The sequence below is a fragment of the Haplochromis burtoni genome, unplaced genomic scaffold, assembly GCF_018398535.1.
Source record: "Haplochromis burtoni strain Fernald_Lab_line unplaced genomic scaffold, NCSU_Asbu1 Contig_89, whole genome shotgun sequence".
Lineage (NCBI taxonomy): Eukaryota > Metazoa > Chordata > Actinopteri > Cichliformes > Cichlidae > Haplochromis > Haplochromis burtoni.
Genome location: NW_024582450.1, coordinates 1,281,256 through 1,353,344, shown reverse-complemented (window position 1 = coordinate 1,353,344; position 72,089 = coordinate 1,281,256). Strand labels below are relative to the sequence as shown.

Genomic DNA, 72,089 nt, shown 5'->3' with positions numbered 1-72,089 from the left:
GTTTGTTAATATGTGAGTGAGTGTGTGATGAGGATAAAAATACCCCTCCATTTAGAGGCTCAGACACCTTGAGCTGTGGCACTCAGAACAGCCATTAGGCATGTTGCAAGTATGAGGAGAAGGTCGCAGTTTATCATTCCTGCCACCCTACCTCTCCAACACAGACACTCTCTTGGTATTTCCTCCGTCTCTTCCTCCACCTTCAGCATCGGTTCCGCCGGCTGGCTGAGAGTCCTTGAGTTGCTATCAGCAGAGGTGAGGGGAGAGCAGGAAGGTTTGGTGAAGACCATTTGGTGCAGATGTGAGAGTGGAACCTTTAAATTTGAATCCAGTTGCATCAGTATGCTGTGGTTGTATACTTGTGTTTAGCTTCTACAACCATGAATGCTCACAATCCCTTTTGCTGTATTCCCAGTGTGGACAAAAAAAGTACTAAAAATCTTACATTCATCCAGTTACGCTGGATGTTTATGTGTGGTGTTTTGCGATGTGATGTGCAGTTACATACATTTTAGTTCACATTTATGGCAATACACAAATATGTGTCTGTGAGGACAGAGGGACAACTGTTATGACAGGAAGTAATAAGGTAACCCGAGGTGGATTTTATCTCTGCCTTCCCTAAATGCCCGCCTTCTTACTTCGTTTTATGTGGTATTAAACAAGTCATTTTTAAAGACTGGAGGAAACTGTCCATTCATGTTCTAGATTAGATTAATGTTATAATGATTAATGCTTATATACAGATTTTATACAACGATAATTTTTGACTTTGTGTTTAACAAAAGTTGATGTTGCAATGTAAGTCAAAACTCATTAGACCAGGAAACATTTTCTTGTATTGTCCAATTTTGTTGGGCAAATTGAGCCTCAGTTTCCTGTTCTTACTCGGCAGGAGTGTTACCCAATATGGCCTTCTGCTTCTGTAGCACGTCTGTGTTCTGGAGATGCTCTTTTGCATACCTTGGTTGTGACGACTGGCCATTTGAGCTTCTTGTTGCTCTTCTATATCAGCTCAATGCAGCCTGGCTATTGTCTTTTGAGTTGCTGCAATGTGATTGGCTGATTAAATATTTGCATGAACAAGTGTACCTAACAAAGTGACTAATGCCTGTATAGAAGTCATATTTACTACCTCAGTTAAGATAGTTCAGTTGCTATATGTCCATGTTGTGTACTATACTCTATGTACAAGTTATGAACTTATCAAAAACATGCCTCAGATCGCACATAATACAATTTTTCCTCTAAAATTTAGATGACAGTTTAACACACGTAAATACTAAAATATGTCACAGCCCATTTAATGTGATATAAAATCTGCCATTGTTAGCTCGATACCTGTTGACATCATTCATGCTGACAATATATTCTACTTCTGATGGATACATATTTTTTGGTGGACCCTCCCTTTCCATGTGTGGTGAAGATGGCAGCTGCTGACTGTGAAAAGTTTACAGTGTTTCATACTGAAGTGTTTGACTGTTTTGTGTATACAGTACCTTCTGGGTACACTTCATAAAGCTGTAGCCTACCTGAAAAATATTCACTCTTATTCTCTCAAAACAGCAAATGGATAAGTATGGCAGTAGATGATTTAAGACACAGCCATTTAAATCGCTTGCATCAATTTGATTGTTGTTAGGCCTCAGAGAAACATAACATTTTCTCGATCTACTAGCCAGCTGCATACACTGGAGTGCTCAGTGGTTCCTATCTAGACCTATCACTAACAGGATGCCAATGGAATGCTTTTGTCGTAGTCTGTGCATTACTGTGTGTGGGAGGTCATATTAGTGACCTCCACTCGTTGCCTTCCGTTTTCACTCAGTCTGTTACATTTGTGCATTTCAGCACAAGACCACCTTACTTTGTCTGTCAGTACCTCCACCTCCTGATGGGATGCTTAACGTGTTTACTCGAAAGGATGGAGCTGGAGGTCTGGTCAAGGCTACAGAGGTAGGACACCGGGGGTGGGATATCTTATCATGGCCATCAGAAATACCTTGTCGGCAGCCATTCATTGGGGTTGGGGAAAATAAACCAAACTGCCCCAGATAACCGTAGACCACGGGGGTCCCCTCTCCCCTTTCCCCACCCGTCTATCACTCTTGCTCCCCGTCTCTCTCGCTTTCTTTCTGTGGCTGGTTTTATTGGAGAGGAAACAGAAAACAGAAAGCCTCAGTGTGGGAAGCCACTTGTTATCTGAGAGTCTTGGGAATCGAGGCCTCGGCAGAGGCTTCACTCAGCGCACTAATGAAAGCAGGACAATTTGGCCGCTTTCGTTCCCAACATAGTTAGACCCCCATCCTCATTTGAGTGCAGGTACTCCTGCTTCTATTTGCCTCCCATCCGCAGTGTTGCTTTTTCCTGTTGATCTGCTCCACATCTTCTATTCTGGTTCCCTCTCCTTCTCCTCTCCTTTTGGGGCACAGTGACCTGGTAATCCCACAAATTGGGCAAATGTTTGGAAATGCTTAACAGTTGCCGTATTGCAACAGTTGAGCATTTCCTATAAAACAGTAACTTGTGAATGTAATGAAAAGCAACATGGACATTTAACAATTTAATAATTTCATTATTTCTGCATGTGAATATTTTACTCAGCATCAGCTCGTCTGGCAACGAGCTTTATGGTATCATGGAAAACTGAGAACATTTTGTGTAATTGCTATTGGCTATTTCAGAATATGTCCTGTATGTATTGCACACAGCCTGTTTGTTAGGTCGGGCTCTGTAGAAAGCAGGATAGACGGGCTTTTGAAAGTCACACATGGCCCCTTGAACCATGGAAAATCCTCTCTATTCAACAGTTCATTAAGGCTAGAAGATTTAAGTTTCCACAACTAAACAATGCAGCAGAGAGCCTCTAAGTTCACCTTTGTTTGCCACATAGCTGAGGTTTACCATCCCCAGGTGAGCAGCTGAGAGCTCCTCTCTGTTCTGATTCCCTCCATGCTGTGGCTTTCCCAGTGGAGCCAGGGCAGGGAGGCAGCAAGACCATGTGAATACCGTATAGTAAGGTAAGACTTGGCCGCCGGGCATCCGGGGAGAGGGCTCAGCTCCCTTTGTGGTGGATCCCTGACAGGTTAGGGCGATGCACAGGCCAACCCCTCCCATCCACTTTCACCTGTGATATTGTCCCAGGTGGAGGGGTTGGAGAGGAGGCACTGAGATGTGCCCATAGGGCACAGCTCCTGTGAAGCTCGATATCCCAATGGACTTTGTCGACCTCCAGAGAGAGGTTAAATGAAGCCATGGCTGTCTGATGGACAAAGGCCGCAGGTCAGTACCCAGTCCTTTGATCCATTCCTGCCCTCTTCAGACCGCATAGCCAGACCTTTTTATTTCACCTTGCTTTTCTATCCCTAGGGCTAGTCCCCTTCTTTCCTCTCAATCTGCCCCTAACAATGGAGTCACTTACAAAGCCCTGTGCGTTGTATGGTCTGCCAGTCACCAGAGGGGAGAGGTTTCAAAGGGAAGGTAGTGGGGCTCAGTGTCTCCCAGGTCCCCAGTGACGAGATAGAAACTGATTCATTCAGTCTCCTGTATTGGGCCACAACCCCACAGCTGCATCCAGCACTTTAGAGGCCTCATCCAACAAAGACTCAGTGAGGGAAGTTCATTTATGGGGTTGAACAGTTGAAAAGAGAAGCAGGGAAATTTGTTGACACATGCTTGACTGCAGCTCAGCTTCTCGCTGTGAGACGAGTTGTAATTTTTTAAAAACTTTTAAAAAACTTTGTACAATAATGACAAGCAGACCTAGGACAAAAGTATTTAGAGGGTCGTAATGCTGAGAGCTCAATGCCAAAAGCAGCTCACTGAAATATGACTTTCATTTTTTCTCATTTCTCTCTAATGGTCAAAATGGGAGAAGAAAGGATTTATCTTGGAGCAGCAGCATCAGCAGATGTAAAAAGACACACTGGATCTAACAGCGTATTTCGGCAGCCAAAACCCGCAGGTGTAGACCCGCTCAGAGACCACTGTGGTATAAAAGTTCAGTCGTCCTCTCCTACCTGTCCCAGTGCGCCTATAACACCTTGACGTGTCAGGACGTCACTGCCTCATCAGAATGAATCTCCTGTGTTTTGAATAAATAAAAGTGATTTATGTGTGATTTCGCAAAAACCCTGAAACAAATTTGCTCAATGAGCGGCTTCAATTTTAACTAATGTGTTTCGTAAAAAGATACACACTTAGCTCAAGGACGACGAAAGAATAGAAGGTGACAGGTGCAACCAACAAACTAGATTTTCACTTGAAGGAATGTATGATCTTAATTTTTGCTTATGAGGATAGGTAGCAGTTTATTAATGTTCTTGTTATTGTTTGTGTCCTTGATAAGAATGTTTGGGCTATTTCAGCATCTCCCATAGGAGCAATAGAAGTGTGTGTTTGTGTGTGGCAGGGGCCCTGAGTGAGGGCCACAGGGGTAGGAATGTAAAGACTGCACTGGGGGCCTCTGTGGTGCTAATGGATTAACAGGCCGGCTTGGCATGCTAATGGAGATTGTCTGTGATGTAATGAGCTTCTAATTAGGTCACCTCTGAGTTTGACCCCCTTGTAATGAGGGGGGTGGGGGGTGGGGGGGGGGGCAAAGGGAGAGGAGGGGCCGGGGCTGGTGATAGCACCCTGACCTGCAGGTGTGAACCGGCCCGAGCTGTAAACAGGGTTGGACATTCCTGGCATTCTCAGCTCAGCATCCCCTCCCCAAACTCCCCTCCTCCTGCCTGCCAATAACCCTTCTCCAGCGCTATGGGTGGATACACACACAGAGAAACAATTGGAGCCACATTTCATGCTCCAAGGTGCTTCCCATTTTGGTTGAAAGAAAAAAAAAGTTCTCCTAGGTCCAGCTATTATTCGATTGTCAGACACTGCTTTTCTTTATGATATTCCTGTCACATTGGGGTTCCGCAGCATTACGCTGAAACCTGGATTCATATGCTAAAGAGATCTGGAGGAGGGGAACTATCTAATTAAATGTGTAAGAGTTTAATCACCCTGTGTTATTTTGGCAGCTCATTCCCACCTGGCAGGTCTCTGCTTGCAGGACAATCATTAATCCTTAACTCCTCTCAGGCTCTTCTTCAGCCTGTCTCACTTGCTTTCACTTTCTTTTTCTCTGCTTTGGCACAAAGTGGCGCACTGATACCATCCCTAATCCATTCTCTCACAGAACAAAACACCTCGTTATTTTGTGGGGAAGAGAATAACACCCACCGTGCCACCAAGAAAGTGAGGAGGCAGAGACCTATCCATCTGCGCTCATTACAAGTGTTCTGTGAAAGGATTCCAGGACTACTGCCAGCAGTTTTATTGCACCATTTATAGGCATTACATTATTATAAGTATTGCTTGATTAGTCTGACAGGGATTTTACAATGTGGTATCAACAATAGTGCTGGATTAAGTTTAAAAGAGGACAACTTTGTTCGTTTTTCTCGCTTTCTTCGCTTATTAAACAAATTAAAGCTATTCTTAAAACATCTCGCTAAATAGCATTTTGTTCTCATAAAGATTACAGCTGTACGTGCTTTGTAATTGCCTGCGTTTAAGCATCTAAGTACTTGTGCGTGCTTACAACAGGTGTGTACGCATGCCCACGCACATGGGGTAACTTGATGGGACATGGTATCAATATGTAGCTTTTATTGTTCTTGGGGGGGACAGATAGAATCAATGTGGGTTATCAAGTCATGGAGGGCGGTGACCAGGATGCATGGAGCTTAGGGGGGAGTGGTATGATGAATGACCTACAGGAGCTTATCGCTGTGTTTGTACTGTTGAACTTATCAGATGTTGAGAACCAATCCAGTCGCTTGGTTGAGATTCTTTTTTTTTCTTTGTGTCTCTGTGGGAAAAAAATGTAAATTGTTGTGTAGAGTTTTCCAAGAATGATTAATTAAAAGTAATGTCTGATGGCTTCCAGCGAATTTTGATGATTGAACCTGTGAAGATTATGTGTTGGAGAACTTAACAGAGCAATTAGTGGTTTTGATTTGTCATCAAGAACAGTTTGTCACCCACATAACAAGTTTTTACGGTCTATTGTGTTATAAGCCATTAAATAACAACTAGTGCTGTGGCCATGTTCATCCTTTTTTAAATATGGCATATACAGCAGTTCTGTTAAAGTTATGCTATTCTGTCATTCGGATCATGTTCGTTCTATCTAGTTACACGTTGCTCTCTCACAGGCTCCGAGAGACAGTGCTGAAAATGCATCATAGAGGAATGTTTTATTATTTTCTTTACAAGACACAGTTGATCAGACATGAGATACAGCTATGTGTAATCCTGCAGGTGCCTATCTGCTACTCTGACTAAATCCAGTTTTGACTTATGCAGCATTAAAAGTGATACAGAAATGTTAAGTCCAACCTAGTTAGATCGCTATCGCAACTTATCCAGAACGGGTGCTCATTCAAGCATATAATGCACATGCTCAGGGCATTTCTGAGAGAGGTTAGGCTCACACACTTTGATGAGAACCTCTAAAGGGAACGAATTGGGTAAGGGTGTCTTACTGAACATAACAAAAAACAGCCTACCTCCATTCTGAGGTAACGATCCTAACTGAGATAGACAAAGATTACAGGAAAACTAACCTTTGCTGTGTCTGATTTTCACTCATGTTTGTGATTTCTTCGACGAGACCTCCGAGGGCAGGGAGGTGCGGAGACGGGAACCTCAAAGTAGTATGTGGACACTCTATCAGTCCCTCATTCCCTCTATTCTTTTAGAGACCTAGACTCATTAAGCCATCTATAAATGGTCTAGTCTTAATGAGGAGGCTTTTATAGGCCTCTCTCTCTGGGCCTCGAGGGGATAATCAGACTGCAGTGGTAGTAGGAAGTCGTCTGTCTCGATAGTCTGCCCCTTTCTCAGTGGTGGTCTGGCCAGGTCTAGCCTCAATCCAGAGCGGAGTCACAGCACTTATCAACTGTACTCCCCATTTCTTTCTCTCACTTCGTTTTCCTCCACCTCTGCATCTACTCATATCACAGCAGAAAGAAAGTCAGCTGGTGCACAGCGTTCAGGCCACTTGGAGTTCTTTTAATTGCCTCCTTCCTCCCCCTCCTTCCTCACTGGTGGCGGCAATTTTATGAGCCCCAGGGCCCCGGACCCACCGGCTGCTGCTCACCCTTTCAAGGGTCTTCCTTCTCCCCCAAGGCATGTCTCCTAAAGCATGTCTTCATTTTCAAACAATAGATAGCTATGAATGAACAATTCCACTGTCATTCTAAATATGACAATAGTCTGAATTCGATATACATCAAGCAAACAGCATATTCCATTTGGATGTTTGATTTATCTTTTTTTTTTCATTCTGTTTTTAGAACTTTTAGGAGGTTTTTTGGATGTATTTAGCACATTTTGGATATGCGTCTCAAATGGGGGTTTTACCACAGCTTTTAGCTCATGGATTCTTGTTTACAGTCAGCTCTGAGCATACACAAAACCAACACTTTCCAAAGCTGTGGTAGAGATGCATGCCGACAAGAATAACCCACATTTCAGATTAAAAGGAGAGTGATCTATTTTTAAACATCATGAAAGACCTGGATAGCAACAGGTTTTGGATACATGCAAATATTGCAACACTGTCCTTTTCAAGAAGGCAGTTGAAGACATAAAAGAGGGCAGGCTGTGTTCGCACAGTCAGACAAATCCTTCAGTGGCGGAATGTGGGAAAAGTATCATTTTTTGACATAAAATCCAAAATAGCACAAGAGTCTCCATTCACTCTACTTTTTAGTATTTTGATGTGATAAGCAAAACATCAGGACCTCATTTCCTATTAAAGAAAGCCAAGAATGCACATTAACCTGAGCGTGCACTGTTAAACAGGAGTATTGGTGGTATATTTGTTTTCAGTACTCTGTATAAAGCACAGTAGTTGCAGTTGTGTCTTCTGAAATAAAGACAAAATAAGATTTGAATAATTTGAGTAGTTATACAGATGGTGGCATCCCTTTTCCTCTGAGCTGATATTTGGAGCTCTTACAGATCAGAGACCTAACAGTAAACAAATCGTAAGCTTGAAACCTCAGTTTCTTTTGCAGTGGATACTCGTATTACAGCAGGCCTCTCCTTTTCTTCTTCTTTTAACATAAAGAGATAATCAAGATTCATTTTATGTGTAACTTTGGGTGATTAAAAGTAAGTTTGTCAATGTCAACTCAGGCAGTGCTTGAACAAGAGTGAAAGCCTATCCTTGAGCAGATGTTTACCACTAAGGTCAAAGAGCATGCCGTGTTTACATCAGCAGGTTTAGGATGGACATGTTTAGAATTGGAAATGCTGCTGTAGGCAACGACTTTAATCAGATTACTTTATTCCTTTCCTGATCCCCTCTCTTTCAATCTGCTATTCCTTTTAAGAACTTTCTTTTTGTCTTACAAGATTCAAAACAACTGCTGCTTAGCATCATGAGTATGTCACTTCCTGCCTTAGGGTGAGTGTGGCCTCTCCACTTCCTCCCTTATTCATTCCAGAGGTGGGCTATGAAATGCTGCTCCATTTGAGCGAGCAGTGAGCCTTGGGGCTCTTTAAAAGGCATGCAGTTTGTGATTTGGAATAAGATATGTAAATCTGGAATGGTCTTTTAGTATGTTTCTGAGAGGAAAGTTACTCAGCAGCTGCTTTTTGTAACTGTGTCTAAAGTCATGCCTTTTAATTCTTGGCAAGAGATACAAAGAGGGGCTGAGAGGAGAGAAGGGAGAGGCATGGCTTATGGGAAATGGAATGATAGCTCAGACCAAAACAAATTGTTTCTGGTTTCACTTGGGCCCGACCCTATTATCAGGCTGTGTCAGATCAGACAACTGTTGAAGCAGAGACAGTCCAGATGGAACAGTGAGAAAAGAAAGACCATTTCAAAATAGTTTGCACTTGTGTAAATGCGTTTTCAAAATTCAAATGATGAAATGTATAATGCGTGTTTGTGTGTGTCTGTGCGCGTGTATGTGTGTGTATTGCGGAAGCCCGGCAGGCTGAAGGTCAGGTCTAAGGCCGAACTTTCTGCGAGGGATGGGGGTTGGGGTTGGGTGGCCATTACCTCTGAGCTGCGGACATGAGGGAAAAGTGAAATACGCTCCCAGATCCTAATGATGTTTTCCTTTGGAGTAAAACATCTAAACATGTCCATTGCTCAGTAATGTGACCTGATGTGGGGTCACGGTTTGGTCACTGCAGGAAAGGGTTTGCATTTCACTTAAACAAGCTTGAAACAACACATTTTTCTTGGGGAAACATAAAGAAAAATAAAAGGTAAGGAAGCATCTTCAGCATGTAGACGTCCTGTTAAATCATTTGAAGCAAAGCCATAAAGCTATCAGAAAAGAAATAAAACAACGGATCAGTGCATGTGTCCAAGTTCTGCGTCCGACACTCAGTTCCAGCGTGTCTGCATGTCTGGTGCAGATGAAACAACTTGCTGTGATTACTGGGATGGGTGGGGCATGCAAGTAATAAGTCATGTCAGATACCAGCCAATGACGATAATTTATTGCATTTTCATTGGGGTGTGTATGTGAGTGTTGGGGGTTTTTTTTGTTTGTTTTTTTGGGAGGGGGGTGGGGGTGGGGGGGTTCTTTCTAAAAAACCCTGTGGTTTTAACAAGTGATAGTCAAGCAAGAGAAGGAACCACTTGAGAATTTTTCCCATCTTACTCTGTTTCCCCTGTCCAGGTTTACTCCTGTAATTGCATCATCACACCATGTCTCCTCTTCCTTCTTCTTGGTTCTCTAGTGACACCTCTGCCTGACTAACATGGCGTTATTATGGCTACTGAGCAGAGCATTTGGGTGAGGCCCACTCTTTGTTGTTGACAGGATAGCAGTGATTAACGTGCCTTCTCCTGACCCCAGCTGCAGCCTAGTCCCTCAGCCCTCCCTCCCTGGTCCCTGCTGCTCCCGATGCCTCAACCTGCAGCCCTAGAGACAGCCCTTTCTCAGCCTCCGCAACATGTGTTTGTGTGCACATGTGTGCTGCTTTGTCTGTTTGGGAGGCAGTAATGATGTGTGAGAACGGTGGGGGTTTGTTTAGGCTGCTTAATTATCAGGTAATCGCTTCCTATAACTTTATAGTGTTTCCACTGCTTTATAGAGAATAGCTTCTTTTTTTCTTACATATGGAATTTGCCTAAATGCTGTGATGTCACCCTTCCCCCCACCCCTCCCACCCCCATCCAACCTGGCCCGAGGGCATCGCAGACAAGGAAAATTAGAGGGGAACTTTCACATAAAAGACCAAGGCTTGGCCGGTTTAGAAGAGAGTCAGGTGATGTAAAGGAAAACAGGCATTCACAGGCTGGGTTCATTTTTTTGCTGCTCAGTTGTGACAAATTCATTTTTAATTATAGAAAAAAAAAAGCATCCTGGAAGTCATTAGATTTTTTCCAGCCAGGCACTATAATCAATTGCTCTTCAGCATGGACTGTTGGAATGGTAGTTGACCACAAAGCCTGCTAGTTAGTTAACCGCATTAAAGTCGCACTGTTGAGAGATGCTGGATTAAAGAACAGGGCTAAGGGGAACTCTCCATACTGCCCCTGAAACCACCCACTGTTTCATGTGTGGTTCAACTGCATGAGGGTGGAGATGTGCATGCAAGGTGTGTGTGTTTGTGTGTGTGTGTGCGCGCGCCTGTGTGTTTTTCAGCGCTCATATCGACGCAGACGTGTCCTAACATTCAAAGCCGGTGTGTGCACATGAGCGCAAAACACTGCCACTGCCCCAAACCCGCCACAACAGGCTGAGCGCTGACTTGCTTTTCCATCAGCCGCTCTTCCCTCACTGTTTGCACAAACACAACCCGAGCTTTATATTCCAGCAGAAAACAAATATTAAGTGCATGGCTTTCTGCATTACCTCTGCTACTGTGTATCTGCCTGGCTCTTGCTTGCTTCTGTTCCTTCACGTCCCAGATATAATTATAGCTGTCCGAGGGATGATTATATGTTTACTCTGGAAGCTGGCCGACTGCCTGTCCCCAGTCCCTGAGGAGCTGCCTCTCAAAGGGGTTCCTCTTGAAAAGCACCACAGAAGTGGCTTCAGCGCCGGTCGAATACGTAATGCAGAAGATCGAAAGACTCCAGAAAGACAAGAAGCTACAGCGAGAAAGAGAGAGAGAGTGGCGGTGCCTTTGTGTTAAAATATCTATTTAAACAGGCATATTCAGTACCCTAGCTCCTCTGCCTTTTCTCTTGAGAGGGCTGGTTAGCAGTGTCTGGCCAGCAAGCAGCAGACAAATGGTTGAAGGGAGGTTTTAAGAGGCACCAAATGAATGCCTTTAGAAGGTAACAATGCATTTATATTTATACAGACATCAATCCGTCTAACGTGGCTTCTGCTGGAAGATACATGTTATTGTTAGGATGAGGCTATGAGAGACAACAATGAGCTAAGGCTCTAACAATACCTTTCATTCCTCATTTGCCCAAATACACTCTGTTATCTTGTTTAACATGCAGTTACTTTTTGTAGGCAAAAAGAAGCCACAAGCACAAACTATTGGAGCCTTACATGTCACTTATTTTGGATAACCTAGAATTAACAGAATTCATGCCGATAATTTATATGGATTAAATCATAGCTTTAAGATCCACATCTAAACCCTCTGTGCAGCTTTTTGGTGTTTGCATGGCCAAATTAAGTGTTTGTAATGACTTGAGGCAGAATTTTCAGACCCCACATTCATGTTGCTTAGCAATAGCTATTAATCTCTCCATGGCTGCTATGCATAAGGGTCCCTTTAGGCCAGGCAAAGGTCATCATTCCACACCTAATTAACACTCCTCACACAGCATATGCAGGCACAGAGACTCACAGCTCATTTGCACTATAGTGATTTTCTTTAAATGCAATCATACAGCAGCATGTTTGAGGGTCTACTAGAACCCAGCTCTGCAGAAAAGCTGGACTAAAATGCACACTTATCTCATTCTTTGACTTGTTTATAGTTTGGCATTTCTGAAGGCAGGCATAGCTGACCTGTAGCTGTTAGTTGACTGGTAATCCTTGGGAATTTGCTACAGTTAATCATTTCAGCTCTTATACATGCTCAGAACTGTGGGTCCATCTGATAGGAATGAGAACAAAAGTTACACACAAAGAAGCAAAAGCAGGAAATTAAGTGTCTGCTATCAAATAATTTCCAACAGTGTATAAACAAATGAATAGTTTGTTACTGGGCACCGGGAGGACGGAAGGACAAGCCAGTGGCTGACTTTGCAACATTATTTTTATTGAGCTGTGATCCACAACATTGTGTTTGCCTGAGGGGTCTACAGAGTACATGTTGGCCCCAGTAAGGTTAAAAGTTGGATGTGCACAGCTTGTATATTTGTGGATATTTGGTTCTAAACTGCTTTTGGTTTCCAGTTACCTAATTTCCTGAATAAGAACAAATAAATAAATACACACTTACATAAAGAGACTTTAGACGGTTAAGTATACTCTGGTTTTATGGCCATAATTTTCCTTCCCCTTCCATCTTTTTAAGTAGACTATCATCAATGAGTAGGCAAGAACTCACACAAGTCTACACAGAGATACTACTTTTAGCTGCAGACATGCTGAAGCCCACGCATCCAGGCTCGCCTTCAGTGCTGTCCTTGTAATGGCCGGTATCAGCGCTCCCTGAGCTCAAGAAGGACGATAAAAGCCAGAGTAGCTGCGTTTTATCGGTTCTGCTGAAAGTCAGCTATTGACACTATGCACTTTAAAGGAAGTATCACTCAGTAGGAAGACCCATCAATCCTCTCATCTCCTCAGTGACACGTCCCCTTTCTGGGCATAGATCAGAATTAACTTAGCATGTTTCCATGATCATGTAGATGATTTATAAATTTATTGGTTATAAAGTCTTGTCTGACACCTCATCTAATTTACATTTTTTGCAGAATGAAGTACAGAATGAAGATAAGTAGACTCCTGTAGACTAGCTCAGGAGTCTACTTGGGATCACTTGGATCTTTGCAATACCCAAACATGAAAATTCTTAGTTTTCAGACTCTTTGTTCTTAACTTACTTGTGAGGTTTCAGTCATCGACCCTGAAATTTACCTGTAAAATTTCTTCATGCTAAATATACACTAAGTGTATATTTTTTGACTGGTTAGGGAAGATTCCTGGCATTAGCTAGTTGAAATTCATCAGAAAGATTCACATAATAGCATGTGAATCTATGCAAATGTCTCCTTGCATTTGCTTTGGATGCTAGCAGGTGCTAGCATGGTTTTCTGTAGTTTGCATAGAACAAGCTAACCTGTCTGCAAACCCTTGAAAGCTGCTCACCAAACAGTAGCGAGACTATGTGCGATGCAAACTGGACATCGAGCCCATTCGCTTCAAAGTAATAGTTGCACCTTTTGAAGTGTGTTAGTTGCAGCGGTAAGGCTCCAGTCACTTTGCCCTTTTTTTCAGCTTGCACTGCATTTTTTTCTAATTGTCACTATAGTCCGGAAGGTAATGGACGAGTCTTTGCAGACAAGTTGGTGTTTTCCATGCAAACTGCGAATAGCTGTGACGAACTGGTAGTGACCAAAGAAATTACAAGAATTGTTGCTGCAGACTGAGGCTTTACTGAGAAAATACTTTTTTTTAAAAAATTTTTTACATTCTATCAGTAATCAGTGTGATCACAAACTTTGTTTTACAGCCCACCTGAATCTCTGAGTGTGTCCTTTTTGATGATGATGTGTTCTCAAATATCTTCAGTCCATTTAATGTTACGGTGATCAACATGAAAAATGAGACCCAAACTGTAGTAAATTACCATAAACTTTTTTTTTAAGCAAATATCAGACAATTGAATTCCTGGCTGACATGAAACTGTGTCAAATCAAAAAGACCAGCCATATCTATGGTGTCCACACTGATTCGCTTGTAGCCTACAGTGACTCAGTACTTCTCTTTTTGGCTCTTTATCCTTCCAAACTTGCTGTTTTGTGTTTGCATTGTCGTGAATTTAATTCTTTTGCACTCATTCACTTCACCAGTGGCAACCTCAACAAAAAAAGTCAATCACGGGCAGAGTCTATTTTTACTGACGGACAATAGGAACAAAACCGAAGTCGGTGGGTTTGCCCACTATAATTTGATTGCTGACAAGTGAGGGGAAAAAGGTCTGTCAGCCTAGTGACGATATCTAACAAAGGGCAATCTCATTATAAACGTTGTAGCACTCAATTGCTGGACGATGGAGCGCTGTACAATGGAACAGCAGGCAGTGCTGGGCATAGTAAGGACCCTCCCTGTGGCTATTTCAGTAATAACGGCCTAAGTGCCAACAGCAGGTGTCTTCCATTCAAGGCTGGGCAGGTTAATAAAGTTTCCCCCTGAAAGTCAATAAACAAGAGCTTGTTCACACACTGGCTAATTGTACTCATTCTTGTCCTTCCTCTCTCACTCTCTCGCTCTCTCTCTCTCTTTGCCATGGTCCCTTTCCAAATTTCCAGCGTGTGCTAAGAGGACACACAAGAAAAAAGTGAAGGACGTGATATAAAACTGGATCTTTGAGCTTTTATCCCAGATGTAGGAAAACCCCATTTAGAATTATACACCTGTGATATAATTTCCTTAACACGTTTCACTTGATTTGCTTAGTAATGATATTATCATTTATTTTTATATGCATAATAGCAGTCTTTAAGAAGCACAAGTCCCAGACTATTAGAGGTTAAACACCACAGTACTGACTGCAGCTTTTGTGCTGCTCTTTTACTGTAAGTTTCAGCGTCACTTTTGCATCATCATCTTTATCGTCGTCATAAGGTTTTCAAATGGGGCTAAAAGTGTTGGAGGTTGTACGTGTGAATTAGAACGAACAAGGCAGACAGTGATGACCTACGGTGTGGTCACAGTTCCTGGCTTTGGTTTTAGTCAATATTCTAGTGTTCCCAGAAAGGAAGCAGCTGTCTGATGCCATTCACAGCAACAAGTCATTTTAGTTGCAAGTTGTGGGTAGCCATGTAATACATTTGGGTCACATCATACACCTGCTATGTTTCTTTTTGGGAATTGTTTTAGCTGCTTAATCTGACTTAGGTCAAGATGTAGTCGTGTGAAAAACTAAGCATACCAAAGTATTTTAGCCCTTTAAAGCCTGAACCATGAAATAATTACCAAAAAAATCATTTAAAAAAAATGGAGTATATGTTGAACCTTCTGATGAAATAAAAAAGATTTATTTTTGGAATTTAATGCTTACACGTGTATTGCTGAATTAATTTTGTTTTTTGAGGGGAGGGAACATCACACTGATGATGTGGAAGTCTTAAAAACCCACAAAAACTCAAGTATCAAATATGATACACTTGGCTTTACAAGGCCAGAGTCAAATGTGAGCCATCTGTCTAACAGCTAAAACTTGGCTGAAACAGGACAATGCTGAGCGAAGCAGGAACTCTATAACAGAATGACTGAAAAAGAAAAGAATCAAGGTGTTCAAATGGCCCATTCCAGGACTGTAGACGATTCCAGCTGTCATAGGGTGAAAGGTAGGGTACACAATGGACAGGGGACCAGTCTGTCACGTGGCTAGTACAGGAAGACAGACACTCACATTCAATTGATTTGCTTGGTAATATAATTATTTATTGGTATAATAGCAGTCTTTAAGAATCATTCAATTTAGAATCACCAGTTAACCTAACTCCCTTAACAGCATGTTCTTGGATGGGTGGAGGAGGCCAGAGTGTTCAGAGATCCCATGCACACATGAAGAGAACAAACTCCACATGGAAAGGTCCAGCCAGATCGCATATTTGAACCCAGGAGGCAAAAACACTGTGCAGTGGTGGTGACAGTTGTTAAAAATGCAGATATATGTAGGAAAACTTAACATGGATACATTTCTCCCTTCACTAGCAACGGATGTTGGCATGGGACTTACACTTTGAGATGTGGAATCGCCCAACGTGGACGTAATACCTCGGGGTCTTGAGCTGTTTTCTCCTGTGTAAATGACGAAGAATTTCAAACTATGGTTTGGGAAGAGACACAATACATCTTGTGTCAGCTTAGTCCCTTTTTCTGCTCACTGCCCTTCCTCTGTGTGGACGGCTTCCATGTACATGTTTATACCATTTTTTCCCCCTGCATCACTTTAACTAACTCAAGTCTCGGAGGCTTGTGTTCCCTGTTTAATGGGATCCAAGTAAACAACTCCTCATGTTAAAGTTAGAAAAAAAATGCAAACGGTACAGCCCACAAAGTCAGTGGAAATGCTTTTCCTGAGAAAAAGAAAGAGAAGAATAGAAGAAAAAAAAAATCCTACACCACAGCCATGCAGTAAATTGGTTCAGTGCAGTGAACCTGCGTTCTCTGTTTGGGCAGGCAATAAGCAAAATGAGGGAACATGAAATGATATCTCAGCACATTTATCTCGATAAGAGCAGAGGATGTTGAGGCGTAATAGGAACAACATGGCTGGTAATGAGAGGAACAGGACACGATGGAGGAGTAGACATGGATTACCAGCATTCCTCTTGATGGGGTTTTATGGAGGAAAAAACAGAATAGAGTTCCTTCGTTTATTTGATTTTAGGGCCTGTGGTTGGGAAGGAAAAAAAAAAAACACTAGATAAATGCACGTTTCATCAGGGCTAAATATTTCCACCCTGTAAAAAAAATGCCGGAAAGCAAACACAAGCCAGATTGTGGACTAGTGGTAGGACGATTGTGGGTATTTGTTTACATGTCTCTCAGTGTGCATGTGTGTCTGCCTGTGTGTGTGCATGCATAAATACCAAGTCTAACCACCCTAAATTGGCATAGCAGGTGCTTCTGAAACAATTGTAACCTAATGTTACTGTTTACCAAAGCCACTTCCCCTGCCTTTACTCTGAAGTGTTGGGCAAATAAAAGAGAAGAGGGACGAAGGCCAAAAGTGAAGAGCTGCAGCGGATTGTTTGAGTCCGAATTGAACACATTCATCGCTGACAGGTTTGCTAAAAGGCTTCCATCAAAGTGAAGGATTTCTTCATAATCTTCTCTGTCTCTTCGCATGCCAAAAAATCCAGTGCTCCCACTGCTCCTTTACTTTTTTGTCTATTGACTGCAGATCCTCAGACTAATCTCAGCCCTTCAGTGTTTCCTATGTCCAAATCTTTTTTTGTCTTTCCACTGTTGGCATCATCTTTGCATCACATATGTTTTGGAAAAGAAAATATATGAGTGTGAGGTCAGACAGACACAATGATGCAGTTCAGTGGTGCAGCGGTGTGTTCACAGTTCCTGGTGTTAGGTTTACTCAGTCTCCTGTTGTATCCACAAAGCAAGCAGCTCCCTCACATTTCTGGAATGGCTCACATTTCTTCTCTCCCCCTCTGTCATCTTTTTCATTATTGCCGATCTCCAAAATAGAGCCAAGATGTTTTGGAAATCCCCCCCCCCCTCTCCCTCCTTCTTTCCTTTCTCCCTTCTGACTTGTCCTTTCACCGTTGTGTCACTGTCGGAAACTGAGGTGAGATCAAGAGAAAGCAAATCCACCAAGCTGCGGTGAAGGATACTCCCTTCTTGGTCATCTGGACTCCATTTTGTTTCCTTTAGATGTTATCCTCCTGTCATGCTGCTTTGCAATCAAACAATAAAGTGACAAGATTAAGGGAGAGGAACCCTGTTATGTGAGTGGATTAAACAGCTTAAAATAAACAGGGGTTGTAAGATCAGAAGTGCTCATTTTCTCAACACTAAAACGAAGCGCCAAATCTTTATTTCATAAACAAGATTAAATGCCACTTCATGTCATCACTGAAACATGTTTTCTTTTTTCCCATGCTCCTTGTCAGCACTGCTGGTACACAAGAAACAGACACATAAGATTTTATCCTAAAATGCTGCTCGTTTAAGAAGAGATGCAGTTGTTAATTGAGACGTAAAAGCTAATGATACCAACAGTAATGTGGTTAGAGTGCAGGGATCCATCGCCGTACTGTTTACATCTGCTAAGTTTTAATATCAGTGTTAAACAACAACAACAAAAAGCACAACTCTAGCACAGCTCATTACCATTTTATCAAACAGCCCAAGGTGCGATAAGGCACATACGAATTTAAAATTCAAGCACCGTGCCTAATTCTCATTTATCTCTAAAAACAATTAAAGCCTACTTGGCATAAACTATGATCCATCATCTGCCACAGTTGTTAGTTCTTTCTCAACTGGAGGAATGTATGAGCTGCAGCAGAGGCTGATTAGCTGTAATCTCACCTCCAGATTTATTTTCTCAGAGCATAATGCAAGGTGATGCAAAGTAACTCAATCCTTTAGCACACATATGTATCATCACAGAGACACTTAAATCACTGCCATAATGGCTGCCATGTTTTCCCAGTTCACCGGCTTCATCCCTCTCTTTCTCTCCCTCCTGTCTATCGGCCCCCCTCGCGGTGTGTCTCTCAGTTTTTGTTTTTTTCTTGATTTCCTCCAGTCTGCCCCATGGAGACCGAGCCAGAGCACCTGCAAGTGCTCACTTTGAAAGATGTTGCAGGCTCAAGAATGTGCGCAGTAAACACATGAGAGCTGTATTTATAATAAATCAGCTTTATGGCCCTCTGATGGAGGTGATATCAGTGAAATTTATGCTGAGAGACCTCGCCGTCCTTAGCGAAACAGCTGCGAGATAGCACTACACCCCCACAACCACCACCCACCTACACCACCACCTTCACCCCCATCACCACCACCGCCCCGCCCCACCCCAGCAGCTCGCCTGGTCTGACTGGGTTTAGAGAGCCCAACACAGTCCTCTCTATGTGGTGGGGCCTGTGGTCTCTGGAACGGTAAAGTCCAGACTGAAATAGAGTGTGGGCAGGGTGGCGGTAGTGGGTAGCTATGTGTGTGCTTGTGAGTGTGTCTCTGTGGTTGTGTGTGTGCAGTTATATGTGTATTTAATGTAGGCAGGGTTGCATAAATAGCATGAGCCTAGTTGAAGAGGCCGGAAGAGTGTCAGAGAGTTTTAAGGTGGATCATCTCTTAGCGATTCCAGACCTGTGTTATCACAAACACCAGTGTTTTTGAAATTCACCCAAAACCTGACATCCCTGACAGTCCTATAAATCATAGTCCTGCAAATACATTAAAGGTGCAATGTGTAGAATACATTATTTCAAGAAGAGATTGCTATTGTTTTGTAATAGAACTCTTTAGTTCTATTTTTGTCTCACATGGGCACCAGTTCAACAGCATGTTCATGCTCACAGGCTTCCAGACTACTCTTGATGCTGGTAGCTAGAGAGAAGCCATTCCTGTCACGGTCCCTCAGTCCTCCTGACCTTTATTTTCTCTCTGTGTCTCGCTCTCCTCTCTCTGTGCTTGTGTGTCTGTATCTGGATTCATGGGCAGGACTCATCGCAGGTTCCCGCCTCTGGCTGAACACACCTGCAATAATCAATCACCTGTTGCCGATGATCTTGTCGGCAGGTACTACTTAACGGGGCGGTTGAGGTTCATTCTTTGTTGGAGCATTGAACTGTGCTGTTAGTAAAACCTCAGCTCTTTAGTCTAGTGTGGTTTCCCTGCCTTTTCCCCCTTGTGACTAATCTCATTGTTCTTTCCTTCGTCTACAGACCTTCCCTGGATTTCGCCCTGGAGTGCTTGGAGAAACTGCCTGAGCTGAGTGAGGAGAGTTTGGATTGTTTAGGTGTCCCTTTCCCTGGTTCCCTGGATCCCCTGCTTCCTGAATCACAACCTGTATATATCTCCCTGGTTTTTCATTGTAAATAAATGCTCTAAACTTGACCTCTCTGAGTCCTGCCATTGAGTCCTCTGTCTTCTTGATAATTGAAAGAGGTCTGATGAAGGATAAGTGAACTAATTGGACCTTTACCAAAATCTAACCCTAGCTGATCAGTATTAACTTCACATCACGAATAATAGATATATTTACCATTTCATTTGTTGCCTGTCCATTAGCATATTTGAATACTGAGTGTTTTTTAACACATGCACTGTGGCCATGGGTTTTTGGGGTACGTGTGTGAGCAACCATTAACCTTAGTCTTCAAAATGCCTGCTCCCTAGAACATTTTCCAGAATTCATGTATGGAACCAGCTACTGATGCATAAAAGAAAAAAATGTAACAACTGGGTGCGTGCCTGTGTGCTGGTAAGCATGCTAACCTCAGTTAGAGCTGCACAATCAATATCTGGCACAGTATCTTGAACCAACTTGTCACTTGGAACAGATCATTAATCTGCTGTTTGGAAATATTTTGGAATTAGCAAAAGGGAAAGTTAACCAAGACTTATTTAGCTGCCTGAAAACGCTGCAGGCTGCAGTATAATAATGTATTAAAGCCAATCAATACAGCACAACTGGTCCATAAAAGCGAACCTGTATAAAAACTTTGATAGTGTCAGTACATGTACTATATGCAAAATGCTACATAGGAAACAGAGGGATCTCACAGCTGTCAAGTAATTTACTAAGTACTTAAAGTTATTTTAAAAAAATTGTATTTATATTTCTTTTCTAACAGATCCAATGATTTTAGATGCTTAAGGTGGACCAGTTTTATTTTATTGCAAAGATTTGTACATTAGCACAAATGCAACACAATATGGATGCAATGTTGTGTTTATGTGAAGGTAAAGTAAAAACTTTTTTCTTAACTTTTGTCACCAAAATCAATGAATATTCATTACAATAGTTGTGATCACAATACACGCCAAATTAATCGTTATAATCCTTTTGGCCACAACCATGTAGCCCTAAACTCAGCAGCAATACAATACATATATGTCAGTAAGATAAAGTCTCAGCTGTTGCTTATTCATGCGCTGTTAAGAAAAGTATGTATTGCACCTTTAAAGCTCGTAGTTAAATATGGGTTAGAAGTGTTGAGGAAAAGTGAGCCTCAAACATTCCATATTGCTCTCCATGCATTATCACAAGTGCAGAGGCACAAACACATGCACACGGTCACAGTGCTACTCCATTCATCATCCAGCCTTCTCTAACTAGCCCAGATGGTTCCTGTCTCTACTAGCCAGTGGACACAAAACACATTTAAAAGCAGTGATGTCACATCCATGCTTGCATTGTGTGGTTTTACCTTACAGAACCCATTCTCATCATTCCATGATGAAAGGTGACCACCCGCCATTATTTGGTTTTCAACAGATGCAGGCAATAATAAGATCTGCCGAGGCTCCAATGGTTAAAGTTTTCTTAAAGCCTCTAAAACGTTGTGGAGTCCCACATAATCAAGCCCCAAAAATACACCACATAAACAGTGAATTTCTGTGTTTTTTTCCCCCTCTGATGTCATCTCCTGCTCTTCTTGCCAAGGAGGGTGCAGCAGCTTCTGTAAATGTTTGTTGTTCTTTTGTCAACAACCCCTCTTGAGAACCTTGTATTCAAATATGTTTGCTAATTTGGTATCGTGCCGAAGTGACACGAAGGTGGATCAACTAAATTTAAGCATGAGTCAGCCAAGTGTATGTACTACTGATTACACAATGGAAGGAGATTAAATCTTTACTGGAAAAAATGACAATTTTGTTCTTCTCTGCCATCCTTTAGCAACCCCGCTGAAGTGTCTTTGAGCCTGCGGGGGCAAAAAATTAAAAGAAAACATCTGATATTCTAAACACAGTCCTGGATCTTCTTTGTTGCAGCTTTCGTTTTGCGATGCACCAAATGCTTTCAGATTGCAAAAGTTCTGAACTGTAGGCAGGGCAGTTCAGCAACCAGACTTCTACTATGAAGCTATGCTGTTGTAATGCATGCAATGCGCGGTGCTGAAATATGAAATGCATTCCCTGAAAATGATGCCCTCTGGATGGGAGTATTTGATGCTCTAGAATCTGAGTATATCTTTAAGCACTGATCGTGCATTTCCACATGTGCAAGCTTCCAATTTCATAGGTGCTAATGCACCATCATACCATCAGAGATGCAGGCTTTTGAACTAAGTGCTGATAACAAGCCAGATAGTCCCTCCATCTATAAGATGTGGTGGGGGCATGTTATCCAATGTTATCCAATGTAATGGGACCACTTTGCTTTGTGGATAAATATGTTTCTGGATCACGTTTAGGTCTTGTTTCTTGGCAGATTGAACCATGTTTACAGACAATTTCTGAAAGTGTTCCTCAGCCCGTGCAGTGATTTCCATGACAGAATCAGGACTGTTTTTAATGCAGTGCCACCTGAGGGGGCCCAAAGATCGTGAGCATCCAATATTGATTTTTGGCTTCGTCCCTGATGTCTGATCTTTATGATGTTATGTACTGTAGATGATGAGATATTCAAAGTCTTTGTTGCGGAACTTTATTCTACATTGTTCCCAACTTTTTTTAGACATATTCCTGCCATCAGATTCAAAATGAAAAATTTCTCCAATACATTTTTTATATGTTTTCTGTGTTCTATTGTGAATAAAATATGTTTTTGCAATTTGCAGATCATTTCATTTTTATTTAAATTTCACACAGTGTGGCAGCTTGATTTGGAATTGGGGTTGTGCTAAATTTTTGACTAAAGGAAAAATGACAAAGACACATAATCCAGCAGTCTTTTTGTACCAGAGAGAAGTACGAAGTGTGATTGGACAATTAAAATAAATCATACCTTATTTCACTAGCTGGGCCCACGTCCTCATTTTAGGTTTGACAGCATTTTAGTAGGTAAAGGTGAATGATTGGACATGAACTGAGCTGCGGTTTGAGGAAGAATTAAATTTCCTCTTATGGGTCATCACCTTCAGTGCACCACTTCCGCCACTTATTCTGTTTTTAGTTTTTAGCTTTATTGAAGTTAAATTCAGATTACCTGAAATTGTGTGTCTACAACTCCTTCCCTTTTAAGTTGAATTTCATTTAGGTAAGAGGATGAGGTACTGGTGTGGACAAAAAAAAAGAAAAAAGAAAAGAAAATCCTGCATTTTCAGCATAGTGTAAGTGTGCATGTTGATGAGATGATGAAACGCATAACATTTCTGCTTATTTTCTGCTGCAGTCATTACAGAAGCAGTTTGTGTTGATAGCCCTGCAGCAGAAGATGGTTCTTAGCACACAATCCCCCCACCCCATGGTATGATCCAGGTTCCTGGAGAGGAAACTGGAGGAGTAAGGCAACAAATTTGGCAGCAAACCCCAAACCAACCACTGGCATGTTTAGGTAGCTGCCATGGTAACCAGTGTTATCCCACAATAGATTTTTTTTTTTTGCACCTACAGCTCCAGAAGAGTAAAAGCAGCTTGGTTTAAAAGGTGTCGGTTGCACAACAATGAGGAAGGGAGGGAGGAAGTTTCACTTGCATTCACTGTTTTTCAGATTTGTAGTTGTGTTCTGGTTAAGATCAAATTTTGGAGAAGATGTTTATACATATCTTTTTTAGATCCTGCTCCCGGATATCCACACACACATAAATAAACAAAACATTTCAAATGAGCCCTCATGTACAATTAAAGTGAGCCAAACCACTAAAGACAACAACACATGGAATAACACGGACACATGTATCATTACTCTGGCTAATATCACTAAAACTGTGGTATTTTTATTTAACTTTTTTCCAGCAAGCTTTTATTTTGTGGCTTGGACGTGAGCACATTTGGCCTTTTGTTAAAGGAATACGATGTTTGCATGCGTCAATACAGAAGTGACATATTTGTGTTTCCTGGATGATAAAGGGTTATTGATGTGCGCACAAACACACAATCTTTATAAGTTAGATTTTCCAAGAAAAGGGACTTTGCAGAAGTTTTTTTTTCTTTGAGATCCTGGAAAAGAACATCCGATTCACAAATCGACGTTATTCCTTATAAAAGTAAGGCTTTCATTTAAAAGAATTACACCCTAGGGAAGCTAGTTTCTTACACATAAAAAAAGCTCACCACATACATACTACTTACCGTTCTGTACTAATAGAGGAAAACAGGAAACGTTATAGAACCATTATAGAAAAAAAATGAACGCCCGTCTCACTGATGTCAGTGAAAGTTTTAGAAACTTTTGATCTTCATTTAAATTCCTTGTCAAAGGATTTGTTTAAAATTACCATTTGGAGAGGAATCGTTTATTTGAAGAATTTCACTCAGGATTCAGAGTGAATCATGGCACAGAAACAGCACTGGTGTAGGTTACTAAGGTCCCAACCCTAGGCCTGGTTCTTCCTGTTAATAGGGAGTTTTTCCTTCCCACTATTGCCAAGTGCTTCCTCGTTGGGGGTCATCTCAGTGTTGGGGGTTATTGTAGTCTTTATCTTACAATATAGAGTATTGAGGTGACTGTTGTTGTGATTTGGTGCTACATGAATACAACTGAATTGAATTAATACAAATTCCATTAACTTGGAAAATCTTGGAGAACATTTTCTTTAACTCACAAAGCTCCCAGTTTGGGATTGAGAGACAGACACTGATCCTAATTTTAAGATTAAACTTTCATTTTAATGAAACTTATGTTTACAGCTGGATCCGGTGGTCTAAATGTGGGGATTCTTGCACTAATATTGTAGGCTCTTTACCTTACATTATATAACAACTGTACCTGGTATAATATGAAGATAACTGGATTGAGTTGAGGTGAGAGGATGGACCATCTCTGCCTAAGTCGCTGTATTTTTGAGATCATCAGCGGCAGCCCTAATGCAGATGGAGTACACAAAAACGTACTACTACTCTTAATGCTCCTGACTCATTTTAGAATCACCGACCCATTGTTTATTTATTTATTTATTTTACTGTCCACGGAAAATTTGTGTCATGTCAACCAGCCCCAGTGGTTAAGCACAGAGAGGAGAAAAATGTGGCTTCAGTTAACTGGATCCATTAAGATGTCTCCGAAACTCCAGCGAATAAATCTGCCCGCTTTGTCCTCCTCTCTTTAGCTTTATTTTTGTTTCAGTTATGTTTGTTTGCAGAGATTGGAGCATCTCTTTACTACACAACCAAACTCCCTCTCATGTTCCATCGCGCTTGCGTTACAGGCTCCTCAGAAGCTTGCTTTCACCCTAAAGCTTGATTTGACATGAAAACAAGTAATATGACTAAGCACGTATTTAAGAGCTTCCCAGCACTCAACAACTCAGCTTACATCCGGCCTCATAAATTTCTGACTCGCGCTACACAAAAGGATGCTAGAAGTGCAAACCGTAAATTTAAATCAGGAAATTCAAACATCACCTTATGCTTAATTCCCAGCTGGGATTCAGTTCATCATCATCACAGATGTGGCATTCCTATTCTGTAGGCTTGATGCTTTTTTTTTTTTAGTACTAAATGAAATGCTAATTCGGTATCATGAGCATGGGTGCAGTTATTTTCCTGTGAGTGAATCGTCCTGTTGCCATAAATAGTCAGTAGCACAACTAATTTGTGTCTGAAAATAGCTCCCCTGCAGATTTACTATTTACTCATGATTGGGTAATGTTTGCTAAAACATACAGTGTTATTTGCTTTTTAAATTTGTAGTCTGCATTTAAAGATTGAATCTTTACAGTAGAAAAATGTGCTGGGAGTGAGCGCAACAGCAGGCTAAGAAAGTGGAATGAGCCCTGCCACAGGATCATGTGTCTTTGCATTCATACTGTGCAGTATGCTATGTTAGCCAGTCTGTGTGAGTGTATGTGGGGCAAACTGTATCCCACCCCTGAACTTCAGCTCTCAAATCAAGGCCCTGAAAGTAAACACTGCACTGCCAGGGGATCTTGTTTATCAAATCTGCAATTGCACTCATAGAGCAAAATGACCTACAATTACAGGCCCAGCTAGAAATTAAGTTTTCAGTCAGCCATCCAGAAAAAGATCATAGGATATCCTACAAAAGAGAATTCTTCAGTAGTCCTCCCCTTCTCCTTGTACCTTTTTTCCTAAAATTCCATATCCTATGACTGCTTAAATAACTTGCTTTTTATGTTTCTGTGTATTTGCAAAAAGGGTTTATATAGCTTCACTTCACACTGACATGATGTTTGAGAATGTTTATGTCACTTTATGGTGATATTTGTAGAATTTCCTCCCAAAGCAACCACAACAGGCTGATGCTTCCAAGCATCAGAGCTTTGTTGCCACTGGCTTCGCCAAGATATTCCGACCGCTCCTAAAACGTCAGCAATTCCAGCAAAAGCAATTACATGCTGCTGCCCCCAAAGTAAAGTTGAAAGGTTCTCTCTTTAAAGTGTGTAAAAATCCCTTTTGGTTTAGAAATATGGTGCTGGGTGGAACCTGGAGGCTACTCTGCTCTAACACAAGCGTGTGGCACGAGCATGCAACATACTGGTTCTCACAGAGAGATCATAAATGGAGCAGATCCCAAAACCTGGGTTACAGCATTCCTGGATCTCTAAGCAGTGCGGTGACCTAATCGCCTCACCACCTACTTCCAAATCCCAAGCAGCAAGCCAGACACCCCTGAGAGTAACATCTGACTGCACCATGAAATATTACGTCAGGAGTGAGTCATTGGAGACTGAGCCTCACTCAGCCTTATAAACTCACAAACACAGGGGCTTTGCTCAGACTAGATTAAACTGGTGAATATACTGTATCACTGAAAGGAAATGTATCATTTCTAGCTTCCACACTTTTCAGATAAGGTCCAAAATAAGCGTTGTAACCATCCAGTGTCACGTTACATGAGTGAATAAGTCGATCGCAAATACATTTCTTTGACATGCTGCACTATGATTCAACATCCAGCTTTTGTGCACTGTTGACATTGCAAACAAATTCACTTTGACAAATATCCAAGTTTGATAAACAGATCGGTCTCTCCTAATAAATCAATTGATGGTGCTTTTATTAGTGTTTTGACATATCAGTCAAGCACATAATCAGTCAGTGAGCTGACTACCCAACATCTGCAGATTACTTGGAAAGTAAAGCCGTGGCTAGCAACCAGTAGTCCACTAAACACTTTGACCTGCGAAACATATAATCAGGAACTATTTTTTTGGAACAAGATACTAAAATACACAGATAAAAATCATGTAAACAGACGAAATATTACAAAAGAATTTCTTAACTGATGGCATGAACAGGCCTGTAGGGCAAACCGAAAAGAAGCTTTAAATATTTTGTCCACATTTAGAAGAAAAATGTTGTGAGTCCAATAGTCTGTTAATATTAACATGGATCAGAAATGATTATTTGCTAAACTAAGAACATTAATCACAGCTTAATATTTGGCAAAAATGCCCCAAACTGTTAAGATTTAGATTTCTTCACAGACAAAGAGGTGAATACTGATCTCTAGTAAGAACAAAAGTTGACATTTAGTCTCTTTTTTAACCAAAACAAACCAGAAACAGTTCAGGAAATGACTTGGACAGTGTGTTTATTTGCCCAGAGTAAGCTGTAATAATGAGTAAGTCTAGCTATTTAACTTACAGCAACAGCCTACATTAGTAGAAGGTCTTTACCCTAGTATTAAGAAACATACAATGCTGTGCAAAATTCATAAACCACTCCTCATTTATTTACACTCTGGATCAAAGGAGCCAGACTTTTACTTACTTACTTACTTACTTACTTACTTAAAAGTATTTTTAAAGTGGTCTTGAGCAATAGTTTCTTTTCTTCCCTCTCCCTTTTTTTTTGTTTTTGGTATGTCACTTAAAATTGAGCTATGAATCATCTAAACATTAAAAAGGCACCTAACTCAAGGGATAAACCAGTGTTGTGTCTACACATAACAGACGATTAGCAAACAACCAATTTATTCTGTATTTTTAGGCACTTTTTCATGAGCAGCCTGTTGCAGAAACACATCTTATCATACGAGCTTCATTTATAAAGCTCTTTAAGATAATAAAAAAAGTGCTGTGCACAAGAATGAATAAATAAATACACTGAAAAGTAAAAACAACACCAATAAAAACAATGCGTCTTCCTGAGTTGAAGACTAAAGAGTACAAATGTGTTTGAAGATGAGCTGTACTAAGTCCAACATAATGTGTGTTGCAGTAATATAGCTAAGACCTAATAAAGGCATATATTACTTTCTGAAAATGCTGCCTAGAATTAAATGAAAGAAGCTAGACTTATTCATGCAGTATTTAAGAGAGAGAAACATCCCTCTGCTTTAATGACACATTGATCTGATTGTCATCAGCATAGCAGTGAAAGGTGATTCTATGCTTTCTAAGAATGGATACAAGTAGAAGTAGATAAAGTACAAAAAGCAGTGGCCCTTAAATTGAGCCCTGTGGAACCCCGTGTAGCAGGGGAGTGGAGGAGGAATCAGAGCCAGCAAGGCTGACAGAAATCCTTCCAAAGCACACCCACGGATACTCTCAAGATGCTGTAAATGAAATACCAGGTCCATGTATCACAGTTAGATCAAGCAGAAGAAAAATCACGTAGTCACCAGAATCAGATACCAGGAAAATATCATTAAAGACCTGTAACAGTGTAACTTTGTGCTAGGAAGGATTTCAAACCTCAGGAGATCATGCTTTTCCAAAAAAACAAAAGTCTTCAACTGAGTATAAACTATATTTCCCAAAACTTTTGAAAGAGAATGCAGCTTAGAGATAGGGCATTTGTTCAATTTCTTCAACTGAATCTTTTTTAGGTAGCACAGTTTGACAGGCTCAAAATAGTATTTTAGCACCACCAAGGTAATTCCCAAAGAGTTATTTGCAAAAAAAATTTAAAAAAGGGTGTGCGTCCCAAAAAATTTGAGGAAACTGGACAAGTGGAGGACAACAGAAAAAGCGTGGGGCCTAAAAACTATCTACAGCAGATGAAAAGCATCTGAAAATCATGTACTTGTGAAATAGATACCCAGCAAAGATTTGGCACAGGACCTGCGAGATGCATCTGGCCCTTTAGTTGATCCATCTACTGTTTGAAAAAGCCTCATATAAAATTGTCTCAGTGCCTGTCAAGAAGTTATCCTTAAGAAGACAAGACAAAGACAAACAGACAGGAAAAGCTGGGGTGTGAGAAATTACACAAATCAGTAGTACCAGTTCTCATGGAGAGATGAATCCAAATGTGTAATTTAGGTTCAAATAATCAAAATCAAATCAAATCACTTTTATTGTCACATTACATCATCACAACGTTGTCAATCATCAATAAGTGAGTGTCTACAGCCATCTGTAAAACACGGTGAAGGCTCTGTTATGGTTCAGGGCTTCATTTCAGCCAGTGGTGTTGGAGATCTTATCAAGACTGATGGAATTATGAACGCAGAAAATTATGGCCAGATTTTGATCCACCGTGCAAAATCATCTGAAAGGCTTCTTTTTTCAGCATGACAGTGATCTGAAATACAAGTGATCTCTTTTACAAGTGATCTCTTTTACAAGTGATCTCTTTTACTGCCAATGCAGTAAAAGCATAGCTCGGTGGAAAAACACACAACAAAACACTATCGGTCATGGATTGCCCTTTCCAGAGCTCGGACCTCAAAATTATTAAAACAATGTGAGACCATCTTGACAGAGAATGGAAGAAAAGGCAACAAATAAAGGGAAGCTTTGACATGTCTCAGCCTGATGAGTAAAAGTGGCCACACCAATTGTTAGAAATAATTACAAGCGTGTTATGTTTACACATGTTTCAATAAATTTCTATCAACCATTTGCCTATTAAAAGATAAAGAAATGACTGTAACTTAAGACTTTTGCACAGTACTGTATCATTCGTAGATTATAAATAATTAAATGAGGTGGTGGGATTGATGTCTGAGGGTCTCTCCTACCACTGTGATCTTCACTATTTCACAACTATAGTAAACCCTCAATAGTAGTATTTGACATCTATGATGAAAAATAGAACCCAGATTCACGATAATATCGGTGAATGCAGCATTGATTACCTTTAATTTTATATTTCTTTCATTTTTTCCTTCTTTCATTTCAACACTATCATGTCTTCTTCGCCCACACAGGGATGTTAGCATATCCCAACTGCTTGGAATTCCTTCCCTCCATCTTGAGAGCACACACTGCATTTTAAAACTTGTCAGATCCTTTTAAGTTTTATTTGAAAGTATGTAATTACATTCTTAAAAGGACAACAGGTCGCCGGAGTGATTTACGCACTACATTAAATGTCAAGTTTCGAAAAGATACTGTTAACACTCGTGTGTTTTTGGAGCGAAAAGATAACAAAGTGGAAACATTTTAAATTAGAGCAGAAGCTTTGTACTTTGTACTTCACTTCTGGTAAGTTTTGAATTTTGTGTTGGTTCATTTGGGGGAGCTGCGGCTCTTCTGTGGCCCATTTATGATTTATGAGGTTAGGCTCTTTGTCACTGATAGAATTAAAGAGTAGATAGGCAGTCTGATTTGTGTCTCATTTTGATGCAGCTTTCTGCTTTCAGCCGGGGTCACTGAAGGTGGTACGTAACTTTCTGAAAAATGGATTAGTAAAGTTTTGGAAAGATCTGCCTTTCTTTTTATTATGGCTTGAGAAAGTAAAATATGGCAGCAGTTTTCTTGCTGAATGGCAACTTTGTACGGTGACCTCATAACTTGATTTGGAGAATATTACACACTCGTTCTTATCCAAAAAGAATCCTAGATATTCAGTTTTGAAACACTGGTCACAGGATCTCTCAGGGCAGTGTATCAGCCTTCTGCATCCATGTTATTTAATTATGTTCTATTCCTGGTTGATTTCCATCTATTCAAGCCTAATCTATTTTTCTCTCAAGCTCCAGAACATGACACTTGTGAAGTTCTCACCACTGGAGAATTTATTCTGCTACCTCTTTGCTTGGCCTCTTAGGGGCTGCGGTGTGGCCAAAGTCAATTCCCCCTCTCAGATTAAAGGAGTATCTTCAAGTGCCAATCCAAATGGTGATAAAAAAAGCTTTTTAATCCATTGAGAAAGTTTCCCAGCGTTACCCCCCAGAGTCCCGGCATCAGGCGTTGCTGCACTCAGGCTGTGTCTGGACAGTGTTGAAGCCCAAGTGTATCTTCCTGCACCCTGACAGAGAGAGGGAAAGGCTCAAAAAGCCCCCCTCTGCAGCTCACTTGACCAGGTCTCTTTGATAACATCTGGCAGGGGCAGGATTGCACCAGTGACAGCATGAGATGGACAGACATTAAAGTCCTCTCACTCACAGCTCCACATCATTTGACACACAGAGCCTCAATCTCATATGCCCGAGTGTCACTGATGATCTCTCTTTGTTACGGGTCTGATGATATTTTCCAGCAAGAGTGCCAATAAGAGGTGACTTGGCATGGCTTATTTTTATTGTGAACTCAAAAGGTCACTGATACTGTCTTTGCTAAAGTTTTTGTGTGTTTCTTTGTCTACAGAAGAACAAAACCCCAAGTGGGTCGGCAACTTTTTGCTTAAACATTCTTTGTAAAAGGGGAGTTGTAGGGTTTATTTAAGCATGACATCTGTTGAACGGGGTGGGCTGGAAAAGACGCTGGGCCACCTTTGTTCTCGTGAAAGAGACTGGAAGCAGTTTGGTGGGGGAAAGAAGAGTTTCAACACAGTTATCCCAGAGAGGCTCAGATCAGTTCAACATCCATCCTTCTCCATTTTCTTTTTGTTTACTTCTAGGTTCATGAGTTTACATGCCAATTCCATTACAGGGATTAAAATAGTTTGTCCAATCTATCCTCAGACTTTGCTTCCCTTGTCTGTCTCCCTCCCTGAACCCCCCACACCACTTACAGACTTTTAGGTCTCAAGGCTGGGTTAGGGGATTACAGGACAAGCAACCCTCAGCCCGAGAACCCAAAGAAGCACGAGGCAGCTGTGCTGAAGAATGTTCCAGTGAGGAATCCAAGCATTAGCAGTGAAAGCTGAGGTTTGATCAATGGCTGTGGCGCGTGTCTGCACTAGTGAGCACTTTGCAGAGCCTCTGAGGTAGAAAAAAAGAGAAAATTAAGGTGTGTTATGACATCAGGCTGGAGGTCTAGGTGCTCGGGTCACCTTTGAGCCGCTGCTGATTAAGGGCTGGTGTTCACAGGTGAGCAGCTCCGAGCAGGATTTAGTGACACAGGTAGGTGAAATCACTCCACTCTCCCAGCTTACGTTAAAACAGCAAAGCTGCTGACCTTTCCCCACAAATAGCTGCAGGCAAATGTCAGAAGATAAGTGAGCTCTTTGACCTGCTCAGTTTAGTCAAAGAAAAGAAAAACAGGGTGAACTTTCCATGCAACTTCTACCTTCCTCAATAGATGTTCGCGCTACCAGAATGCTGATGTTTTTACATGCCTGAATTTGACATTTCGGGACTTTTTTGTCATCTATAGAAAACTTTGGACTCAGAGGTGCAAGCAGTGGGAAAGCTCCTCACTGACTACCTGTGGTTCTAAGCCGCCCGCATTTGATAATCTCCTTCGTATCTGAGGAGCTCAAAGAGGCTAAACCCAGTCAACAGCTTGGAATGGGCATCCACCACATTACTTGCACTCAAGACAGTTTTGAAAGTTAACCTTTCAGTCCACTTTAGGGTGACTTGTGGTGTATTTTGGATTTTAAAAAATCCCAACTTTAATGTAAAAGGATCACAACGAATATAGTAGAATATTTTTTAAAGTGTGAATATATGTGTGTTCATACCCATACGATGAATATGAGTAAAAAATATTCTACATAGTAGTAATAATAATAATAATAATAATAAAGATCTTAGAGCTTTACTGAGACAACTGTTTTTTAATCATCTAAAAAAAATGAAATCCACTCTCATGCAGGCAAATAACATACTTTACATCTATCATATCTGACAGGTGACGTGTGCTTGAACTGTTTAACTTTTCTTTTTTCACTGGTACAGGATGGATTGAGTTTTATCTTATCTGTCCAAAATAAATTGCGCCATAATTCAGGTTTTGTTTTTATTTTTTTCCGCTTGTTTGTGTTCACTTCACTAGTTTGAAGCTTATCTTCAGTTTAAAACTTGCAATACAAAGTCATGCTGGTGTAATCTTGTTTTGATGGATGAGACAACCACAGGTTACGTACATCACCCTGATGCAGCCTTATACGTCTTTGTATCTTTGTGACCTCACAGAAACATCCTGTCCATTGTTAATTCACCTAAAAACACCGAGAGGATTATTATGTTGGAATTTCCACTGTCGAAACTGTCGAGAAGGAAACAGACTCTTTTTGTTGGTTTGTCTTTTTTTTTTTTTTTTTTTTTGCTTTAATTAATCATAAAACCTAAAGTCAAATAGAACTGAATCTCTGAATGGCAATCAACATAATGAAGAGGGCTTAAGGACTTGAGAGGAACCAGTTTAATAGCAAAAACATCTCTAAAAGGGCAATCTGTAAGATTATTCGTTTAAAAACTAATAAAAAAAAGTAAAGAATTTAAAGCTATTAACAATATGGAAAAGATGTTTGTGTTGCATTACAGACATTGTATCAGCACGGACTCATATCATTCCACAATGCAACTTTTAACTCAAGATGTGATATAATGTACCATCCAGTATTTACTTAGTCTATCGTGAGAGAGGGAATTATTAGTGTGTATTATTCTGACATGCTGTCAATCTTAATGTAAGACAGGAAGTGAATCAGAAAACTGGATTAATGTGAAAGCCATCTAGTCTGTTTTAGCCTAGCACCACTTACTACCACTTACAAGCTTGCTCACGTAATTCTGATTTCTACGCTGTGGTAGTACTTGTTGATAGAAGACTGGATGCTCTCCATGCACCTTAGAAATCAAAGAAATCGAAAATAAGGAGGCAGAATAGCACTCCTAAATATCCAGAGTGACGGCCGTGGATTTTTTTGTAAAACAATACAACAACCCCTTCCTAATTCTACCATGCACAACTTTACAAAGCAGTTTTACAGTCTAAAACTCATCCTGCACCAATGTGTGATACACAGTACATCACATGCAATTTTAACAATACTGCAACTCAGTGGGGAACCACAACCAAATGAATGCAGGTGAATCTTTTTTTTGTTTAACAACAGGAAGTTTTAAGTTACATTATACAAAGAATAATACAGTAACTGTAGTACTGTAGTAAAACTGAAACTGCACGACCTATCTGACACTCATCTATGCATTCTAACTCTTGCCAACCCTACAAACCTGTAATATTAAATATAGACTCTTGGGCACTGGTGTGATTCAAGCTGTTAAATCTTCAGTTAAAAGTGGTTAAATATGGATCAAAAAAGAAAAAAAAGAAAAAAAAACAGGAAAGAAAAAAAAGCTCTAAGTCTGACGAAAAATAAATGAGCAAGGTCTCATCAAAAAGACAAAATGCACATGTATACAGTGCATAATGCTGGAAGACTAAAATCTGGGAAAGAACAAGTGGAGATAATATTTATTAAGACTGCAAACAAACTAAAACAAATCTGTAATGTTTCTGGCACATTTTAAATGCTTTTTAAACATATACAGGAGCAGAAACGTTTTAGTCATAACACGGGGAAACGGATTTTTATCTTTTTAAGCAGCGGTTCGCCAAACGGAATCCTTCAAGGAATAATTTCAGTCATACTTTAAAAAAAACAGGACTGAAAAGAACATGATGGCTGAATTTACATCTTTTTTAGTACGTGGTATTAATTGTGATTATCTGCTTTATTAATATCATTTTCTTTATCACCGTTCCACATCCGTAGTTCTAAAATGACAGTCATTTTAAAATCATTCAGACAGATGGCCCACTGTGGGGTTAGGCAGTGATTGAAATGTTACACAAGTACATAACACGGTGATACCAGTCATATAAAATGTCTATATGTTAAATGAACCCTCTACTAAGTTTAAAGAGCACTCATGAAGTTCCGTGGAACCCCTCATCAAAAGCACTATCGAAACATGGATCCACGGCATGCGACCGTGGAATCATTTCAAATGACGATAACAATAAGAAGTGCAAGAGGCAGAAAAGCTATTTTGTAAAGTTGTACATTAGTGGGAACACATCGCTTATATCGGGGAAGCCAATCACTTTGAATACATTTCATAAATTTTGATAAAGGATTAAAGAAAAAGCCTTTAACCAATAAAAATGTACGCACGTGGCCACGTGTATATATATTTTTTTAAATACTTAAATATGCATAGCATTTTTAAAGTAGACCAGTTGTTTACATCTGCAGGTACGCAAGGCGTTTATTTATTTATTTATTTTAGGTTAGGTCACTAACATGTTGCATATGGAGACTTACCGGGCATCTGACCCGCTGGGCGTTATTTAAAGACAAAATGCAAAGTTTCACATAGTGAAAAGGGGGGGAAAGCGCAGTGAGTTGTCTTTATTTAAAGTGGAGGAGGAGGAGGAGAGAAGGGGGGGGGGGTTATCCAAGGTGTTTGAGACAGATGAGGGAGGTGGGGGTCGTGGAGGAAGGAGGAAGGAGGAGGCAGAGAGGGTAAATTGGGCGGACACATAAAAACTGCAAGGGGCCATAGATGCTGGATCATTTGAAAGCCTGCCGTCCTGCGCGCCGATCGCCCTAGTGAGCCGCACTGGAGACGAATAAGAAGCCCCGCTGCAGAGCCCGAGCGCCGGCCTTCACTCCTCTTGTCCGTTCTGAGGTGTCGCTAAAGGATTAATGAGCCAAAAAGGCGCATAATTTCTCCTTTAAGGCACATTTCGGCATTTTTTCGGCGTTACGCCTGGACTGCCTTACACCTTCCCTTTCATATTCACTTCATTCGAGGATACCTGTACCTCTACTGATGGTAAGCGCTCACCAAACAACACATTTAGACTACACACATCAAAGAGTCAACAGCGAAACTTTAAAAAAAAAAAAAAACAACAGCAACAACATACAGACACACACATCTTTGAGCAAGAGAGGCTCTCGCTGAAGTGTTGTTACTTTAAGTTTGGGTCTCTCCTTTGTGCGCATTTAAGCGACTCCGCTGAGAGTTTAAACACCGTTCCGGGATAAATGCGCGAGAATAAATGGGCATAAAAAACACTCACAGCGTGCGGAACTCATTCAAAAACCGATATAAAAGTGCATTTTGGAACGAATGGCGCTGTGATCATGGCCAAACAAGTAACAGGTTATTGTGCCCGAGACTTGAGCCGATGACAAATCAAGATGAGGTCATGTCCAAACACAGCGTCAGATTTTGCTGTTTTGTTTTTTTATGTCTTTCATTGAAATCGCCAGCGTTGCGCACGTGTATGCATTTTATAATTCAGTTTAACACTGATTAAACATCTGTAACTGCTTCTTGTCATCCAAGTATGAAGGCTCGTATGAACGATGGAGGTTGACAGATCAGAGATGAGCGATAATGAAAATAAGTTGGGGGGTTTCTCGCAAAAGATGAAGTTCATTTCATTTTACCGCACGGGTTTTGAACAATAATTGACGCATAATTGCGCCAGTTGACTGAGCTGATGTCCAGTAATGACATAATGCTTGTGAAAACATGAAATGCTAATACATTACAGCTGCAGAGTCTTGCAGATGTGAGTCCGGTTTGTTGTCCACTCACGTGTTTTTCACCTGTTTGCAACAAGTCGTTGTAAAGATAAATCCTGTCATTTAATCCGGTAAAACTGCAGCAGGGAAAATTGCGGCCTGCGGACGCCCGGTCTCCTTGGCACTCAGTTTAGTTTGCAACTCAAATTCATCTCGTGAACTGCAGAGGAGCAGAATGGCCAAATAAATTAATTTTAGAATTACTTTTACACACACATACATATATATATATATTATATATAAAGAAGTCACATGTCACTTCTGGTGATGGCTTTAATTTTTTTCGGTCATTTTCCTTGTCAGCCTCCGTCTGATTGTTCTGGGTTTTCCGTTATTAACGCACAATTAACAACACACTTTTTTTTTTAAAGAAAAAACGTGCCATTGACACTTTCCCCTTTATTTTTCAATAAAAGGAAAAAAACCCGACAGGATACATCAAAAAATCCCACACACCTCATCTTTTCCCTCAGACTTTTTGCCTTTCGTTTATAATGCCAGAGAAACATCATTGTATGTTGTAATTTCGAGCTTGAGAAATTTAAAAAATATCCCAACCTGCACATAAAATATAGAATTTTGTTAGGCTGACTGGTTAAATATTATTATTTAGCTTTGTTAATTTGGTTACTACAAAGCAAAAAAAAAAAAAGAAAGAAAGAAAGTGTGACATTTGGGGTTGTGTGTGTGTGTGTGTGTTTTCTTTACCTATTGCTCATTCCAAGAGCATGGCATTATTTTGGGACTACCATTCAAAGACATAAATGTCTTCTAATTATACAGGCAGCAACCGGAATTAAGCATAGACATTGCCACTGATCAATCAATAAGTAGAACCCTGTGACTAAAATGATAAAATCACTGTTCCACAGTGACCTGTTGCTCTCCTCCCTCTCTCCCTCCCTCATTCCCATCCTCCCTCCCACCATCACTGTTAAATTCCTCAGGAAACACATCTGAAGAGCCATGTGCATAGTCTGATCACATTATCTCTGGTCAGAGAGAGACAGAGAGAGAGAGAGAGAACGAATGAGAGAGGCCAAGGGGGATCAAGCAAAGCCAAGGGCAGTTTGACTGCTGCAGCCTAATTGCAGCCTGGTCTGCAACGGTTGCTGCAAAATGTATTTCTGTCACTTAGTGGAAAGCTTTTCTGTGTGTCCAGCTTTGTTTTATAATCTCATGTTGTTTTCGTTTGTTTGATTGAGAGGGCAATAAATGACTGCACGTTTATGATGAGTGCAGAGGTGTGGGCGGCGATTTTGTTGCTGCTGTTGTTGTTTTTTTAAGAATTTGGTGTAAAACTATTTCTTATCACTCTTAGTGAAAACAGGCCAGTAAACACGAGCACACTGGCTTGACAGACACAGAGCTGAGCGTTACTCCCTGTCTGCCTTACATCTTCTTTCATCATCATCACACCATTTTGAGTGTGTCTGTTTTAGCCTGCAGCTTTGTCAGTGGCTGGTTACAGTTACAAGATGTTCTGTATGGTCAGTGTTTTTGAGTGCTATGAATCCCTGTAATCATGGGAGAGGCCCTCTCTGTACAATGAACGTTTGTTGTCAGAGATGTACACACACAGACTCTCTCACACACACACATTTATCCCCTCACCCCATGGGTAATAGAGCTGATCATGTTCTGAATCCTCCTCACTCTTTTTGCTGCAGTTCTCACGAACATGCAAATGGTGGCACACACTTATGCGGACACGCACGTCAATGCATGCGCTGTGTTTTGCAGTCGTGCGCGCGCACACTGCATGTCACCCTCTCTTCTTGCACAGTGGATCTTGTGTCATGACCGAGAAAAGGAGGGTCAACCGGAGGTCAAAGTCTAATACCGTTAGGGAAATAGATCCTAGATTGCATGTATAGTGAGGCATGCAGGAGGCAAGTTAATCACATAGATATGAAGCCAGGCATGCTAGCAAGCTGAAAAACACAAACTGTATGTGACACACGCACACACACGCAGATAGAGTGTGAGCTAATATGCATCCTCACTGTGCAGTAATTCTTGGTTGTGCTCCAGTGGAACAAGATCCAAATGATGACCGAAGCCTTGTGTCACTTTGGAGTGTTTGTTCCATGATGCTGTTGTTGTGGTCACTTAAAATTCAGTAACCTTGTTAGTGCGATTCAGCAGCACTTAACACTTCAAATGAGGTGTACAAACTGAATCATTTGATCCATGTTGTTCTTGTTAAACCTGCCTGTTAAAGCTCTGACTTTTCCCTTTTTGGAAAGTGGTTCTTTTTTGTGTGTGGAAGTGTTATATATATTTTTTTAAATTAGTCTTCTAGAAGCACATTCTGCTCAGTATATCATGCATACATCAGTGGTGAATGTACTACTGTATGTACAGTGTTATCAAAGTAGAGAAGTCCTGCCATCAGAGTCACAACCCATGTGAGCTCTAAAATGGAAGAGAAGCTCTTCTAAGAAGAATCTGTTTAGTTCCTTGTCTAAAATAGGTCAACTCAGTCGCTTGGAGGGGTAAAGGCTGAGTGGGTTTTCAGTTTTAGTAAACCAACAGCCCTCTTATCTTGAATAAAGAGTTTGCTAATTGTGATCAGACTTGTTTTGTGCTCTGTGGGTTCTGACGTTTTTCTGTTGAACCTGGCGCTAATCAGATTTTTAGCTTGTCATTAATGTAAAGTAGGAAGCTGCTTTTCAAATGGGTGTCTCTGAAATAGATGTAAGTGTTGAATAAGTTGTATTTTCTTACCAAGGTGGGTGTCAAGCATTAGGTATCTGCTGTCTGTGTTGTAGCACATGCCTACTTACATTCCACTTACAGCAAATAGCTAGCTTACCCACCAGCCAAAATGATAAGCCTTAAAGAGACACTGGGTCTCTCTCTCACCAATAAACACACACATACACAAGCTCCTGTGCTACTCTTTGAAGAAATGCCATGTAACAACCTCAAGTGTTTGCAAGTGTCAGTTCACAATATCCCTGTGTTTTTTGTCTTCATCTTTCAGGAACAGGGTCACTTCAAAGTTCTCCTGCAGCCACCCAACGCCACCTGACATTTCCTAGAAGAACGGGTCCATTGCCTGCTCCCAACAAACATGGACTGTTTCCCCATGCTTTATTTTCTGTCGGTAAGTAAGTGGGCCATGCCATTTCAATTTGCGGCATGTGACACGCTGCTAAATCTTGCATCTCCCTTCTCTCTGTCTGCTGACTCACTCATTTATGTGGCGTCTATCCAGACTTGGACTGAAGGTCCCTAAGGGGTGTTGGGCGAGCCACGTGCCTGAGGAAGAGCTTTTTCTTATAAGTGTGTGGCACAATGTCCCAGGTTTGGGCCATGGTTTGTTTGAGCAGAATGTCTTAAGACCGAGACTTTTTATCAAGTTAAGAATTTGCTTAGACCCCAGGGCTGCCTCTTTTATTTGTCTAATTATAGTGGAGGAGACAAGGAGGAAGGGAGATAGTGGGGAGGAATGGCCCTGAGATTCCATTCAAAAAAAAAAAAAAGATGGGTTCTTGAGCTAGCTGTTTACCTTTGGAGGATAAAGATAAACTCTAAATGGTCTATCTGATCGGAGACTACTTTACTGTAAACAAGGCAGACTGGACTATTGAAACTAATTAGTCTGCCTTTAGTGGGAACATTTATACAAGAGAAAATAATGGTGTTTTGGATGGAGGGTAAGACAAATCTTATAGCTGCCTTTATATCTGCTCTATTTAGCCCTTTTTTAATCATTTATCTTCCTGTTCCATCTGCTGCTCTCACCAGAGACATCATGATTCCTGGTAATCGAATGCTGATGGTCATTTTAATATGCCAAGTCCTGCTGGGAGAGAGCAACCATGCTAGTCTGATACCTGAAGAAGGAAAAAAGAAAGTACCTGGCCTGCAGGGTCGTTCGGCCGCTCAAAGCCATGAACTGTTGCGGGACTTTGAGGCCACGCTGCTGCATATGTTCGGCCTCAAAAGGCGGCCGCGGCCCAGTCGGTCAGCCACTGTGCCCCGCTACCTGCTGGACCTTTATCGGCTACAGTCGGGTGAGGCTGAGGAGGCCGGAGCGCACGACATTGCTTTTGAGTACCCAGAAAGGTCAGCCAGTCGGGCCAACACTGTGAGGGGCTTCCACCATGAAGGTAAGCAAAAAAAATAGGGGGTTTTCGCATCACATGAACTCCAGAAAAACAATTTTAAGGAGCACAAAACTGAAAGAAGGAATGTCATTAGTAGGAGGAGAGATGATAAATACAAGTGTCAGCACACAAACCATTACACCACTCTTACAGCAAGGTCGCTGTTGCCAAGCATTCCAATAGTTTTGGTGGTAATGCAGTGCGCTGGCATGGGTGAGGTTTACTTAGTATTCGGGGTTTTAAAAAAAGCACATTTCCGACATCCCTTGAAACATGATTGTAAGAGTGCTCCACCCATCTCACCATAACCAAGGAATCTAAGGATGTGGTCACCAAACACTGTCTACAGAGGGGCAAAAAAAAATCTGCTAGACAAGCTCTCAAGAGCCTAATTTGACAAAGCTCTGTGTGTTTGGTTAGCAGCTGAAGTAAAAGCATACCTCCATATTACTGACTTACACTTCTCACCCCACCCAGGAGAACACGGCTTTAAAAAGCCCGTTCTTGGACGGGAATTGTAGTGTGCTCCTCTCTCATGTCTCCAGTTTATATGGAGGGCTCTTTTAGAAGGACCTTCTTCAACGTACAATTATCTTTAATGCTACTCTGCAGACTTCTAAATAAAGCCCCTACTGCCAACAATGTGGGTGCTGAGAGCAGATGCTCGCAACTCTTTGGCGAGATGGAAAAATGGCCTCAAAAAGCTGGTGTGATAGACAGAGTGGAACATTAGAAGGGTTTCTGTTTATTGTGACTGATCCGTTTTAGCATCAAATGCAGAGGTTTCTCTGGGCTTGGAGAAAGTCCAGTTTGAGTGATCTGTGAAACGTAAGCTGAGTTTGAAAAGATAATGTGTTTGGAAAAGAAAGAAAATGATGTATCACTGTTAGTCAGCAAGGAACTCAATTGTACCATGGATAACTGAGAAAACTGGGAATAATTTATGGATAGAGAGGGGAGTGAGGAAGGAGGGATGAGTCAGCCTTGCCAGACGTGTTGCTAAGGTAGCGCACGGCCACATGAACTCAAATGGTAGCGTAGCAAGGCTAGCAAGAAAAGGAAGCGCACCACCGCTAGTACAGGAACTTCTGCATGTGATGCAATGTGAACACGCGCACATGTGTGCTTGTGCATCGGTTTCTACTCCTCTACAAGCATTTACCCTTCTTCTGATTTACTAAACTATGTTAATAATATGCTCTGAAGCCTTAAGAGTGGCAGTTCTCGCTTTCATGGCAGCGCCATTGTGTGATGGTATGACTCAGTTAAATGATCTGTCCAAAACATAGGGAGGCACTGCAGCCTGCAGCAGATGGATGATTATGTGAAGAGACATGTTTATAGGCAGGTTAAACTGTGTAACCTCTAACCTTGAATTCAGATGGCACGTTTATTGACTGGGTCTAATTGATGGCATCTCTTTGTTTTACATAAGTTACGAAGTGTGTTAGTGCCCACTTCAAATCTGATTTGGTTGAGGATTTGAATACGCACCGCGTCTTCTCGCAACACCTCCTTTCCCACCGGCTTCAGATAAATTGAGATTCTCCTGTACTGTCTGACTCCTTAATGATTATTCATGATGAAAATGATAAATGTCTTAAGTGAATAAACTGCAGAGCTAATCAAAAACACAGCAGGTTTTAATAATGAGAACCACCTGGGTAAGATTAGGGCCTGGGTGTGAAATAACAGGGGTGGATTGAGCAGGAAAATAGTAGACACAACATTCCTTTCCCCAACAATGATGATCTTGCCAGAAATCTGCAGACTGTGCGTGGAATAGGGAGCCTCCACTGTGTTTATACTGTAGCTGTGGTACGTTAATCACCACCCTCCTTGTAATGCATGTTTCAGCAAAGTGCTCAGAGAAAGGCATTGAAAGAAGGGCAGGATAATCCTTAAAGATAGATAAGAAAACACGGACGATATACATTTATATTCTTGAATACCCTGGAGGCCTTTCAAAGTAAACATATTTCCAGTGTACAAAATGATAGCTTTATACAAAGAAATGGTTTTATATCTAATCATTTTTAAGAAAGCATACAATGCTTGCACAGTATACAAAAAAAACCTGAGTGCACCCCTGTTCAAAATCCTTTAAATGTGATGAGTCAAAATAATTCCAAAAAATCCTAAATAATACAGCTGAAGTACAATACACACCTGTGATCACTGATAAACCTAATACCCGAAACAAAAAATGAGTATGCTTGTGATTTCCAATTAGGCTGCATGTATTTACTGTCTGTTTGAGCCTCTATATGAAAAAAGAATTGCCAGAAGAATTGAAAAAATATGATTGTGAGACTTCACAAACACACTTAAACATTCGTAATTAGGGGCTATAACCCACCGCTAGAGCCACAGTACCCAACTCCTAAAATGACACCAGGGACAGAGAGCTGCTTGCACAATCTAGCATCAGACTTGTCCAGAGAAATGATGCATGCCAGTAAAAAACAAAAAAAGAACAAAACAACAACCTTGCTGGCTCTCCAGCACAGATCTGCAAGACTGAACTTGGTGCATATCACAGTGATGATTTTGGGAGCATATTATTTGGTTAGATAAATCCAGGATAAACAATTCCTGGAGAAATTGCATTGTAATTGCTGAAAGTTGCTGCAGCCCTTCTGCACACGCATCCAGCAACAGGCTGGGATCAGAACAAACCGTTCAACCCTGTGGTTAGTGGACAATCTTACTTTACCGCCTGAGCCATGGCAGCCACAAAGATATTCACCAGAGTTCTTCATGTTTAACTTTCTCTGAGTTTGCTGCACAGAGTGCCATTAAAAGAAAAACACATAAGATGCTTAAGGCATACTAATATTGATCAGTCATTTAAACTGCAGTCAGCATAAACCTGAAAAAGCAAAGACAAAAAACTACAATGCATTGCTATCCTGCAGGTCTCACTCTCCATCCTAAGTGCGTTCCCAACAGATAAGCAAAGCACTTTCCGCTGAGTAATATTTAACTGACACGTCAAACCCTTTTGTTAAACGTGAAAGCCTTTTCTAACCCATTCATCTCCGACATACTACCACTGTTATCACTGCTGTCTTCATACAACGTCACCTTACCTGAGCAGGTCAGAAAGATGTGACTCGCCAAACTCTGCTATCACATCCTTTGACTCTCAGGGATTCCTCGTAGGTTTAGTAGTGACACTAAACAACAAATATCCACCAAACAAAATCACCAAAAACATTGAAAGACTGATGTGATGGGAACCAAACTCGGAAATCTTTGCACCCTAAAGTGACACTTTGATGTCACATGCGCTTTTCAAAGAGCTGTCAAGGTGCCTCACTCTTTAACTTTACAACTTCGCATTTTGTTGAAGAACTTGCATTTGTCTGAAGAAAAATCGCATTCTGTCTGCTTATTGTGGTTACTTTGCAGAAAGATGCTGGAAAATTGCTGCCTACCCTAGCTTCAAAACCTAGTAACATTCATTTCATCCTGTCACTGGCAACTGGTAATAACAGGATTATGCTAGAACTCACTGATACTGATATAAATATTACAGAAAAAGTATAAAATGTAAATGGTGGTAGTCAAACATGTAGTGACTTTTGATAACATATAAAAGTAAACATTCTGCTGTTTAACTGAGGAAATGACTGTAAACTTGTGCAATTTTGAATCAAGATATTGCACATATTTTGTACCCTTGCTATTTTTGCCCTTGCTCAGGATGTATAAGTCTATTTTACATAGTCTCAAAATTATTGAGTTTCTTAGTTAAGCTTGCAATAAATATTTTATTTGCTGTATTTCAGAGCACATGGAGCAGCTACATGAGCTGGATGACAGAGGACCCATGCCCATTCGTTTTATGTTTAACCTCAGCAGCATCCCAGAGGACGAGCTTCTGTCTTCCGCAGAACTGAGGCTCTACCGTCATCAGATTGATGAGGCCATTGCTGATGCCATCTCAGACGACCAGGCACTTCACCGAATAAACGTGTACGAGGTGCTCAAAGCCCCCCGACCTGGGCAGCTTATCACACAGCTACTGGATACGCGGCTCGTGCGCCACAACGCGTCGCGCTGGGAGAGCTTTGACGTCAGCCCCGCCGTGCTGCGCTGGACTCGTGAACGACTTCCCAATTACGGGCTGGCTGTGGAGGTTCTGCACCTCAACCAGACTCCACGCCACCAGGGCCGACACGTTCGCATTAGCCGCTCGCTGCACCAAGAACCCGGTGAAGACTGGGAGCAGCTACGCCCCCTCCTGGTAACCTTTGGTCACGACGGAAAGGGTCATCCGCTGACTCGCCGGACCAAGCGCAGCCCGAGACAGCGGGGCCGTAAACGCAACCGCAACTGCCGGCGCCATGCGCTGTACGTGGACTTCAGCGATGTAGGCTGGAATGACTGGATAGTGGCGCCTCCTGGTTACCAGGCCTATTACTGCCATGGGGAATGCCCCTTTCCTCTGGCAGATCATCTGAATTCAACCAACCACGCCATTGTTCAGACACTGGTGAACTCTGTGAACAACAATATTCCCAAGGCCTGCTGTGTGCCAACAGAGCTCAGCGCGATCTCCATGCTCTACCTAGATGAACATGACAAGGTGGTCCTTAAAAACTACCAGGAAATGGTAGTGGAGGGCTGCGGCTGCCGCTAACGCACAGACGTACTAAAGTGTGGGCTTGGACTGCGGCACTGAAAAAAGCAACACGGGCGCTAACAAATCGGAAGGTCTTTACTCCCAAAAATGTTCACTTGGACCCTTATTTATAACTTTTATGAGGTGTATGTTTGTCTCACTTTTTTTCTTTGACTATATCATATATTTTGACAAAATATATATTTATATCTACATATTAAAAATAAATAAATAAAAATAAATCCTTATTTTAAACATAAAAAAGCTGTACAACTTTTCATAATGTACATTAGATTGTATAAGGTTTTTTTGTTTGTTTGTTTTGTTTTGTTGAAAAATAGTAAAAACTCTAAAAAGTAAAGTTTATTTACTGGTAATATTTATTGCTTTCATATTATATATAGAAAAAAATAAATAAAAATATGAATTGCTTCCAGTAACACATTCAGTAATATCAAATGATGCATCCTTTGTGTATTTGCATAAATTAGAGCACTGAGTGAATTTGTTACAATGGTGAATTGTATTGGCTTTAATTAAGACGTTCGACATCAATCTGATTATTTTGAAAAGGCCCTCAAAACAAAATCATAAAGGTAAAAACGTCATTGTAAAGTATATGTAATAGAAACAAAAAGGAGTTAATAAAAACTACAATCTGACCTTAAATCTCCCATTACTTTTGTAATTTGGATTTAAACATGAGGCTGAAATTTCTCCCCGTGGCACGTTAATTGCGGTGTAATCACTTTTTACTAAAACAAAAGAGACGAGCACAGAAATCTCTCTGTTTTGTCTTTGCCAAATAAAAGAATGTTTGGCTTGTTATCTGGTATCTCGCCAGCTTTCAATGGATTGCAGCTCATCAAAGGAAGAGCAGAAACCAGCAGAAAAACTGCTTCTGCATCTTTTTAAAACAACATAGGAAGTTTTTTGTTGTTGTTTTGTTTTCTGAGAAGCAGTATGCCATTTCACAGGACATAGGAGATTAGGGTTAGGGCCTTATTGTTCTCAAATTTCACTTTAATGTCAATTAGGCTAACATGTGGTGGTTGGATACTTGCTAATCCAATTGCAGTCGAGATGGGTTGTTCAGACCAACTGCGTGAGAGTGATTCTATTGTTCCTGACATCCCCACATTGGGGGCATGATTGTGGCTGATGCGTCCTGCCCTCACACAAGGCGGCAGAGTCCTCAGAAGAATCAAAGGTTAGACACTCTGTCTCCTGCCTTTGTCTTCAGCGGCTCATGCCGGCAGAGCAAAGACGCCTGTCTCCAACCTGTGCCCCATCACACAAAAGGCTTCTACATCACTTATTTACAAGCTGACAGCTGTCCCAAATTATGTGATAATGTTTAGGGAGAGCGTCTCCTTTGAACTGCTGGGGGGACGTTGGCTGTGCATTGTTGCCTAGACAGCGTCCTGTACATATTCGTCTCCGGCAAACCACTGCGCATTGTTTAAATGCCTAAAGAACAGTATAATTACATTTAAAGGGTTTTTAATTTGATGGGTGTTTTTTTCTGAAATAACCTTTAAAAGTAACTTAAGCCACTAAACGATTGACAGAAAACACAAAAAAAAAACAAACAAAAGATGAATAAACTAAATTAGGTATGACGTTAATTCAGTTTTATTTAATGATAAAAGACAAGTTTGTTAGTTTTTACTACTGGAGCACGTGAAAGCCCTGAGGCACTCCAATTGCTGCTGGATGTCTCTTTGATGCTTGCATATCTGCCTCAAAAAGGGGTGACTCCTAAAGGAGTGGAGGACGTTGAAGAATTTAATTTTGAAGTGTCTGCAGGAGGACGGGAGGTATGTATGTGTGCGTGTGCATGTGTGTGTGTGTGACTTGGCAAAGAAGGGGGCTGGGGTTGGTTTTAGCAGCTTGACAGTACAATTACAACATTTCAACTGATCTCCCCCCTAAAGTTGAGATAACATCTGCTAGTTACGGTAATCACCTTGCCTGTTCATTATCTCCCTACCCTACACAAAGAGCATGCGTGTCTATTAAAAAGCCCAGAGCGAGTTGCATTTATGTAAGCTCGACAAACTTAGTGAGGCTAGCATTTTGGTTAACGTCAAGCAGGCTCTTAAAATGTGTATTTGGTGGAGGTGACTCAACCTTTACAGAACCTTCAGCAGCATCAAGTCCAAGAAGCTTCACTGAGTGCAGTCAGCCACATAGCAGTGAGGACTTCATGAGTGTGTGTTAGCATGAATGGAGGTGAAGGGTGTGGGGGTCAATTAAAGAACAAGTCCTTAAAAACAGATTGAGGCTTTTGTCATTCCTATGTGACGTACCCCGCCGCTTCCTGTAAGTACTCATTCTCACGCAATTACAGGTGAGTCATTATGCAGGAGGTCTATTGACACTGCGCGACTAATTGACTGGGTGAAGTCTTCAAAAAGCTTTTTATTTGGACATTCCACCGTAAAGTGAGCCGTGTGTTTACAGACAGCGAGCCCTCCCGCAGGAACAAAGGAAGATGATCCTTGCTTACATTGCCTTGCTGTAGTGGGAGCACTCCATACCCCTATCTCTAAACCCCCCCAGTTACAAGATTTTAGAGACTTCAGTGTGTTTGAGTGCATCTTTTAGACAAGTCATGTGACTCTGCTTTTAACAATCACCTCCCTTTGAGAGGACTAGGAAAGGACATAAAATTACTAGAACATTAACTTCTGTCCATTGGTGGAGAGACAGAAAGCTAGAAGTATTTTACAGTTTATATTTGTCTTGAGTCCCCATGCTGGCTGGGAAATTGATGCTAAATAACATGTCATGTCAAAAAAAGTCAGAACTACCCCACAGAGTTCTAACGCAGAATCTAGTCTGGCCTGTTTGACTTGCAGTCTCATACAATGATACATCTATACTACCTTTCTTTTTATCAAATGTTTCAGTGCCACAGTATTCTATTTTACTGTTATTTCACTTATATATTTATTATTTCACCGCTAACAGTCGAGTAGGCCTAGTTTACTGTGGCCATACTGATTTATAGTAGGTAACTGCAGCAGTAGTAAATGCTATATTTAGGCTGAGCCTTCATTAAGGTGATCAATATCAATTGTGTGTGACACCAAAATAGCTGTGATACAGGTAGTGCTCAAAAATTCAATATTCACTGTCAAATTACATAAAACATGCATTTAAAGAGCTACAAATACTCTACAAAACCGATTAAAATTTACTGTTTCAGATTCAATTAAAAATCTTCCATTCACACTAAAGCTATAAGCAAGTGTGGCAGAAATGTAACCACTGTGAAGAAAATACAATAGAAAAACCCCAAAAGATTTATTTACTTCGCACCACAGCTAAGATCAATTTGCACTACACTGGCTCATGTTGCAGAATAAACTAAGAAACAAAGATTTCTAGAAGTCCGTTTAGCTCCGTTTATCCTTCATTTTGTACAGCCAACCATAGCTAATACTGTTATCGCTGGCATCTTTTATCTTTTTCCAGTTAAGAGACTTTCTAAAATGATCCAAATCAAGCATGAAAGTAGTTACTTGATTGGTAGTAAACTTGTCTAACAAAAAAATAAATGTTGTCTGTTAAGGTCAATTAAAACTAAAATAACACAAAATAGATGAGAGAGAACAGAGGTTTAATCTTTTGACTGTTGGATAGATTGTTAATCTATCCATTCACTACAGAGCCATGCATAATGGTTGCGATGCATAGTTGGCAAGTTTTGTAAGTTCAAAAGAGAACTTTTCAGAGCAAAACATTTCTGAGATTAGCTGGATAAACACTGTTGCTTCTGCATATCTTTGAAAATTCGTGCTGATTTAGCATTTTTCAAATATCACGTAAAAGCCTCGAACACCACAAAGACTTGCTCACCTCTGCTTTATTGAGGTATTGGCAGATGTTTGAACAGCGGAGATCTCCAAACAGCCTCTAAAACCACAACTATCTGCAGGGTGAGCCAGACTACTAACATTAGGGACACAATATACAGTTATAAAATTATTTTTATGAAAAGTACTGCACAAAAAGGCTTTGTATATAAATGCTCTATAAAATGAAATTTTGGACTGGAAATATTAAATGAGTCCACATATTAAGGGACTCATTTACTGTGTGTGCTTATTCTGTTGTCCTGAATCAAGAGGGGCTATCATGGTGACAGCTCATGTCAGTGCTGCTCGAGGTCAGGGCCTCTTGTTACACCCTCTCACTCATACTTCCACACACGTGCATGGAAATGCACACATATTCTTTATACTCTCTTCAGGATATATCATTTTTACACAAAAGGGCACACAAACACACATTCAGGTTTGAAACTTTAGACCCTTCCCGCTGTCCATCTGTAGGGGTTATCTGTGTGACACCTCCTCTCACCCTGTCTGTGACTCATCTCCACTCATCACGCACACCTCTGTGCTGGCACATGGCAGCTGGGACACTCCATGGTGCATTAAAGGGGATAAGGCTGTCATCAGTGGAACAGTTTGACCTCGGGTCACTGGCACAAACGCATGCATGCACAGACGCATGATGAGTACGCTGGAGGTACTAACAGGTAACAGCAGAGGGATATTTTACTTGTTAGGGATCAGACTCAGGTGAGTAAGAACATTTAGGATAAAGAAAGGACATCTTTTGCTATGAAAAGATGTAAAGTAAATACATACATGTAAGCATACCTTCTTTTGCAGATTTGGCAACTCCAAAATTCATGTGATCACTCCATTGAGGCTGTTAATGCCCTTGGTGTCTGTCAGGTGTGTTATGAGCAGAAAGAAAACAACGGAGCCTTCTCAAAGAAAGCTTAATACTATCTGCTGACTGTGTGATTAGAAAGAGAGTTGGATTTTTGCATCTTGACAACTGTTGCCAAACAAAGCACACAGGAATTGTGGGCCGGGGGGGGCATGGAGCGTGGGTTCTCTGAGTTACACACTGACCCCTCAGCAGTCGTTTCTCTCACCAGCCTCTCGGCCTGGGAAGGGCCCACAGTGGAAATTTCCATTTGTCGAAGAAACAACACGCAGGTTTAAAATTTGGTGTCAAGTGCCAGTGTCGCTGTGCGGACGGAATGCTTCTTTTGTGGGCGAGTCTCTGGTGTAATTTCGGGCAGGGCAGGGTGTCCCGGCAGTAGGTCTTTCTTCCCGTGGCCCTGTGCAGTTTCATTAGATACGGCTAATGAAAAGATGGCTGGCCCCGCAGCCTGGCCCCCTGACACTCTTCTGGCCTGTATTTAGAGCTCCTGCCTTGCATCTCCAACTGAACAGGTGTGCTGGCTGGCCCTGCAGCGCTACACCAATGCGCCAAAAACACGTTTCATCCTCATCTGCTTGAGGCTTTGGAAAGTTATTTTCACAAGCTCATTTCACAACATTATTTTAATTTAAAGCAACTTGTTCAGGATTTTATTCCCTTTTTCCAAAAACAGAAGAAAGAGGGCTCCCTTTATTTTCTGTTAGAGCAAAGATACTTACTTCCTCTTCACAGCGCTAAGAGGGCCAAACCAAGAGTATAAAATAAAATGTATTTTTGTTATTTGAAATCTGTTATCCATTAGTATTTTCTTTCCTGTTTTGCTTCTTAACAGCCCCTCTTCCACTGAGACATCTCTCAGGTCCTGTGTCAGATTGAAATGCTATTTTATGCCATTCAAACATTATTTTTGGCATTTTTCATAGATTCATTCAAATTACAATAGCATCTTCATAGATTCAGTGCCTGAGTGGATTTTAGGACTTTCATTCAGACATTGCCTTGAAACAACTTTGTTCTCTTGTGCATCATATTACATTACGTGTTAGCTCTATATTCCTAAGTATATAAGGCAGTAAATTAAAGACCGTGAGTTAAACAGAAGCATAGTTCATGTATGGATCTCCACCACTCTGAAAGCTTTGGCAAGCTCAGAAATTTGTTTAAAGCCGCCTGTAATTAGATAAAGCTGTTTATGCACAACTGCTCCATCTCATTCTCTCATTCCCTTCTCTATGAAACACCAAATTGGCTTTCACCACGACAATAGTTGATATACAGTATGGTGTCATCTGATGACTTCTCATTGTTTTGCTCAGGTTAGTTACAGAAGCCTTATTTTGGCCGCAGGCAATGTCTCCCTTTCAGGTTAATATATATCTGAAAAGAGAACCGGTGTTTGAGTGAGGCACGGCTGGAGTTCGATCTCAGTGTTTATTTGCTAACAGACTCCCTCTGTGTTCATACGCTGACCCTTTTGTGTGGCACTCTGGGAGGCAGGTGGATTGTGCCTCGGGCTTGCGGGCTACAGTTTGAAAGCAACAACGTGAAACTGGAGATGTAACATGACCCTGAGGCAATTAGGCCCACAATGAGGACGTTTTTTTCGCATTCGCTCCTTTTGTGTTGCTAAATAGTATTTAAGAGGAAATAAAATGAGGAACCTTGGGTGCTTTGGCAGTGAGACTGAGGAAAATGTACAACCAGGTGGTAAATCAGCAACAGTTTTTGTTCCTGAGCAATGGCTGCTTGTTGTACACAAGCGAGGAAAATCAATAGAGCTCACCTTTGAAGCTGCCCTACCTTGTTGTCCTGCGCTTTTTTGAAGCGTGCACATAAGCTGTTCAGAAACTGACTTTGGTGTTGAGAAAGGTGCAATGAGGGAGAGAAGCAAGAGACCCTGCAGCTCCTTCCCTCCGCCCTCTCTCCCTCCTCCCTTTTAGTTGCTATATACCCTTCCTTGAATGGAGTGTGTCTACCGGATCTACCCAGGATGAAATGTCATATCTTAGACTGATCCTTATCTCTTAATCGCTTCCTTTGTCTCCCATGATTCCTCCGACCCTCCCTAACTTGGCTCCTCGGACTCTGGCCTTTGATGTGTCAGCCACAGTTAGGGACGCTGGGGGTGGGATATTTGTGGTGTGTGCATGCATGTGTGTTTTAAAGTGGCGGTCTGGTTCTGCTCTGAGCTAACAAAAGCCCCAGAGGTTATCAAGATTCTGTGGTGAAGGAGACCACTAGAGATGGCTGCTGTTGTGCTGCGCTGGTGCTCCTGCAGCTAAATGCAAAAAGATGGCGTGTGTGCTAGCCTGCGTACATATGGATGTTCAGAATATTTGCGTGTGCTGTAGGGCAAGAGTAATGTGTAACAGTGATGTGTGTGAGTATGTCTGGGTGCACATGTGCGTCTGTATGACTCCACACAGGGTGAAATGCTAATATGATGACACATGAGCCTCAAAACTTTCTCCAGGTCTACAAGCAGATGTTTGTGCTGTATGGGTCACAGACAGTCAAATGTGAAACAAATGTTGGTAACACCACAGCCCGAGTGAATAAAGAATAATAAAATAAATAAATAAAAACACACACACACTACGTTGATAGAGTCAGTACCAAAACCCTTTTACTATATGCTAGGTTTAACAGTTTAGTCTGGGAAAGTTGTGATGTTTCTATCATAGATTATTTACATCTTGGAACTAAAATGAGCACAAGTGGTATATCTCTAAGCAGTTATTTGAACCATTTTTAGCACTAACAGCGGTCTGTTGGTATGCGTGTCTGCCACTCTGGACTGAACTGAATGGTGGTCATGGTCCTCAGATGACAAATCCTAATTTTCATCTTGAGCCACCAGCACTTTTTTGGGGTTTTTGTTTTTTTTTTTGCTGTTTTTTCGTGAGAGCAGCAACAAATGCTGCCCCAACTGTGCTGATTTACAGGTGCTTAGCATTAATTTTACAGACGTTAGCGCGCTTATAAACCCATACATTTTATATCTTAGCATGCTATCATACCGATATTTTGTTTTACCTCAAAGCTCTGCAGTCTACAGCCTCAGCTGCTGCTGATGCTTGGCACACTTTTTCATGCTGTAGTAATGGAGGTGTGGGCCTGGTCTAACCTCTGAATTGTTTTCCCGCTTTATATTTACATGTTACCTTGTAATCTAGACACCTATGTGACAAAATAGATCTCTCGTTCAGTGCTTCTAGATGAAAATGTTTTCATTCAGTGAACTGAACACGTTTTCATATTAAGTTTTTATCTAAAGAATTACATTCGAAAAAAGCTCAAATGATCATTTTAGTGTTAATTTTGCTTGATTTCTGTTCATAAGTAGAATTTTAGGTTTAAGGCGTCTGAGGAGAGTTATGGACTTTTATTTTCTTGTCACTGTTATGTTCAAACTGATTCTAACCCAGTTGGTGGAGACATTATTAGAAAGAAAGTCCTATTGGTGTGACGTATATGGCGTAAAGACGAAAAAACATATAATTTATTAATTATTTAATGCAATATTTTAGGAAGTTAAAGAACAGCATTCAAGGTTGTGGCCCGATACTACAGAAGAGAAGCAAGCGTACACAGAGTAACATTTTTAAGTGGGGGATCATTTCAAAGATAATTTCAAATACAACATTTCTAACAGCTCATCAATTATTAGCAAACAAATTAACTGTTTCTGTGCAGTTTGTCATACAATGTGCCTGCTAGCTAAAGATGCAGTTGCTGTATTTACCACAAGGAGAAAATAAAGGGTAATGTGTGATACATTCACCCTCAGAGATGGAGAAAGGCATAAGAAAGAGTGCACAGGATCCTAAATAATATTTTATTGTTATAATACAATAATAAAACACAAGGTTCAGTTAGCTTTGCACAAAACTAACTTGCAAAATACAATGGAAGTGAAGTTGAACAAAATATAATAGATGTAGAAAAAGCAAAGCTCCAAAAGCTTCTTTTCAGTGTGTCTCAGTGTGTCTCAGTGCAATTCTTTGCATGTTTTGGTTTCTGTATCTTCCACAGTTGTTCCATCAGATTATTGTCTCCCCTAAATCACTTCTGTTGTGTTCTGTTTATTAGTTTTTGGTTCTTTACTACTTCCGTTGTGTTTTTGTGTGTTTTACCAGCATTTTCCTATTTGCTGGTGCTACCTTAGGTTGCAGTCCATTTAACCTCTCAGGGGTGTTGTAGAAAGGAGGAGGAAAAGGAAAACACTGATAAACAGAACAAAGTAAGGCCTGTAATAAAAGACGTATGCAACAGCTCAGTCTTCTGACAAAAGAAACAACTTTTAACGTCAAATATCTGAAGCACTCTCAGTGCTTTTTTATCCTTTTTAATCTTTTTTCTTCATTTAGGGTTTTATACTAAGATCATACACATTTTCTGTTATTTCACTGTCCTCAACAACGTTCCTTTGTGCTTTTAATGTAAAAATGCTTTGGAATGAAACAGAAAACATCAGGCAAAGAGAGACTTCATATGGGGGATTGCATCAGGGTTATCAAATAATTTTCATTGTATTGGAACATGTGAGAAAAAGAGACAGAGACAGAGAGAGGACAGCTTCTTCGAATAGGCTTGTATCATCGAACACATCTTCAAATATGTAGGCACGTCTTTGAACATTTGATTGTGTATGGGTGGAAAATGTATGTGTGTATCCTATCATAGCTCATTGTTGTCTGGTGGGCTCATTTTGCTCATCCGACATCCGGAGCTTCATTCTTTGGTCCTAAAGGAATCTTGGGTTGAAGCCAGGGGTGATGGGGGCATATTGTCTGCACCCTCTGGTGGCAGGATGCAACAGCACAACCTGCCCTTTGTGTGCGCATCGCTCTGAAAGGGTGTTTGTTCGTCTGCGTGTTAATCTGGAGACAGCAGAAGAACTTGCTTCCTCAGATGAAAGTACAATACTCTGTGTTTGTGTGGGGAGGCCACCCAGCATAAGTTACATATCCTGACAAAGATAGGAGACCTGGCTTACAATTAGAGGTTTTTGCTTCAGCCCAAAACATGATTCATTTTAGTGAAAGAGCACGGCCTTCACTGGGTCCAGAGCCACCTGGAGAGTTCAATAGGGTCAGGGAGAAAATGTCATCACATTATTTAACAACTTATAATATATTGTAGCTTAATCATGGATGGATTTCTACAAAACGACCAACAATATATGAATGTTTGCACATCCATACAAGTATAAAGAGAACATAAGCCACCATTTCTAAGCTCCCTTCATTGCAAGTGACCGCCGCAAGGCTGTTTGTTGATCTTGGCATTAATGTACACAACTGTATATTTTTAAGCATGGATTTTGGGGCATGTGTAAGTGAGATCATGAACATATGGTCTAAGCAGTAAAAGCGTGCAGGCGTGAGCCCTGAGGGACACCATGGCTTTGTAAGTGAACACTGATCATATGCTTCAGATATTAATCCCCTGACATTTGTGGAAAAATCGTGCTCACTAAGTTCTTAAACCTACGACGAGCTAGTGAGAGACAAACAAGGGTATCCAACATGCATTTGGATTATTATGAGTTTTTCTTGGGAAAGTAGAAAGGGTTCAGGTTTTATGTGAATGACCAGTACTTCTTTCCTGCTCGAAGAATTATTATTCTTTCAAACTAGTGACACTGTGCTACTCAAACATATGTTTATATTAAAGAGACAAAACCCATTAACATCCTTACAAATGATGGACAAACTTGATAAGCTTAAGGTGAAGTCTCCACATCTTATTACAGCAAACCTCAACAAGAAAATATTGAAGCTCAACCATGTTGGTTTCCATGACAAAAAGAAATGTCATGTGATAAAATTGATTTTCATTTGTCCAGCAGTGATTTGCAAAAGTTTGAAGAGGTTCCTACAATAATGTGCCACCAAGTCTCAACCTCCAGTGCTGAGAAATGAAGTCAGAAACCCAAAAACTACAGTTCCTGGCTCCAAATATGAGTCAGTCCCATAGAATCCCACATTAAAATGCCCAACCTTACAACAGAAATAAACATGTTTACGGCCTTGTATAAAATGGTTTTGTTCTCAAGCTAATATATCTCCTCACAACAGCCATAAACTTCTTTCAGTTGCTCCCTTATTCACAAGAGTTCACCACAGGACAGGATCTGCATTGCTGCAGGTTTTTATATCACATCCTGCCTGATGGCCTGATGCAACTTTTTAGGTTTCCTTTCAGTTTTGACTTAGGGATCGCTCAAATGTCGGGCGACTATGTTAACCACTAGATTATATGGATTAAGGGAGGAAAGTGGTATTGTGGAAAGATATTTCCACTAAATTGGCCAATAAAGTAGCTTGATGTATTTAGGTATGCAATATGTGTAGTTTAGGTAAAGGGTGCATCTAGTACACACAATGAGCTGGCACACACACACACAAAATTATGTACAGCAGAGCACAACAGGTAGCACAACACAAGTTTTGGGCAAGCGGTCACCGCAACAAGTGCCACGTCCTATGAGTTATGAGTGCACTTGTTGCCAAATGCAGGGATCTGATTGGTTAAACCTTTTTATTTGCATGCTAAAATCAGAAAAATCAAACTTGACCCAAAATGCAAATTTGTTCAATGAAATTATGTGATTGATGTGACTAGCTGGATCAAAAAATATAGTTTTAAAAATTCAAAAAAATATACATAATTTTTTAGACAGTCAAAGGAAGGAGATGGAAAAGACACGCAGCGATGAACCACAGGTCAGACTCAAATCTGTGCCACTGCTCTGCAGCAATGCAGCATGCGGTCACAACTGGTAGCAGACATCAAGTCATGTTTAAGCTGATGACGCTGATTAGACTCACTCACTGAATTTTACACTTTTATAGCAGCTTTATAGTGTCTAGGGGTTGGAAAACAGCCATACAGCTCGTGAGACATCTGCTTATATTTTGTTGAATTCAGCTGACTAAATCCACAAAGAGCCGTGAATACTGGAGTAGCTTCACATGTCCTGTGATCACAGCCTACAGAAAGAAAAATGCACTGGAGCTCACAAAACAAGTTATTATATGACTTATTTCTAAGTAATTCTTTTCCCTGTGGTGCACTGCTACACCCAATCTTTGGTTTCCCCCACCTGCCAGATCCCACTTTAACCCCTGTCTAAGATGAATGTTATGAAACTGAACATTTGCCCTTTGAAGTCTTCACAAAATTACCTTTCTTGCAGGATTTTGTTTCCCCAGGATTGACTGACTGTGAAGACGTGGAAAAGAGGAAAACACTGAAAACATACAATTAAACATTTGAGCCAGTAATAAAAAGGCAGAGGAACAGTCACACCAAACAAACAGACATGTTGCCTTGGTAATGAGCAAAGCCCCTGCTGAGGTGGTGCACGTGTGCTATCAAAATGAGTTATATCTAAAAAGTAAAAGATCGCTACAGGAAAGAGTTGTAATGGCTGACAGACGTGGAATGAGAGAGAGAAACAAAATTTTTCTTGTGGTTCTGAGGTCCTGCAAAAATCTGAGGGAAGGTAGAGAAGAATACCGTACTAATTAAGTCCAGGCTATCACAGCGGATGGTCTGTTCTATTGGACACAGCCAGGGGATTTACAAAATACTTCCAGTTATTTGTCCTTTACGTTTGGGAAAGGATGTACATACTTACTCACATCACCTGGTATTCACATGTGCTCCTGGCACATGCTAACCTTATGCTACCTGCGATCCAACATCTAATAACAGATGAAACAACTCAGAGATGAACAATCGATGTTTTTGAAATGGTATAAAGAATTTGCTCTTAAAGAGAAAAGCACAAATTATGGGAGTCAATACAGTGATATGGTAAGACGACACATAACTTAAAGCTATTTAGCAACATGTCACTATGATGTGTGTGTGTGTGGCTGCATTTCTTTTTCTGTGGGAGTTTGTGTGAGGCTCCCGGCCATAGCTGTGCCCGGAAAGGCTTGGAGCACAACCAGTCATTAGGAAGTCAGGCTGTCTGGTGTGCATTATAGCTAGGGTACAGTAACTCTTACAAGCAGAGGATGCTCTCAAATCAGGATGATGAGAACAAGAAAGAGGTTGAAGAGAAAAAAATATCATATCTGTGTCAGATATCTGTGATTTAGAGAACTTTACAGGTATTTTTCAGCACACCTATCGAAAACAGTTACTGGGAAAAAGTGTGAAATTGAAAACAAACAAAAAACCCAACAAATTTGGGATAAAACACAGATAGACACATTTTAACACCGGAGAATAAGGAATGCACAGAGCACAAAACAACAGTGTTGTTCAGGTAGTGATGGAAAACACTCGCATAAGCTTTGATGGAAGGGTAAGTGTGTGGCTATATGATGCAATGCTGCTTATAGACCAACAGCAGGATAAAGCCCCAGCTGAATCAGTGCTGCAATGCAAACCACAACGGAAGTTTTGACTGCAGCTCTCAACAATTTGACATGTTTTGGTCCTCCGTGTCAAATAAGTGTTTACATTACCTCTGTTTAGGTTTGGACATAACATCAAATGGACATGATTTAGCCCAGAACATAAGTAGAAACTCAAACTGAGAGAAAAGGAAAAAGATGTGCAGTGTAGCATACAGGCAAAAGACTTTGGGATGAACAAAAAGAAAAGAGAGAGTGTTCAGTGGACAGGGGGAAAAAATATGAATGGTATTTGGTGAGTACCTCCAAATGAGTTCTAACAGAAAGCCTTATGTAACACTGGAACAGCTGGTTGCTGTGCTTTGTTGTTCACCTTTTAGACTTTAATACAGCACTCCATAAGACGAGCAGCAAACATCTGCACAGATCTAGACTGGATTATCTTTTAGCAGTGCATTCTTTCTTCAAGGTTGTGGATAGGTATGCACAGTGCATGATCATGATCAAGTCAGCAGCCTATGGTGTGTTTGCCGTAAGTGAAATAGCCGATTGGTGGAACTTTCTAGATCATACAAGCCTCATTTACCCAGTAATGCACACATTCATGCAAGGATTTAGTATCTTGACTAAGAACGCTTCAACATGCAGGTTGTAGTAGCCAGAGATTGAACCACTAGTGTTTGGGTTGGTAGACGACCTACTCACAACTTTCTTGAAGTGATGCATATCTATGAGATAATTAATGAACAAATAAATTGCTGTAAGTAGTCTGTGCGACAGGTTTCACACCTAACTTGTCAGATATGGATGCTTGTTAATGTTGGCATCTCAGTGACTCTAGAGTAAACGTAGGACAGCAACCTCTGAGAAGAAATTGGGGGTCGGCCAGTGATTGCATTGAATTTTTTGTCATTCTTTGACTGATTGCATGTTAGAATAAGGTTCTTTTCATAAAATGCTTTGTTAATTTTATTCAAGATGTAACGGGACTTAAACCGTCCAAAAAGGTCAACTTTTGTTCCATCAGTCCACAGAATATTTTCACAAAAATCTTGGGGATCATCTAGATTTTGGGGGGGGGGAAATGTGAAACGAGCCTCGTGTTCTGGTTTTGGTCAGTAGTGGTTTCCTCCTTGAACAGACGGGGGATCGAACCACCAACATTTGCGATTAGCAGGTGACTTGGTCTACCATCTGAGCCACAGCCAAGGAGTTAACAGTTTACAGTAAAATCACCATCGTACAGCAACTTTGTGATCATTTTTCTGATCTTTTTTCTCAAATCTGTAAGGTTGTAGTTGGACTTACACTCACACTTACATTTTAAATGTAAGACAGCAACAGATTTCACTGTTAATTGCCATATTATTACAGACAAATTGCATGTAATTGCCTACCAATTCAATGACAACCTGATAGCAGCCTGACTCCGTCTTATTGCCATTTTATTACCGTCTTGATGACTGAAAACCACTTTGAAGACAGCAACAGACTGTGAGTGTTCGCAGACCTGGTCCCTATCTGTGAAGTAACCACTTCATAGGCAACAATAACACAGGTTCATTTCACATGGTTGCAATAATCTTGGTTATAGTCTATAAGCATCATTTCTCAACTAGCAGGATCAATCCTGAGAGGTGTTGTGTTTAAAACAAAACCACAAACTCTTCCAACCAAGAAGTGTTTGGTGCCTAGACGTCTGCACTCACCACCGCTGCCAAACAGGGTTAACTATTCACTGTAATAATGTACTTCAGTAACAATAATATGAGATCTCAAATAGCCCTTTTCCATTTTTACCTGCTTGGGTTGGTGCAACATGGATTGACATGGTTCCTCATTAAGTGATAATACCTGGTACCAGGTACTACTTGGCTGGGGTTCCAAGCCATCAAGGCAATCTGAAAATGTGATGTCAACAGATTGTGTGCCACCAATTGCCCACTCAATGGTGTCACACAATGAATTATGAGAGCATTTCTTTCACGAAAAACAAAAACACAATTTTTGAAACCTGGCAACGAGGGAAATGGAGGCACAAAAACCAACACCGTGGTCCCCGAGTCTGATGAAAAGCCACAGATCAAGCAGCAGGTATATCATTGCCTCTAGGTCCACCTTTGATGTGGCGTTTGTGTCACATGCAAATCACGTCACAGGACGTTCAGCCGCTATAATGACCCCACGCACATTAGGTGGTACTCAATTGTAATGGAAAACGAGTCGAGCTGATTCGCGCTGCGCCAAGTCATCTCAAGCAGAAAAAACTGCATGATATCGCCACAAATATACTTATTCATCTAGCGCCAGCCGTGAAATTCACAGCTGGGATGCTGCTGTTTACAACAATGGCCATTTCACCAGACAAAAGCTGTTTTTTCCTGGTAAACATGTGTGCCCTTTAGTCTCCACGTTTAAAATAGTATTGCTTTTGGGTTGAACAAAAAAGCATGTGAGTCATTGCTGTTCATCATTCAGCCGCAAAAATTCAAACAGATTTTGGTAAGTTCACCAAGGAGGCGGTGTGCCGATATCCAGACAGTCGAAAATTTGAAGAACAGCAGCAAACTGTCAGATTTAATTGTAGCAAAGAGTAGTTGATTGTTGATTTATTAAGGTAATTTTAGAATTTCTGAATTTTTGTGGTTAGAACCTATGAGGCATCCTGAGACTCTGTTTTTATGATTTAGCAGCAGGAGAGGAAAAGAATTGCCTGGCAAGCATCTGGCCTTCATGTTACAGCAGTCGACATATTGAAACACCTGTTTTGATTTATTGTGTTTGGGTAGTTGGTACTGGATAGATTCCAGCACCCGGCTTCTTGCACATGGACAGCAAAGAACACACACACATCCACAACTCAGCTATGCTCGATCTCTTACACAAAAGTACAAATTCACCCGCACACATACACAACACATCAAATAAACATCAAGAGTACATATTTGTACACCCCCGATAGACACACACTCTTGCACACCATCCTCTGTACAAGTTTTACAAATGACTTGGGTGAAAGATCAGTCATGAGAACAGACTTTCTGGAAGTCTCTGTTAATGCCTTTCGTTTCTGAACGTCCCCCTGCTGAGCACAGGTGCACTGGCACACAGAAGAAGAAACAAGAGAGCAAGAACGGGAGGGAGAGAACAGCACGGTCCAACAAAGAAGAGAGTAGTCGAAGAGAGCGGACCGTACGTCAGTCTGCCCTGAGATTACCTTTGACACAGTCCCACCTGTCAGCATGGACCTGAATTAAGCCCCCTTTTCTCTAAACTGTACTGCACAGGCTTTTTGGTGCTGTTCCAGAGTTCTTCTTTCGGCTGACCTGCGTCTATCTTGCTGGTGTACAGACTAGAGTTAAAGAGAAGCAAATAGATACGCCATCTGGCCGTTGTCTGGCCTTAACTGTCTGTGGGAAAAATGATGGATTCTATCTGGAAAAAAGGCCAAACACAGAACGGCTGAGGTCAGTAAGTTGAGGAAATCCCAAAAGTGGGAGACAACTGTAGATCTTAGTTGTTTAAATGTTCTCCTCATGTGGATTTGGATGGTTTGAGAGCTGCTATTTTATGTTAAACCAGAAGTACAACATGTTTTTGTTTTTAAAGAGGTTTACATATTCTCTATTTTCTGATTGCAGTTTGACTGGCTAGTATCAGCTCCGCCCTTTCTGGTGGTTGGCGGCTGTCGTCATGCTGACGCATGTATACATTTTCCTAATTAGATGGTTGGGGGACCCAGACGACTGTTTGCCAAGGCCAGACGGGGTTCTTCCCTTTCCTCTGTGCAAGATGACATCATAGTCTGATGCAGGACACCCTATCATTGGCGTGATCAGGCAGGACATGATGTGTTTAGGGAGTGACAAAGACGACCACAGAGTCCTGTCACAGTCCACTCCACCGTGCAGACCAGTGTTAGGAGGAAATAGCCCATATGCCAAGGAAGTGTGGGCTGTGCCACTTCAATCCAGGAATTCTTATCATGTTGACTTTTCAAAAGGGATGCACCACATTGCGGTTTCTTCTGCAGCTGCGACAACAAAGTGATGAATAGAGTGGCTAGTGAGGAAGGGATATGCCCACAAACTCACCTCTTCCCTCTTTCTCTTCCCCTTTACGCCCACAATTAATCCACGCGCACACACACACACACATACATATACACACCCGTCTTGAAACCTGGGGAGAAAGGAGAAATTTGCGAGCTGTGGGGCTCTGCACAGCCACTTCTCCAGTGCTGTGGCCATAAAACAAAAGCACTTGTAACATGAAAGAATTCCTGAAATTTACAAGAGGAAGTGGAACATCTGAGAGACTATGTTTGAATTCTCAGTGCGCTCTTCTGGGCAAAGTGTCAAAGCTGGGGTGGTTGCTGCTGGTAATGCCCCATCCCCGACAATCCAGGATCACCACCACAATTCCCTCAAGCGCCAAATCACCCTCAGTGCTGCTACACTCTTCTTTTCAATGCTAAGTGTACTTCCTGTTCCCCATTACACTGCCATGTCTTAGTGATCAGTGAGACCTCAGTAAAACGTGTCCACCTTGAGTATAGGCACCTACCCTGAGCTGCTCTGGGGCCTTCAAGGGCTTCACTTTGATCCTGGCAGCTCCAGGGAACATTCCTGCTTTGAAAGGTTTATTTGGTTATCTCTCCAAATGTCCTGAGGTGAAATATACTGTTAAGTAAACTTAGCTGATACAAACCAGTTGTAGGCATGCAATAGTTAACAGATTGTAACCGCTTATGAAATGGTTGCTGCCTGCACTGGAATAGCGTGCTGCACATTGTCTGCTTCAAACCTTCCAACATCAAAAATAGCAGATTTTTTCTCATGATGCATCAACAGCCTGGGATCGGAGCTTTTACTCTTTGTGGTTCACAATGTCGTATTATATATGTCTTATGGAAATAAGAGCTCTGTTTGTGTGTTTAAAGTATGCACAAAGGTACAGCCACTCTTGGCACAAGTAAAAGTGTGTATATGTGTTTGTGTGTGTTTGCAGTTTCCCAAAATTCAGTCTGCATTCATGTGGATAATTATAACTTTTTATGTTGATTTTTTTCCCCTCCCTTTCTTACAACCACATCTGCAGCAGAGGCAAATAGTAGAAAAGGGTGGAGGCCAAACTTTTTAGCTCTCTTCTGTCTTTCTCTTCTCTCTGTTTCTGTCTCTGCACTCGTTATAACTGAACCACCCCGCCCCCTCGCTCTGTCGCTCATCTTCCTCCCCAGCTCAGACCACCTACGCTCTGAGCCTTGGGTGGACCCAGAACCATTGCTATCAGCGCAAGCGTACTCAAACATCCCATAATGACTTCCACTTAGAGCCAGTCCATAAACACTCTCAGATGCACAGAGACACACTCTGAGGACTCAGGGAGGCCCGCAGCGTGATGTTCTCCTCCGCAGAGGCTGCAGTCACTTAGTTTCCTTAATTCCTTTCTTAATAGGAATCTGTTTGTTTGTTTGTGTGTGTATTGGTTCAGTGCTGTTTATTTGGCTGCCTGTTTTATGAGATTTACCAAATGTCTTTTGAGCCAACCTAAGAGCTGTCCTAACCTCGTGTGTGTGTGTGGCAGCATTCACATATTAAACTTAAGGGTTTTTACTGTAACCCGTTGAGTTTTCCGGCAGTGGTTAAACCTGCGGTGAAGCTACCTCCACGAATCTTTGGTCTTCAGCATGGCTTCATGACTTTGTACAATCCCCAAAGCTGCAGTCCACGCCTGTGTGAAATGATGTCACGCCGCGTTGTGTAATTTAGTTTTGCATTATGTTAAATGCCATAAAATTCATGTACACTGCAAGGGTGCGGTCTGACATATTCCTTTAACTCATTGAATGACCTCAAACCATTTTAACTGCAATGCAGTGCCATGATAGGTTTAGCAGCATAGCGAAGAGGATGATGTGTGATTTCAAATGTCAGTTTTTGTTGCCGTTATTTGTTTGTGTTCCCATGGATGTCACTTTTAATCCAAGAAAGCAACAAAGTGATACAGAAGTAATAAAATGATAAAAACAGTCTGACAGTTATGCAGTGATGTGATCAACATTTATCCTCTACTTCAGCCGTAATGCATGTTATCCATAGCTTATATTCAGATATGTCACACACAACTGAATTATTTGATAACTATCAAATTCATTAGTGGCACTTACACCCTTACACCTTCTCTTTAATTCAAATCAGCCAGTCGCATGGCAGCAAGACGACATGCTGAAGTTCAAGCTGAGCATCAGATTTGGGAAGAACGGTGGTCTAGGTATTTCAGAAAATGCAGAATGAGAATGGTTCAAAAAAGAGAAAACACCCAGTGAGCGGTAGTCCTCTTGGTAAAAAATCCTGTTGATGTCATCAGAGAAAAATGGGTAGTCTACTTCAAACTGACAAGATGGTAATAGTAACCCAAACAACCACTTGTTAAGACCAAGGTATGCAGAAGAATATCTGTGAATGCAGAGCACACCAAAACCTGAAGCAGATGGGCTACATGACCCTAAGAGCACACCAGGTGTCTGCTTGTCAGTAATGACAGGAAACTGGTGCTATGATTAGAACAGGCTCACCAAAATGGAACAACAGAAGAAAACTGTTGTCTGGTCTTACCCAACTTCTGCTGCAACATTTAGATGGTATCTTCAGAAACTGGCGTCCATCCTGCTTTGTATCGATGGTTCAGGGAGCTGGCGGTGGTGTTACGGTATGGAGGGTATTTTCTTGGCACATTTTGAACTCCTTAGTACCAAATGAGTATAATTTCAGTGACATAGGCTATTGCTGCTGACCATGTCCAACCCTTTATGACAACACTCAAATCACCTAAAAGTGGTTTCTGTACTCAAAAGGACTCCGGTCACCAGGTCCCAATAGAGCACCTGTGGGATGTGGTGGATCAGGAAATTCACATCATTGATAAATTTGCAGCGACTGTGCTAAGCTATCATGTCAGTGTGGACCAGAATCTCTGAGGAATGTTTCCAGTACTTTGTTGAATCCATGCCATGAAGAATTAAGGCAGTTCTGAAGCTAAAAGGGTGTGCAACCCAAAACTGGCAATGTGCACCCATCCATTTTCTTAACTGCTTGGGGCTGGCGCTTATTCCAGCTGTCATAGGGTGAGAGGCAGGGTATGCACTTAACAGGTCACCAGTCTATTTCAGGGTGAGGTGAAATTTATGAAGAGGTATCGTTGTGTCTGTAACTTAAGACTGTTGAATATTCGTACTTCCAGATCCTTAATGACATTCTTTATTGACATCACAGGCAATTTCTATTGCAACCACTAGAGTTGTTATCATAGTTCCATGAATCTGCCAGTTAGAATAAGTAGTTTGATTACATGCAAATTCCAGATAATTTTGTTACATAGTTAAAATGTGTAATGTGAAAGTTTATGGAATCAGGTCAAATGAAATGTACTTGATTGGTATATATTCAATCATATTCACCATAACGATTTATTACGTGAACAAATTCAAATAATTCAACTAAATTATTTAAATAAAACCTTTTTGCTCTATTTTTTTTTTTTTACATTTTATATATTCCAGTTGAACTTCACCTAAAATTACAGCTTCATGTGTATGAGGGGAAATAATCATTTCTTTTGAGTGAATAGCCCACAATCTCATCGCTAGTGATCATCCATTACATGCAAGCCAGGTCAGCTTGAAACAGTTAATGTTAGAAATCTCTGAAAATATTAGGTTTTTGATGAAATCCCGGATGCAATTCTAGAACTAGTGGTAAAAAGAGAACCAGAGGTGCACAAGGACCAGACCTTGAGGGGAAGTGAACTGATGCTGCTGTTTTTCCACAGTAAATGAATTCGTTAACAGTTCTGGACTAAGCCAAAGTGCAGAGATGCCAGGAGGGCACTCGCCCTGACAAAGAAAATAAAAAGTAAAGATCCTTGCACACATGTTAAATGTAAAACTATTAAATAAATGGATTTTAATGAGTTAAATAGCAATGGAAGGCAGCTGTTTCCACTGTTTTAAATCTTTATGTTACGTTAAGCTGATGGGAAGAAGCTTTATATTTCACAGTCATGAAAGTAGTATACTTTTTTAATCGAACTGTTGGCAAGAAAACTAAATTGTTTTTCCCTAAATTGTCAAACTATTTTTGCATGAGCAGATGAAATCTTTCATGCGAAACATCACCCTAACAGCTGTAGACATTAACTTGGACTTGATCGTGACAGAGGAATGTCAGAGAAATTCAGGGACACCATCTGTATCATATCACCTGCAGTTTATCTACTGCCGAGATAAACACAAATATTCACACATCATTCTGCGCAAAACTCCTAAACACATCATACACCCCTTGTTGTTAGAGATTAGTCGGGCTATCTCTTGCCTGCTCTGACAGGATTCAAGAGATACGTCTTTGAAAATGGCATTTTTGCCAGCAGACTGTAAAGACTTTTACGTGACAACAGAGCATCTCCTGAAGGCTGCAGAGGAGGTGAGGAGAGAAAAGAGAAGATTGAGATCAGACTCTCAGCTTCTCCGCTCCCATCGTCCATCAGTGTTGACATTTTAGAGTGTTTTATATCATGTCAGAATGTGGTTGTTGAAAATATGCCACTGACACTGTGGTTCTGAGGTTTAGCTGTGGAAAATCGATTTGAATGTGTCTCACTTTATTGGCTGTTTAGGATTTCGAAACCTGAATAGACCCTGATATTCTATATGAATGACAGGCATGCACATGTACTCATGGTCACATACAGAAATGACTCAAAGGCAGTAAGATAAAAACATCCAGCAGCGTCTTTCATCTGGTTTCTTTTATAATTTTTCCATCTCGTGTTTATCCCTTTAGTAAAACTATGCATCTTGTTTTGCAATCAGTTTGCGTTTAATCTGTTTGGGACATTGTCTCCCCTTCCATCAGTACACAGGTGTGTTATCGCTGCAGTCCTGCATCCTGCCAAGCGTGGGGTTTCACAGCTCAGGGGCCACTATCTGGACTCGTGCTAAACAACTGTGTTCACATGTGGGCCAGAGGGCGGACATATCCACAGCTCACAAGATCAGACACAGAACTAAGCCTTGCCCTGATATGCCTCCTCTAAGGCGATGTTGCAAACCTCACAGATAAGCAGATTCACGATATCAAGCATGTGATGAGGCAGGTTGGTGTTACTCTGAGATAGGCAAGGGTTCCAAAATAATAACGACATGTTAGGTTGTGAAGTCGAACATTATTTGGGTTATCTGACACATTGTTTTTTTTTCTGAGTAACTGAGAAAAGATCGTTTTGCTTAATGCTCCGATTAAAGTTCCAAAGCTGGAATTTAAAAAATCCCACGAAGACCAAACATGGCCAGATAAAATCATTCAAATACACCGAGCTAATTATAGAAATGTACTTAATAAGCAAAGTTGAAGTTGATCATTAAATCTGTCTGAGAGCATGCGTATATAATTAAAATAGGATCTGTCATTGTATGTAAGTTTCCAATTATTGTTTATACTTTTTTAAAAATCATAATCACTATGTTGGTGTTTGTTTGTATAGCTCTCCCTTTATACAGAGAGATAGATTATGGGTATTCCAACAATGTTGAGGCAACTTTATGCACAGGCAATTGCTCCAGTGGAAAATGTATATATTTTACAATGCATGTTTTTATCTTTTTTTGTATCGATCACTATGGACACCTAAAAAGAAGCATTTACAAAGCAAAAATCGCACAAACACAGATGTGTTACACGAATCCACATTTTTGTTGTTCCACATATTTGCAGTAGAGTATCATAATTCCATCTTCCATGCTACTGAAGGCTACTATAATGTTTTTAAAACATGATGTGTGTCATGGTTACAATATATTTCTAATCTCCTGTCTTTATTCAATAACACCTTTCTACTGACATGAGTTACCGCATTGGCATGAAGCAGTAGTTTCCCTCTCAGGGTCACGTAGAGTTCATTTAGAAGGTGAGTCAATTTCTATTCTAAGTGTCAATTAGTGTTTGTGACTCAGTTTTGGGTCCATTTTCTTTGAGTCACCTAAACAAGCCATAGCTGTTCCCGCAACACAAAAAGACTTTCTTGTTCCTTCCAGGTACCCACAGCCGGGACACAATAGCTGCCTTAATTGACTCGCCTTTGATGTTCCCAGTTAAAGGCTTTGTCTGTGTTGTGTCACTCAGCAGGCAACATGAACTAATGACAGTCTCTGCCTCTCACTTCTGAATGGTACGGTGTGGTGGGGGTATTTTTAAAGTATTTTCTTAGGAGACCCTAAAGCCACAGCCACAAAACTGCAACATTAATTAGATGAATACTCCATGGGTTGTTGTAAGTTAGTAAGCCAAGTGAGTAAGTAAACAGTCACTGAAGCCACATCCACACTAAGGTGGATACATCTGGAAACCTTATTTGTCAGAGAATATTGCTTTTAATGGAAACAGAATTTCAAGTTGTTTTCTGAGTTTTCTACCCAAATTTAAAAGATGAAACAAGAGCCAAATGGCAGTGCTAGTCTAAGATTGCACTTTGGTGACCTCTATATCGTCTCATTAATGAACACAGCACGGTTAAATGTTACCAAAGGAAAAAAAAATATGCCTCAAGTCACTGTGAACCTTTCCTGTGTTAAACCACATGTATACATGAAAAAAACATGTTTTTTGCATAAATCATAAAGAATATCTTACTAATATTATCTTACTATTATTACTATATTGATGATATGAAATAGATAGGAAGCTGCTTCATAAGACCTGCTGAACTAAACTTCTGTCTTGTAAACTGCTCGGATATTTATTTGATTGAAATGTTTCCGTGTATCTGACTTTGATCAGGCTCCGTGATGTTTCTGCAGCTGCCGTTGTCACATGGCGAGTCTAAGCTGCGAACTGAAAAGAGTACAGCCATTATCAACTCATAAGACAAACAGTTGGACGCATTTACACAATATATCTCAAACTACTGTTGCTCTCATCTTTATGCCAGAAACAATTAAGGCTGCTGAGACAATCATTAGCTTGTGTAAAATATCATTTTCTATGCAGACTCAAGTGTGATCACGCAAACCATCTGATTACCTCTCCTTGGTATGTGCCTGTTTCCAAAAACCTTTTTTTTTTAACCTAAATGAGTACACAACAGTAATTTGATCTGACTGCATCCATATAAACATCTACTAACCAATTTATTGGGTGTGAATAATGGTTGCCCAATGTGGATGGAAAGCCAAAACAGAGAGGAAAACATGAGTTTAGTCAGCTTTCCTGACATGACCCAAGTCACCTATATTTGCACCCTCGCACACTTCATCCCCTTTATGCACCTCTATCTCTGGGGTGCTGAGAGGAGAGATTTTGGCTCTATCATCACAGCCTGAGTGGCTGCAGACAGGAAGAATCGGCCCATCTGCTGAAGTAGTTGCGCTGTTGCTGCTAACTGTTTTTTTCTTGTTGTTTTTCTTATTTAACATTAATAACAGACTAGGTTTCAATTCAGTTCTGTCCAGTGTTTGCTTCGACGCGATAAAATAGACAATATGCATATACAAGGTGTACACGAAACTATAACCACCTGTGCAACTGTATAAAAGACTCCGCTACAGCCCTCTTTGTAAAGGTTATAATGTTGATATTCTGTCTCCATGGAAACTTTTGTTCTTCACTTCTTATGTCGTAAAGCACTGTATCGTATGTGCGCTTTACTCGATCGATACTCTTGCTACAACTTAAGTGCACACAGTTTCCTACACACAAGCGATCTTAAGGATACCCTCACTGAATACCTTTACTCTAATGTAAGGAAAGTGTATTTCAGAAAAACCACACCACATAACCCAACACCACAATGGACTGGCACACATACGCGCTCAACACACACATACAGAGACTTCAAAGGAAACAGAAATTATAGCCTGCATACTAACTGGGGCCTGGCATACTCTCCTTGGCTTTCTCCTTGGCTTTCCTTCATCTGAAATAAATACACCCACAAATATAAAACAGGCAAATACAAAACCAGTGAAACACATGTTTTGTTTTGTTGTTTTTGTTTCTTGCAGCCCAAAGACATTGTTTTTCCTTTCATTTCAAAAGGATATGGGCTTTTTTTATTTTATTTTATTTCAGGTGATTTCTTGATGTGATAGCAGCAAACGTAATCTGTGGCAAAAAACCTTCTCTCTCGATTAATGCTAGGATACCCACATGTGTTGAGTTATCTTGACACCTTTTTCCCCTTTGCTTTACTGCTTGAGATTAGTGGCATGCACAGTGCCAATCCTGCATGCTGGAGACCAGATAACAGCCTGTGAGGGTTCAAAATGTTAACAGCTACACTCTTAGCGTGCTAAAAACCGTTACTATCTCGTTACGGTTCTTCAAATCTGATAGACTGATGGTCTCACTTTGCATCTTCTCAGACAGAAGGCAAATATAGGCATCATATTTCCAGGGATCGTCACAATATATTTCTCCCTGCAGACAAAGTTTAACAAAACCATTCCAGGGATTCCTGGGCTCTGAGTATTATCTGCTGTTTGCAGCAAGAGTGCAAAAAAGGAGGCAACCTTTTAAAGATGAACATCTAAGCATTTGGAGTTGCACAAAATGTTTTTGACGTGTCAAGCGAAAACCTTTAACAACCAGGGGGACTGTATGTTTTTTAGTGCGGTGAGTTTATAAAGTACATCTGCTTTCTTTGTTTGGACGGAAATGTTCTCTCTCATCTCTTTCTTCCGCTATAAATCAGAGACCACAATGGCGCAGTGAATAAAAGTCAGGGACAGCACAGCTCTGTTGTACATCTCACTCGCAAAAGCAAAGTCTGTTTATGCTTTCATACATTTGTTTGCGCTGACTCCTTGTCTGTCTGTCAGCCTCGTCTATCCATCTTTTAAAATATCTTCATTTTAAAAACACTTGGCATGCTTGTTTCAGGAAGTAAACACTGCAGTGGGGTGAAGTGGACTGGCATGCCTTTGTTAGTTTAGATGATTAAATTCATTCTCCTTGTTAACTAAATGTTTTAGGGAAATTGTGGCGGATATCATCAATTTGCCCTCCGTCATTTTTCCTTTCTGACTTTGAACTGTATGCCCGCTGTCTGATTGGCATTAAGCTTGTGGAAAGATCTGGTAAGCCATTGTTTTGGTAGTTATTCTCTTCTTTGTCTCGCTAGCACAAAGCTGTTTTCAGTATAATTTCTCTTACAACTATTTTCAATATCCAAGTCTGTTCCAAACACACACTTATAAAGAGCCAGCTGGATGAGGCCCACTCCACAGTCTGATCTTTTTAGCGGTGCAGTGGAGAGCACAACCACACCACTGAAGAAATAAGAGAAAAGATGGGGCAGAAAGAAAGCAGTGCGGCGGGTTCGAGCCCTTGACGTTCTCACATTATCCCGATGTGTGAACTGAGACTGTGGGTTGTTTCTCAGTTGGATTGTTGTACTCAGAATATCCCCCTGTTATTAGAGTTCTTCACTCTGATATTAGATGGATCTGCTGAGATTTAGGTCAACATTAGATTAATGTGTTCACTAGTCAAAAAGACTGCTAATTTTCTGTATTTCTCGTGAGCCTTTTTACTGAGCAAATGTACACCAATCCATGTGGCAGTGATCAAACTGAATGGCTACTGCAACCTAAAATACACAAGTTATCTCAGTAAGTGTAACTTTTGGAAAAAAAAATGTGAACCAATAATTTAATTTTCAGTTTGACCTCATGGTGACAGTATTGTGTTATTGTTGTTCTCTTTCAAACCTCACTCCGTATCTTATTTTGGGATTCTGATGTGACCAATCACAGAAGCCCAAGATAGACCAGTGA

At 40.9% G+C, this 72,089-nt stretch overlaps 1 protein-coding gene across 1 annotated transcript; it reads left to right on the top strand.

The window, feature by feature from the left end:
• The first annotated feature begins 35,333 nt into the window (after positions 1–35,333).
• On the top strand, positions 35,334–45,489 carry bmp4 (bone morphogenetic protein 4). The gene is made up of 4 exons (XM_005934275.3): positions 35,334–35,619; positions 39,370–39,492; positions 40,137–40,501; positions 44,293–45,489. Exons 3-4 carry the CDS (start codon positions 40,144–40,146, stop codon positions 45,144–45,146), a joined length of 1,212 nt encoding a protein of 403 aa, XP_005934337.1. The 5' UTR covers positions 35,334–35,619; positions 39,370–39,492; positions 40,137–40,143; the 3' UTR covers positions 45,147–45,489.
• Positions 45,490–72,089: the final 26,600 nt, after the last annotated feature.

Coding starts and splice junctions, on each gene's coding strand:
- bmp4 (XM_005934275.3), top strand. CDS start 40,144: ATGATTCCTGGTAATCGAATGCTGATGGTCATTTTAATATGCCAAGTC. Junction 40,502..44,292: donor GAGGGGCTTCCACCATGAAG/GTAAGCAAAAAA, acceptor GCTGTATTTCAG/AGCACATGGAGCAGCTACAT.